At 40.3% G+C, this 72,089-nt stretch overlaps 2 protein-coding genes across 3 annotated transcripts; both read left to right on the forward strand.

Annotated features, from left to right (window-relative positions):
* Positions 1-30,463: 30,463 nt before the first annotated feature.
* Positions 30,464-48,762, forward strand: Hao2 (hydroxyacid oxidase 2). 2 transcript variants are annotated; one of them, XM_085835618.1, is made up of 10 exons: positions 30,497-30,567; positions 33,002-33,074; positions 36,901-37,004; positions 37,771-37,909; positions 38,888-39,039; positions 40,432-40,715; positions 41,976-42,185; positions 45,168-45,326; positions 45,642-45,711; positions 47,045-48,762. In XM_085835618.1, exons 4-10 carry the CDS (start codon positions 37,779-37,781, stop codon positions 47,098-47,100), a joined length of 1,062 nt encoding a protein of 353 aa, XP_085691744.1. In that variant the 5' UTR covers positions 30,497-30,567; positions 33,002-33,074; positions 36,901-37,004; positions 37,771-37,778; the 3' UTR covers positions 47,101-48,762. The 2 variants fall into 2 exon arrangements, with proteins under 2 accessions (XP_021014688.1, XP_085691744.1); XM_021159029.3 differs by lacking the exon at positions 33,002-33,074 and having other exon boundaries at positions 30,464-30,567.
* Positions 48,763-55,404: 6,642 nt separating this feature from the next.
* Positions 55,405-61,694, forward strand: LOC147005486 (3 beta-hydroxysteroid dehydrogenase/Delta 5-->4-isomerase type 1). The gene is made up of 4 exons (XM_085835617.1): positions 55,405-55,719; positions 55,846-56,052; positions 57,697-57,861; positions 60,519-61,694. The coding sequence occupies exons 2-4, from the start codon at positions 55,908-55,910 to the stop codon at positions 61,328-61,330; spliced, it is 1,122 nt and encodes a 373-aa protein (XP_085691743.1). The 5' UTR covers positions 55,405-55,719; positions 55,846-55,907; the 3' UTR covers positions 61,331-61,694.
* Positions 61,695-72,089: the final 10,395 nt, after the last annotated feature.

Consider the following 72,089-nt stretch of genomic DNA (forward strand, 5'->3'; position numbering starts at 1 on the left):
GAGGTTCCAACCCCAAATCCCAACCCCATGGACACTGAGCTTCAATTCAGGCCAATGAAGATCTAACTTTTACATGGTACAGGGCACAGCTCTTACGAATGCTTTACAAAGGTACCAAGATGAGAAGGAATGTCCCTTGAGATAACAGTGCAAGGATGTAGAGATGAAATATTGGCTCCTAGACTGTACATGAACTAGCCTGGAGCTGCAATCAGCCAAGGGATCCCTTGCCTTCCATTCCTCCCAAAGTTCAAATGGCCGTTTCTTTTGTCCTTGGATTTGGACTTGGTGTCTCTGCTTTGGGTTCCCTTGCATTTGTTCTCAAGTCCTTGGGCTCAGACACTTTGTTCCAGCATCTCACCCTCAAGGTCTAGAGATCTTTGCTTTCTTTTCCTCTCTCCTGATCCAAGAAGCCCTAACGCTGAGCTGCTTCTCTAGGACTGGGGACAAAACAGGGCAGGAATTCAAGGCTCAGGAACATAGAGTCCTGATGGGTAGGTTTAACTAAGAACTGGCAAAGGCCAGAGCTATCCTTCTTGCTGATCTCCCTGATTAAAAATACTGTCATATGCCCAACCCTCAGCGTACTACATTTCATACCCACTCAAGTCTATCAGCGAAGGCTCTAAACCTCTTCAATGCTTGGACAGCCCTGACCCCAACTTTAGAAAATGTACTATCTTTGTCACATTAGGGAGTTTGAAGGTATTATGTGAGAGGAAATGGGAGGGGGTGCATGGGGAGTCTAGCAATGTGCTAATGATCTTTCCAACCTCTCTCCAGTACTCACAACAACCTCATGTTGGAAGGTGCATTTCCTGTTTTCTGAGAAACTAGGTCACTCAGGGATATTATACAAAAGCACAAACAATGTAGCTACTAAGTAACTGGGTGACTCTAAAGACTAGTGAGAAAATGCAAACTGGTCAAATTCTAAAGCCAGAGTTGCGTGGATAAAGTCAGACTAAGAGCTCCAAAGTCCAAAGAATTGGCAGAGCTTTTGTTGTTAAACAAACACAAAGATATTTCAGGGTCTCTTGAGCTACATTTTTTCCTCTTGGAAACATATTCATTTTATTGCATTTCACTGCTGTTTTAGTCACTTTTTAATTCTGCAGAAGCCATATTCAGCCATTAGGTCACAGTGTGTTAATTCCTGAATGAAAGTTCTTGAGCATAGAAATGCATTCAGGATGAGGGTCCGGATGTCAACACATTAATTACTGTTCTTGCTTCAGAGGTTCCATTGTAAGTACTGCTGAATACTGACAAACTATCAACTTTTGAAAGTTCTGTGTTGAAATTTTTTAATAAGAACAAAGCAACACACGAGCTTAATCAAAAGAGAGGCATAACTCTTTTTATGAAGCTCTTCAAAAATAACCTCTAGGCATGAATAATCCATTGATCTAGTTTAATATTTAGTAAATGTTGGTAAACTTCTCTGAAGCAGAGTTGGGGAGGGAGGGAGGGAGGGAGGGAGGGAGGGAGGGAGGGAGAGAGAGAGAGAGAGAGAGAGAGAGAGAGAGAGAGAGAGAGAGAGAGAGAGAGAGAGAGAGAGAGAGAGAGAGAGAGATCTACTATCTAGGCAGAGTCAAGGCAGATCAGGGTCTGTTGGCAGGTTTCCCAGACAGCTGAGGCATGGAACTGTAAGAAGAGGTGCACTTGAGGCTCAAGGCAAGGGGCTGCAGATTCTATTGACCTTGATGGAAGGAACAGGGAGGCTTTTGGATGGGAACAGATGTCTTATGTGAATATTTCAGCAATGTAAAGAATGCAATAATTCTTAATTATTATAATATAATAACTACATTTCATATTTAAGTATATAACTGTACATTTAAAAAAATATAAAATTACAAAAAGAAACTGTTAGTCTATTAACCCTAGAAACAGGTCTAATCATTTACACTGCTGGAACGGTATAGACAGAAAGAGTGAGCTTGTGTTCTTGGTCAACTAGAAGAAAAAATTCTAAGCAGTTGGATATGGACTGCTTCCTTCCTAGAGGATTCCTGGTGTGTGGGAGCATAACATAGTTTCACAGAGTGCAGGGCTCCTGGGAAGCAGTGTTATCAGAGGACCAAAGCAAACAAGCACATGGAGTGTATGTCTATGCTCATCTTCCTGAAACACTTGGATGCATAAGCTAAGGCAACCAGACATTTGTGGCTGAACCGTCCACCAACATGAGGAGGAAGTGGGAGAAGAAAATCTTCACTGTGACTTTGCTCATAAATTTTCCCACAGTGGCTGAGAAATCAGTAGGTTTAATGGGTCTACTTAAGAAATTACATTAATGTGTCACTGTTAATTTAAGTGGAGATTCAAGACAGAAAGTTGGGCCTGACATGGGAAGAATAAAAGTGACACTTTCCTGGTTTGCTCTGTTTGCTCTGGTTGAAGAGTATCTAGATGGGCTATTATTTATCAAGTAACAATTTTATTTATATACTTCATACACATTAACTCATTTATTTTAATCTTAATTACTAACATATTACTTTACCCTTCTCTAAAAGCAATATGTAGAATGAGTTAACTATCCAAAATTATCCACTAATTATTAGTAAATCCAGAATTTGTGTCCTTGTCTATATGCAAGGACAAATTTTTTTTTTAATTTTTAATATTTTTTATTACGTATTTTCCTCAATTACATTTCCAATGCTATCCCAAAAGTCCCCCCCCCCTTCCCTACCCACCCATTCCCATTCTTTTGGCCCTGGCATTCCCCTGTATTGGGGCATATAAAGTTTGCAAGTCCAATGGGCCTCTCTTTCCAGTGATGGCCGACTAGGCCATCTTTCAATACATATGCAGCTAGAGACAAGAGCTCCGGGGTACTGGTTAGTTCATCATGTTGTTCCCCTATAGGGTTGCAGATCCCTTTAACTCCTTGGGTACTTTCTCTAGCTTCTCCATTGGGAGCCCTGTGATCCATCCAATAGCTGACTGTGCTCATCCACTTCTGTGTTTGCTAGGCCCCGGCATAGTCTCACAAGAGACAGCTATATCTGGGTCCTTTCAGCAAAATCTTGCTAGTGTATGCAATGGTGTCAGCGTTTGGAAGCTGATTATGGGATGGATCCCTGGATATGGCAGTCTCTAGATGGTCCATCCTTTCATCACAGCTCCAAACTTTGTCTCGGTAACTCCTTCCATGGGTGTTTTGTTCCCAATTCTAAGAAGGGGCAAAGTGTCCACACTTTGGTCTTCATTCTTCTTGAGTTTCATGCGTTTAGCAAATTGTATCTTATATCTTGGGTATCCTAAGTATTGGGCTAATATCCACTTATCAGTGAATACTTATTGTGTGAGTTCCTTTCTGATTGTGTTACCTCACTCAAGATGATGCCCTCCAGGTCCATCCATTTTGCTAGGAATTTCATAAATTCATTCTTTTTAATAGCTGAGTAGTACTCCATTGTGTAAATGTACCATAATTTCTGTATCCATTCCTCTGTTGAGGGGCATCTGGGTTCTTTCCAGCTTCTGGCTATTATAAATAAGGCTGCTATGAACATAGTGGAGCATGTGTCCTTCTTACCGGTTGGGACATCTTCTGGATATATGCCCAGGAGAGGTATTGCTGGATCCTCCGGTAGTACTATGTCCAATTTTCTGAGGAACTGCCAGACTGATTTCCAGAGTGGTTGTACAAGCTTGCAATCCCACCAACAATGGAGGAGTGTTCCTCTTTCTCCACATCCTCGCCAGCATCTGCTGTCACCTGAATTTTTGATCTTAGCCATTCTGACTGGTGTGAGGTGGAATCTCAGGGTTGTTTTGATTTGCATTTCCCTGATGATTAAGGATGTTGAACATCTTTTCAGGTGCTTCTCTGCCATTCGGTATTCCTCAGGTGAGAATTCTTTGTTTAGTTCTGAGCCCCATTTTTTAATGGGGTTATTTGATTTTCTGGAGTCCACCTTCTTGAGTTCTTTATATATATTGGATATTAGTCCCTTATCTGATTTAGGATAGATAAAGATCCTTTCCCACTCTGTTGGTGGTTTTTTTGTCTTATTGATGGTGTCTTTTTCCTTGCAGAAGCTTTGCAGTTTTATGAGGTCCCACTTGTCAATTCTCGATCTTACAGCACAAACCATTGCTGTTCTATTCAAGAATTTTTCCCCTGTGCCCATATCTTCAAGGCTTTTCCCCACTTTCTCCTCTATAAGTTTCAGTGTCTCTGGTTTTATGTGAAGTTCCTTGATCCACTTAGACTTGACCTTAGTACAAGGAGATAGGAATGGATTGATTCGCATTCTTCTACATGATAACAACCAGTTGTGCCAGCACCATTTGTTGAAAATGCTGTCTTTTTTCCACTGGATGGTTTTAGCTCCGCAAGGACAAATTTTTAAAATTTTTATTTTATTTTTATTTTATTTTTTACACTCCATCTTCCATTTCCTGCCCCTCCCTCCATCCATCCCACACCTCTTCCCCACCCCATCCAGGCTCCACATGGATGCCCCTACCCGCCCCCCCTCACCTGACCTCTAAACTCCCTGGGGCCTCCAGTCTCTTAGGGTTAGGTGCATTATCTCTGAATGAACACAAACTTTAAAACCATGTGATTATATGCAGTCTATATGACAATAAATACAATCAGGATGAAGTTCAAGCTTATAATTTTAGTGACACCATCTTTATACCCTTACCTCCTTTGCCTCAAAGGACAATGATACTCACAAACCATAGAATTCCTTCCCCATCTCTTCTGTACTGGGGACCATAGAGCCATCATCTCTAAACTTCATCTATTCAAAGATGAAAGGGAAGCAATGTAGGCAGTGATTACTTCTTGCTTTGAGAGATAAATGAAACACAAAGATTTCAAGTGGGGGCCAATGAAAAGCCTGGATGACAGTGGTACTCCACCTGTGGGTTATTATCCTTTAAGGTCAACCAACTCTTTCACAGGGGATACACATCAGAATATCCTCCCCATCAGATATTTACATTGTGATTCTGAACAGCAGCCAGATTACAGTTATCAAGTAGCAACAAAAGTAATTTTATGGTTGGGGGGGCGGTCATCACAACATGAGGGACTGTATTAAAGGGTTGTAGCATTAGGAAGGTTGAGAACCATGGATGTAGGACCTACAGTTTCTTCTTTGCTCCTTAAGAAAATTTGCTTATTACCTCTAGACCAGCACTCTAGACTGGGCACAGAATGGGGCCTTGGGAGAGGTACGCTGGGAGATCCACATACTGAAAATAGCAAAGGGCAAGTATGGCAGGAGATGTCTGCCTGGTGGGAAAGGGTATTCCTTGTCTGAAGCAGAGACACGAAACAGAAATCATTGCTCTTGGGGTTAAGTTTTCATTGTATACGTTGGTGGGGGCCCATTTCAAAGCTACTTTGAAGGAGTGGAGTGATATAAATTACCTCTAACCTCTACTCCAAAGCACCGACCATTTCCAGGTAAGAGTGATGGCCTTTCCTCAGTATTTGTAGCTATCACTTTTAGAAAATCAGACAAAGAAAGAATGAAAAGAATAGAGTCTTTTCTCTTACAGTCTATCCGGACTATGGTTTCCCCTCCCTCCGCTCCTCACAGTTCCTCCCCACCTCCTTGCCCCTTCAAGTCTGTGTTTTATTAGAAAAGAGGCTTCTTAGAGATAACAAGCAAACATGACAAGGTAAAATATATAATAAGATGAGGCAAAAACTTTCATATCGAAGTTGGACATGGCAACCCAGCAGGAGGAGAAGAATCCCAAGAGCAGGCACAAGAGTGAGAGGCCCACTTGTTCTCATAGTAAGGGTCCCATAAAAATATTAAGTTAATAGCTATCATATATACACAGAAGACCTGATTTACACCCAACTAGGCCTGTGCTTGTTGCTTTAGTCCCTGTGAACTCATATATTCCCTGCATAGTTGGTTTAGAGGGCCATGTTCTTGTGGTGTTCTCTATGCCCTATTGACTGAATTGTTAGTTTTCACATGAAGGTATCTGTGCCAGCAACCCACGGTGCATATATATCCATTTCCTTTCTGATTTAGCTTCATGCTTACATGTGTTATATTTATTATCAGGGAATACAGAATATCCGTAGTTTCTAGTTTTTTTCTATAGAAACTTTTAGTTGCCCAAGCATTTTACAACACTTGCAGTTTCCTTCCAGGGGGAGAATTTACAATCCCTCCCAATCCCCACATGAGTTAAGAATTACTCTTCACTTCTATCTATGATGGTCTTCCTTGGGTTACTGCAGAGCTCCGACATAGACTGTAACTCAAATTCCCAGTTCCTTGTTCTGCCCTTGTTCTTTGGAGCACAAGCACTGGCACTTGTGTCCTTATGTCTAAAGAAGCCCCACACTGTGAAGTGTGCCATGTGTGCCTAAGCATGTCCCCTCCCATGCTGACAGAATGCACCACTAGTCTCAGTTCTTCATCCCACCCTACTTCTATGCCCTTTGACGTATGAATTTGAAGATTTTTCACTATAAATTACAGAGTGCATTTCCCAAATCTTAAATTTATACATAGACACGTGGCTTGTCTTGACCAATAAAGATGAGGGAAACTAGTTGTCTGTTCTAATACTGGACTGTTAGAAGCCTTATACACTCTTGCTTACAGAACTACGTTGAGTTACACCAGATATGACCTTCCTAGGTCAGCTGAGCTTTAACATATCTGAGTATGGCTATTAGGAATCAGATAAGGAGCCGGGTGTCGTGGTGCATGCCTTTAAACCCAGCACTTGGGAGGCAGAGGCAGGCGGATTTCTGAGTTTGAGGCCAGCCTGGTCTACAGAGTGAGTTCCAGGACAGCCAGGGCTACACAGAGAAACCCTGTCTGGAAGAGAAAAAAAAATGGAAGGAAGGAAGGAAGAAAGGAAGAAAGAAATTAGATCAAACATGCTGCAGATATGAGTATAGATTAGCCAGTCTTTAGTCAGCTATCAGAAAGGAGAGCTAGTTCTTCTAGCTTTGACACTTATCTTTTGTGGTTACTGCTCTTCAACATTTACATGATCATGGTTAGCTGCTTTCTGGGAAGGCTATTCATTATGTTTCCAACTGTGATTCCTTTCTTCTTCAAGATAATATGAATTTTAGGGACTCTCCTGGTTTTCCCTACCTTTGGTGTTAAAGGAAACCCTGCTCTACCTGCAGTAGCTCACTCTCATTTTCTCCTAAAGGGATTCTTTTGCAAAAATTGTATAGTCTCTTTTTATAGGTTCTCTTCTCTAAGACAGAGGCAAGTTTGTGAGTGTTGAAAGATCAAAAGTCCACTAGTACTCCTCTCCCAGAACAGATAGTGTGATCATTCAATTCTGTGAAAGCCCCAGAGATGCACAGGATGGGCCTTTACAGGGCTTTGGAGGCTTCTCTAGTTGGAAATTTTCTCTGAGAACACATTGAAATAAATAAGTCTTTATTTGGTATCTGTACTGGCTGGTTTTATGTCAACTTGACACAGGCTGGGGTTATCACAGAGAAAGGAGTTTCAGTTGGGGAAGTGCCTCCATGAGATCCAGCTGTGGGGTATTTTCTCAATTAGTGAACAAGGGGGAAAGGCCCTTTGTGGGTGGGACCATCTCTGGGCTGGCAGTCTTGGATTCTATGAGAGAGCAGGCTGAGCAAGCCAGGGAAAGGAAACCAGTAAAGAAAGTCCCTCCATGACTTCTGCATCAGCTCCTGCTTTCTGACCTGCTTGAGTTCCAGTCCTGACTTCCTTTAGTGATGAACAGCAGTATGGAAGTGTAAGCTGAATAAACCCTTTCCTCCCCAACTTGCTTCTTGGTCATGATGTTTGTGCAGGAATAGAAACCCTGACTAAGATAGTATTCTATTGCACATATAACTCTAAACTAATAGTTTTATGAAGCAATTTAAATTCATAAAAATGAAATATACAAAGTCAGTACATCCATGTTAATTAACTGTATGGCACTGTGATAAATACTCTGGATAACCAACTTTTAGAAAGAAGGATCTATTTTGTCTCATGGTTTTAAGAGTTTCTTCAATGATCAATTGGCCCATTTTGGGGGTGGGGTGAGGGGCAGGACTGTGAAAGCATGTCACCGCAAGAACATATGTCTTAGTTTCTTTTCATGTTGCTGTGATGAAATACTCCAAAAGAAGGAAATTCAGGAGGGAATGGTTTATTTAAGCTCACAGTTCAAGGTTACAATCCATCATTGTGAGGGATGGTATCCTTGGCAAGGAAGCAGATGGCAATGAATGGATGTATGCTGACTCTTTCTCAGTTGCTCTCACTACTTACCCAGCCCAGGTACTGCCCACAGTTAAGTTGGGCTTTCCCACACCAACAAACATAAACATAATCCATACAATCTCACATAGGCATGGGTGAATATCTAACTCCCTGGTGGTGACTTTGGATTCTCTATAGTTGATAAGAGCAGCCATCACAACATGCATGAGAACAAAACTTCTTGCCATGTGTCTGGGAAGTAAAAGAAGAGACAGGGTCCAACAATCCCCACTTCAAGGCCATACCTCCAACGACCTATAGACCTCGTGGTGGGTCTTTCTTTTATAGTTTCTACCACCTTTCAATAGCACCAATCTAGAAACCAAGCCTTTGTCCACATGGACTTTTAGGTGACTCCTCTCTAGACCGTAGCAATGTCTCCCCTAAGTTCAGTCACCTAAAAAAAAAAAAACCATGGTCTGAAGTTTCATTTTTTAAGTTCTCCATTTCAGTATCTTGCCATTTTAAACTATGTAGAGGGCATCTAGGAACAGCCACTAAAACCTCCCACCTCTCTGTTCTGTACATATTAACAAAAGAAGTAATTGGCACGTGAAGTTGGGAATACACTTTGCTTCATCCAGAAGCCACACTTGAAGTTATAGATATCTGACACTCAAGTGAGCTTGCCCACTCTGGACTCTGAAAGTGGGAAATGGTCTTCCCTAGGAGATCAAGTTGAGTCCTCTCTGTGAACAACTAACTTTCACCCCAAAAGAAGGAGAGGCTGAGCTGAGCATGCCCAGAAAGCTCAGAAGCTAAGGAACTCCACCCTTCCCTAGAGAACAATAAATAATGAGACAAGGAAACCAGAAAGCTAAGTCATTCCCTTTAAGAAAAATAAATATTATAAGATGCATAAAAATACTCTCACAATAAGTTGTATTTATTTGCTATCAACCTAAGTGGGGCTGTATTAGAAAAGTTTCCATCACCATTACATGCCTTCATTGCCACAAAGTAAGACAGATGTGTCTTCTGTCTCTTTATTGACAAAGACAATAACACCTTTTAAATCCCCAAACTGAATTGCTGTGAGTCTCAGGGGTGTGGAGATGGTTCTTTGTATACAGTTGACCTGGCCAACCCACACATAAGAAAAACTCTGTGTTTTATCAATTTGTTCACTAGTAAGGGGCTATCTTATTTCTAATAAAGACTTATCTAAATCCTATTATAGTTGGCCTTGCCCACTTTCAGATGTAATGTACTTTGATTCTCAGACAGATTCATCTTCTAGAAACACGTCTCTCAGAAAAATTTAGATCCTCAGTGTGTTATCATTTTAGCATATGCCCAACTCATGACCAAGTTCGGCTGCGTAGTGGCTTATTGGGGTCAATGAACATTGTACAGTACACATTTAAGTTATAAGAACCGATAGATGGGTTCCCCAGTGTGGTTGCCAAGGCTTTTTATAAAGTAGGTGGAGAGCAGGTATGGTTCTCATCAGATCCTGTCTCCACCATCTTACCATTCTGATTCATCTTCAGTGAAAAAGAATGAGGGTGTGGGAGTGTGTGTGTGTGAATGTGTGTGCATGTGTGCATATGTGTGTGTGTGTGAGTGTGTTTGGGTGTGTGTGTGTGCATGTATGTGTGTGTGTGTGTGTATGTGTTTCAAATTGCATTTTTTTGGTTACATCTTCTATGAGATGATTAAAGAACTTCAGCTCTTTGCAACCAGCTCAGCCAAAAGTTTGACTATGTTTCACTTTCCCAATATGGTTCTCATTTGCTTCCAACCTCATTCATTTCTTATTATTTGTCTTTCAGAGAAAAAGGCAGCAAGAAAAATCAACCTTGGGCTTCGTTAATTAAGGCTCACATTCTTGCTGGTATATTTCAGGAAGACAGTCGGTAACTTTTGCCCTGTTCTCTGGAGACCCTTATAATGTGGTCCTATCCATTCATCAGGGCTCTGTGCAGCTCTGGGGCCCATACGGGTTTGGTGGTCTTTAAGTCTGTTTTCATATGGAATTGTGGACATAGTATCAGCTTTTTAAAAGAAATTTTAAAAGTTGTCTCCCTCTGCAGAATTTCAGCAAGCAAAAACTAGGATGGCCTCATAGATAACCCCTGGGAAGAAAGTAGCAAGTAAGAATTTCTACCAGGTTTGGTTATTTTTAAAAATTAAAAAAGGAAAGAAAGGCATGTACCAGCTTGCTCACTCCACACACTCTCAAGTACTTCAATATTATCCCCTTACTCACTTGCTCTCTGATATCCTGACCCATCTTAAGCTTAGCCTTCTTTTTTATAATAAACAAAAATAAATGCAAGGAAATGTAGGGTTATTTTCCCTGACATGGAAGCAGACACAGTCAGGAAGAGAAGACATATGTGTGCCTTCTGGTCTTTCTTTGTCCTCACATCTCTGCCTCTGGAAAGGAGACCAATGTGATTCAGTCATTTCCCCCTCAATACCTTTCACTATTTTTATCAAAATAAAGCATTTAAGGTGGGATTCCCAAGTTTAAAATGACGTGTTAAGTGAACCATCATGTTTATTCAACTCTTCTGCTACAAGCAACAGTGTGGGTGTTCTGGAGAAGTGAAGTCACAAGCCACATAAAATCCACATACAAGATAGAGTAGGACAAACAGCAACAAAATGAGGTATACACAAGGATGCGAGGAGGGAGGGTATAATACATCCCTTATACCGATGATGTCACCGTTTGGCTTAAGTTAGGCATGTCCTGTGAAATTGCAGTTCTAAAATCCTTACATTCTTGTTGCCTTAATCCTTAGTCCCTTTGGATGGTCCTTGGGGGTAGGGAGTAAGAAGGCTAAGTCAATGACATAGAATCTGAGAGTTAGGTGAGAAATAGAAACAAACTCATTTATTGCAGAATTGACGAGTGCCTTTATACCTTCCACCCATGCCCCATTGGTCCATGACATCTTGCCCCTTCTTGCTGGCAACATCTGATTGGCTGACCAGGTAATGTTCTCTGTTGTCATTTGTCTTCCATATGCCAGGCAGAATCTTAAGGTTGCAAAATTCAGATGCAGCTGTTGGGCATGCATGGGCTGCCAGTCATGGTAAGATGACTCATTCCTCCTACACATTCTCTCACAGTCGTCTGGTAAGAAATGGCAGGTGAACAGTGTCCTTGCATTCGAGGGCATGTCTGGTACGACAGTCAGTTGCAGGACTCTCTTGTTCTGACTAGGTGTGATGGCCTTAGTAGCTGGAAATAAGGACTTAATTCCCATGGCCTGGGATGAAGAAAGCTACAGGGACACTGATACTTTGAAACCAAGATGATAACAATGGAATGGCCAAAGGAGGCTGAGAAATAATAGCCGGTGAGCTGAGAACCAAGTCATAGTAGGTCTGCAAGTAAGTGCAAAGAGTACCCAGTGTCCTTGCTTGGAAGCTATTGACAACTCAGAAGAGAGGAGAGTCTTAAATCACAGGGTTAGTGGTGGCTTTGAACTATAAAAGTAGAAACAAATGCCTGGTTTAATGGGAAGAATGGGCATGATTATTGACATCACTTATCTAAGAAAAAAATTGAAAATAAAATTAAGCAGAAAGCAAGAGACCTTAGAATTTTAAGCCTTGAGTAGGTAGCAAACCCCTCCCCTTGGAGCTTAGAGAACCCGGTGGAAGAGCCAGCTGGGATGGAGCCACCAAGGGAACAAGGCTTTTTAATCAACAGGGTAAGAGCTCTTATGAACTAACAGAAACTGAAGCAGCATTCACAGTGCCTGCCAGGTCTGTACGGGTCATTTGTGCACCTGTGCTCACGTTATGGCTTCCAGTTCATGTTTTCATGCGATTACTGAGTGTATGTGAAGGAGTTGGTCTCTGATTCTTGTACTTGCTCTTGAGTTCTTTTCTTTCTGTTTGTTTGTCCTGTTCAACTCTGATGTGTCAGTTTTTGTTTTATCTTACTATATTTTATTTTGTGGTATTTTATTGTTATCGCCTATAAACCTGTTCTTATCTTTAGAGAGGCATAAAGGGAGTGGATCAGGATGAGAGGTGAAGTGGAGAGGAACTGGGAGAGAAAACCATAATCAGGATGTAGTATGTGTGAAAGAATCTATTTTCAATATGAAGGAAAAAAATTAAAGACAAGACATCTAGAAAGAATAAAAGGAAAGAAAGAAGGAGTAAATCAAGGAAAGCAGACAGGTTTTAGTGTTTGGAAGGCTATGTTCTCTCACTTATCTGTTCTTTCTGATGCTACAGGATAATTACCCTAAGTTTTCAGCTTCCTCGAACAAGGGCTAATGTTGACTTATCTGCAACTCAGTCCTTGAAAGTCCCATAACCATCTATATCCATTATTTCATTTGTTTAATCTTCATAGTGACCATTTATGGTAATTGGTATTATTGAACCCATTCTGCAGATGAGGAAAACAAAGCACAGAGAGGTTTACTAATTTATCAAGCACTGAGATAGTATGCTCAGAAAAAGGTGAAGGCAGAATTCAAATAGCTAGACTGGCTCTCGGGCTCACACTCCCATTCATGTGAGAACCAGAACATGGCCTCCTCCTTTGCATCTGTGTTTGAGATAATGAGGATCTTTCTTCCAGTACTTGCCCTACTGAATAGCATGTCCTTCTTCCTATCACTGCAGGTATGGCAGAGGCATTGGAAGGCTCCTGGAAGCCCCAGGAAGCATTCTTAACGCTATGGTGGATTATCCTGCACTGGACTATGATCTTTATTAAACCTCACAGACCACAGCCACTGCCACTGGAGGTCAGTGAGAAAACTGGAATGGTGATGATGGACAAGGGTAGAGGAGTCAGGAGGCGGAGGCAGTGCTGGGTTATTGGGGTAGGGAGATAACAGTTGCTGGTGGTCCTCATGTCCCTGGCAATAAGCTTCACTAATAGTTTGCCCAAGCCCTCAGGCCATTCTTCATACATACTCTTTGCAAGAAAGCATGCTCAATGACAGCAATATTCTACCGTGTCTGGCTTCCCTTTCTTTGATAACCTCAGTAGTTATTATTGTATCTGATAGAATTACCCAAGGCAAGGAATCCCAATACAGTATTTCCAGGATTGCTTAAGAGTTCGTCCATGATAATGTCACAGCACTCAGGGTCCATACTTCTCCTAGCATCTTGTCTTACAGGCTTAGCAACCTTCCTCACATCTAACAGTCTCAAGGATACTGTTATTCACAAACATGGCAATCTCCAGTAGTGGCTGTGTCTAAGAAGGGCAAACTCTTTATTAGAAACATCTATAAAACATCCCTCATATGCATCGACTGAAACTGAGTATCATTCTCATCTCAAACCAAGCATAGCAAAGCAAAACAAAGCAAAACAAACAGAACAAAGCACTTAATCTTTCATTAAAGTAACAGAACTGCTTTTTTTAAACACACGATTGTAAGAAAGAAGGTAGAAAAAAATAACCCAAAACTAAAACAAGACAAAAAACCCCCTCAGATTTCTAAGAAATTTTAGCTGAGAGTGAAAGTTGACACCAGGTGAGTTGAGCATGCGCAAACCACAATGTCTGCTAAAGCAGCTCCTGTTGGCAATGTGTACTGACTGCCACCCCTCACTGTCATTCTCAGAACTGAGCTGTGGGGATATAGCACCCAAGTCAATATGGCTTAGATGGAGAGAGTGAAACAAAGCCATAGGAAAGGCTGGAAGTATGTGCTATACCTTGCTGAGAAGATGGTGCAATGTGGAGGTCACACGGGGAAGAACAAAAGCCTAACATGGAAATGTTTCCATGTACAAATCAGTGCCATAGGCCATTCCATTAATCCTCATAAAATCTTTCTCTAATGTGTGTTTATACATACATATATGTATATACATATATGCATATTTGTATATATGTGTATACACACGTGTATATACACATGCATACATATATATACTCATAAATAGATATATATGTATGTTATGTATATTTGTATACATATATATTCCATTACAGGCAAAGAAAGAGAGAGAGAGAGAGAGAGAGAGGGAGGGAAGGAGGGAGGGAGGGAGGGAGGAAGGAAGGAAGGAAGGAAGGAAGGAAGGAAGGAAGGAAGGAAGGGAGAACACAAATTGAAAGGAGAGGAGAGGAGAGGAGAGGAGAGGAGAGGAGAGGAGAGGAGAGGAGAGGAGAGGAGAGGAGAGGAGAGGAGAAGAGAGGAGAGGAGAGGAGAGGAGAGGAGAGGAGAGGAGAGGAGAGGAGAGGAGAGGAGAGGAGAGGAGAGGAGAGGAGGAAGGCAGCACACATGAAAAGATAAGTCACTTTCCAGGAGTTGCATTGCCAGTGAACAACACAGAGGACCATGGTAGCTGTGGACACTGACTGAATCTTTTCCACAAGGCCAAACTTTCTAAAGAATAATAAGAATAGCCTTCCCCCTCCCCCAAATTGTTATCATCCATGACTTTTGGCTTTTTGTCTCTGTAAAATCTTTTGACAAGATGAAGTGACCAAGAGCAGGAGGGGTTTCAGGAGACAGAAAGATTGAAAGTTGTTAGGGAAGGGAAAGTTCACTCCCACCCCCCGCTGAAAACAAGTCAGTCAAAAATCAATTTAATAGAATTATTAACTTGGCAAGTCATCCATGTGCCAAACTAGCAATTGATAACTTATTTCTGTTAGTTATTCATAGAATTTGGAGCAATTTGTGTTGTTAGTAGTCATTTCAACAGATTTTTTTCAGATTTCTCTATTGGTTCCTTGAGCCTTTGCCAGAGGAACAAGGTGTTGCAGAAGAATTCATAGAGGAAAAGTGTCCTCGACTTAAGTCCCAGTATCACAGAATTTTAAATGTATGTCTTTGGGAGGAATGCTTATAACACAATCAAAGCCAGTCATTTAGCCAGCTGGCAATGCCAAGTCAACCAGGACTGGGCATGCAGGGTCTGAGGTGGCTGCCTTCACAAGTAGGCAAGTCAGGACTAAGGACTGAAAGAGTCTAAATGCTGGGTTATCACATCTAAGATTCCTAGAATCACTAACTGATAGGAGTGTAGATGACACCCACACTAGCAGCTCACAGGAAGGAGGCATCAGTTCATCCAGGGTGATCCATGCTTTCTACAACTGAACAAGGATGTAAACACCGTCCAAGTGCAGAAGCCAGTGTGCTTGCCTGGCATCGTTATCATTTGATAAGTAGCTATCCTGCTGGGAGGAACAAAGACAGTGGCTGGTGAACCCATAGTTCAGACTGATAGCTCAAAGTAATCCTCTGCAACTGACATTAAAAACTTCTGAGAGGGAGAACCAGTTAACACATAAATTTAAAGTAGTCAAGGGGTTAAGTCAGACAATATACACAAAACTTGAGTTTTATTTACATATTTCCCAATCATTTATCTACTGGGTTGTTCCAAACAAGTATTTCAGGTTACTCAGAATCATTCAAGCCACTGACTTTCAACCCTGGAATCTTGCTGGAATCTTGATTAAAACGGACATCTATTCAAGATGAATGATTTTGAGCAAACTTCTTGTGTTCTTTTGAGCCTCGTTTTCCTAGCTATTAACACTCATAACACCTACCAAAGTTTTCGTTGAAGCGTTGCAACTGTGCATGTTGCATTTGAATGAGGAGCTGGGCTCTGTCCACACTGACTGTCTTCCAGAGCACCTTGTAACTTGTTTGAAATTGGTATAATTTAGTGATTTCCTTATTCCATTCATAACATTCATTCAAATAAGCACAAGAGAAAGAAAATTACATGTGAGAAGCATTAAGTCAGCAGATACGACAGGTTTCCACTTGAAGCCCAAATGTCAGCCCTCTGTGATTGCTCTGCCCAGGTTCTGGTCGCACAGCTGGGTGCCTGTCTGCTGCCTGTCTCAGCTTCTCCACTCTCAGTTTAACCTCCTTGCCAGTAGGCCAGGGTCGGCGTCCTCTTCCTTGTCTGGAGCGCCCCCTGGTGGTCTTGCTGCATGCTTGGTTTTCTTCTTTACTCTGAAACCCATGGACCTACTGAAGGATGATCCCCACCTCCTTTCTTTGCTTATTGCCCTCCATTCCTTCTCCAACACCGACATCTTGACTCTGTTCCCTCTCATCTCTGTATTGTAGGAAGCTCCTATTACAAGTGGCAGGTTCATCTTACTCTTTGTGACAAATTCTCCCCCCTAGTGTTACCTGCCCACTTCAGTAACAACAGCTTCCAGCTCCAGATCCCAATTCAGTACCTCTGTGAAGCTCATATACATATACATAGACACAGACACAGACACAGACACAGACACAGACACAGACACAGACACAGACACAGACACAGACACAGACACAGACACAGACACAGACACAGACACAGACATAGACATTTTGAACCTTGATAAATGGGTTTTAGTTATATATATAATATATAATGTGTGCATACATATGTGTGCATATATGTACTATAACATGCATACTGTACATATATCTATATATATGTATATGTAAAGGACATATATCATACATGTGGATACACACACACACACACACACATACAAGTCACCTATGCTTCACTTACAACCTTTAACACAATGGAGCATTTACAATATTATTTATGTAGGTCATATAGTGTACTGCTTGGACAATAATGAAAGAAGAGAGTTTTGTGTATTTAGCATAAAACATAACTTCTAAATTTTATATGTGGATAATGTTTTTGTTACATTTATTTAAAATTTTTATTGCTTAGCTGTTTCATACCTCTATATAATAGGTTTCAATAATTTTATACATTCCCTTCCTCTACCACCCCCAGTCCCAGTCCATGATACCTTCTTTTGCATGTGGCCCACTGACTTTAGACTTTCTCACTCAAGCATGATGGGAGATTATATACTGGATCAGAGACAACAAGTGGCTTTACCACATGATGTAGAATTCCACCAACTACTTTAATTGTTAGTAGTCCCTCAGGGAAGAGTCGGATCTCAGGGGACACTTCTCTGTTCTTGATGAAATGCTTAGGGAGCCAGTCTTGTGCCATTCTTGCACAGATGGGTACAGTTGCAGTGAGATCATGAGTGCAATAGCTCTGTGATTTCCAGAAGACAAGAGAGGACAATTGAAAAATAATTTCCAGTGCCCACCGATGGGTGCCGAGCCACAGGCCGTTAGGAGTCAGCTGTGTTTCTACACATTTAGCAAAAGACTGGACCCTTTTGCAAGCCCCATGTTAAAGCTTTTGTTTCATACCCCACATCTGCCTATTCAATTCAGTGGTCACTTGCCACATACATCTTTTTAAACATATATAAAAAATATTCAATTCAATTTGAACGTCAGTTCTCATACTAGTCATGGGCTCGGGTGTCAGCAGCCACATGCTGCTGTGATCTGCAGGAGCATCTCTGAGGTTTTGCTGGACAGCCCTGCGCTATACCACCTGCACCTGATGATGTCTTCTGTGTCTTCCCATGTCATTATGACATCCTTGGAAACCTACAAGAGACATGTGTTTACTTGCAAAGTACTAGTTCTTTTTCCTTCTGCTGAGCAAAAGCAAAGACTACGTTGACTCAGTCTTCGGTTTGGCTGAATGCGGGATGAACTAGAGGATGTTGTTACCCAGGAGTCAGAAGAAATCCCAGGACCACTGTTCCCTGTCCCCAGAACATGGCCCCAAGCTTCTGTGCAATGCTCTTGGGGCCCTGTGTGAATGGCAGTGATGACACATTTAATGAAAGGTAAATATTTATGGTCAGTCTCCAGCAGATGTGGTCTGTGGGGGAGCGGCAGTCAGAAGAGGGATGAGAGCCCATCATGGCACTCTAGGCTCACCTGTGAGGTTGCCTTGCATAAGGTTAACCCTGATACTCTGAAACAGAAAAAGATGGTAATCAGGGACCAGCATGTTAATAGCTGCCCTCCACTTCCATGAAGACATCAGTGTGCTTAAAACTGGAGCAGTTTTACTGAGTTGTCATTAAAAACTACCAGAGAGCACAGCACAGAGATCTGAGCAATATCTCAGGTCGCTGCTGGCATCTAGTGTAGAGACAGGGAAGCGACGGACAGGCAAAGGCTCAGGAGCTCACAAAGGGAAGACTCCAATCAGACTCATACAACATTACTGTGTCCACAATGAATGTCTATTTTCTGGAGTGGCTGCCAACAGGTGAAGATTCATAAGAATAAAAAGAAGTTTCTATAGGATATCGGGACAGCACTCAGAACACTGGCTGTCAATACCAACAAACACAATTCCCCTTCATGTAGCATAAATTATTACTACCTTGTGACATTTTCAAATTTATTCTACAGGCATTTAAAACCTACCTATTTATATTATTATAACAATCAAATATTACACTAATTAATAAAAGGAGGAAATTTGATATTACAAAGAATAATGTATTTCAGCATGTATTTATCTATACATTGAACACATAATTTGGTCACTCGTTTTTACTTACATAAAACGATTAAGTTTCAATTTAAGGACTATTAGTAAGAAGTAAGAATACACCAAGGGGCAGGTCAAAGAACTACAGGCAAGAGGACATGGGAGTTTGTCTCTGTGGGTCTTAGCTGCCAAGCTCAATACGATCATTTCTAGTTCTCCATGAACCTTCAAATCTCATGGCTTCATTTTTCTTCACACCCTAATAGTATCCTGTGGTGTGAATATACCACATTTTCTGTTCATCATGGAAGATGATCTGTTCATCATGGAAGAACATTTAGAATGTTTCCGTTTCCTCGATATTGTGGGAAGAACCCCCAATCCCCATGTAACTGGTTATCTAATACCAAGTGGCCAACCCTGTAACTTATACAGACTGAGCAAGTTGTGTTACATTTAGGACTATCAATGTGTATATATGTAGTTGTTATTAAAGAAAAAGAGGCTATGAAGCCGAGAGGAAGAGAAGGGGACAGTGTTTGAAGGAGGAAAGGGAAGGGGAGAGATGATATAAATATAAATTATTTTTTTAAAATGCTGATCTTTTGTCCTTTTATTGAAAGCAGATTTTGTTTTCACACAAACATTATGATTACAGTATTCCCTCCCAACTCCTCCCACTTTCCCTTCTATCTAGATCCACCCCTTTCTATCTCTCCTTCGAAACAGGCAACTAAGGGATACAATAAAATAAAACACTATAAGATAAAACAAAAACAAAGTGGAATAAAACAAAACTAAGAGAAGGAAATGAGACCCCTTTGAAAGGCACAAGAAATAGATAAAGACACAGAAAGCCACAGGCTTGCACATTCAGGAATCCCATAAAAACATGAAACCAAAAGCCATAATATATAAGCAAAACTAGGAGAGAGCTAACTAACTAACTAGCTAGCTAAATAAATAAATGTAAAATTAAAAATTAAAAATTAAAAAAGCCCTGATATGAAATTATGAGACAAGGAACCCCCAAAGGTTCCACTGGGTTTGTTTTCTGTTGGCCATATACTGCCTAGATAGAGGCATGTTTCCCAAGTGAGGTTCCTTTGGAGAGAACTATTTTTTCATTTGCAAATGATTATCAATTTGAGATTTCATCTGAGATAGGGATTGGGAGTATGTGTCTACTTCTCCTTTCAACTCTAGTACCCCAACTGGTGCAGACCTGTGCAGACCCTTCATGCTGCCTAAGCCTCTGTGAGTTCTTATGTGCACTCACAGTGTCTAGAAGTACTGCTGTGTCTAGAAGGCCTTGCTTTCTTGGTGATCTCTATCCTATCTGGCTCTTAAACTCTTTCTGCCTCCTCTTCCACGCAGTTCCCCGATCCCTGTAGGGGAAGGATTGAAGGAGATATTTTATTTCAGGATGAGTATTCCAAGGTCTTTCACTGTCTATGAATTGTCTGGCTGTATTTGTTTCTATTGCTGCAGGGAGAAGCTTCCCTGGTAATGGTAGACTAGGGCACTTATTTAGGAGTAGAGCAGAATGTCTGTAGGAGTCATTCTATTGCTATGCTTCTTTTATATATCAGTAGAATTTGGTTTTCTTCTAGGTGCCTGGGCTATCTGGTTTCAGGTTCTTGGTGACCCAGGCACTATCAGGTGTGGGTTTCGTCTCATTTGATTAACGTGGGGCTTAAAGCTAATCAGATATTGGTTGGTCACTCCCACAAGCTTTGTACCACCATTGCACAAGTGTATTTATCTTATTGATGGTGTCCTCTGCTGTGCAAAGTTTTCCAGTTTCATGAGGTGCTATTTATTAGTTGGTGATCTTAGTGCCTGCACTATCAGTGTCCTGTGGAGAGAACCTTTTCCTGTGTCAATGAATTCAAGGCTATTGCCTACTTTCTCTATCAGGTTCTGTGTACCTGATTTCATGTTGAGGCCTTTGATCCACTTGGATTTGAATTTTGTGCCAGGTGATGAGTGTGGATCTATTTGGATTCTTCTGCATGCAACTATCCAGTTTGACCAACATCATTTGAAGAGGCTGTCTTTGTTCCAGTGTGTGTTTCTGATGCCTTTATCAAAAATCAGGTGTCTATAGGTGTATCAACGTTTAAATCTTCAATTTGTTTTTCAACTTGTCTGTTCTTGTGCCAATATCATGCAGTTTCTATTGCTGTAGTTCTATATATGTTTAAATCAAGGACGATTATATCTCCAGTTTGTTTACTTTTGTTTTTTGCTTGTTTTTGATTTGGTGGTGGTGGTGGTGGTGATGGTGGTGTGTGTGTGTCAATAAGAAGTTGAAGATTGTCCTTTGAAGATTTGAGAACAATTGTGTTGGAATTTTTATAGGGATTATATTGAATCTTATTAATCTTACTGATCCATGAGAATGAGAGATCTTTCTACCGTCTGATATCTTTTTCCATTTCTTTCTTCAATGTCTTAAATTTTTCTGTCCATTTGCCACTTGTTTATAGGAGGGCTACTCTTTCTGGTGAATTAATTTTGCATCTTTTCCCTTGCTAAAAGTATTTATCTTCCATAGGAATTTCCCAGTGTTTCGGGTCACTCATATATACTATTATTTAATAGTTTGACATCATTCTATCTGATATGTATGCTACTGATTTCCTTTGGCTGCCTTATCACTCCAGCTAGCACTTCAAGGACTAGAGGTGAAGAGCTTGGAAAACCTTGTCTTGTTCCTGGTTTTAATGAAATCACTTTCTTTGGGGTTCTCTCTATTTAAGTTAATATTGGCGATGGGCTTTCTATAAATAAACTTTCTTTATTATGTTGAGATATGTTCTTTGTATGCCTGATCTCTCCAGGATTTTTATCATGAAGGAGTATTAGATTTTGTGAAGGACTTTTTCAACACCTAATGAGGTGATCATGTGGTTTTGTCTTTCAGTTTGTTTATATGGTGGATTATATGTCTTGATTTAATTTATGTTTAACCACTCCTGCATCTTTGGAATGAAACCTACTTGTGTTGCAGGATATTTGATCACTGTGAACTCCAAGACTGTATTATTTACTGGAAGACCCTGTTTCTACTCGTGGGGTGGATCAGCCCTAGCACACATCTTTAATCCAAGAGCTTTCTCCTTGAATATGTAAATGGGATTAAATTAAGTCAACCTTAGGGTCAAGAGGCAGAGCAAGCAACCAGTTGTCAGGGAGTGACCATAGTAAACCAAGATAGAGAGTAAAAGGAAGTCAGGAGGATGGATAGAGAAGAGCCCAGGATGTAGAAAGGAGGGTTTGAGATGATGTGGAGAAGGAGAACTTCCTTTTGGGACATTGGTTAAAGAGAAAGCATAATCTCGGTGCTTTCTCTGCCTCTCTGAGTTAGCAGGCTTTCACCCCAGCATCTGGCTCCAGAGTCTTATTGGACATAGTTGATCATGGTGGATGATCTTTTTGACATGTCTTTAAGATTTGATAAATATTCTATTGAAAAAATTTGCATTCATTAAAAATTGTTTTGAAATTCTTTCTTTGTTTAATCTTTATGTGTGGCTTGAGTATTAAAATAACTGTGTCCTCATAAAATGATCTGGGCAATCTTCCTTCTTTTCTATTTTGTGGAATAATTTAAGGCATATTGGCATTAATTCTAGTCTACTAGAATTCAGCACTAAAACTATATGGCCATGACCTTTTTTGGTTGGCAAGCTTTTACTGTCTACTTTGATTTCACTAGGGGTTAGGGGTATGTTTAAATTGTTTGACTAATCTTGAATTAACTTGGTAGGTGGTACGAATTGAGAAAATTATCAGTAGGGCTGGGGAGGTGATGGGGAGTTTAAGTGGGAAAGGGGATAACATTTGAAATCGAAATGAATAAAATAACCAATAAAATAAAAAAATTAAAAAGGAATTGAAATGTCCTTCATTTGAAGAATAGGTAGTGTCTTTATCTATCTCTTCTGTTTCGGTTTGATGTCTAGATTTTGTCAGATATTAAAATGACTACAGTATATTTCCTATTAGGTCCATTTACCTGAAAAATCTTTTTTCATCTTTTTTATCCTGAGGTGATGTCCATTCTTGATGCTAAATTGAATTCATTTGGTGCAGAAGGATGGATCCTGTTTTCAGGACTCATTCTGTTAATCTGTGTCTTTTTCTCAGGGAACTGAGACCATTGATAATGTTGAGAAATACCAATGAGCAGAGTTTGTTGATTCTGTTTGTTCCTGTGGTGTTTCGTTGTTGTTGTTTGTATTCTGTTTGTTTGTTTCCTTGATTTTGATTGGCTTGCCTGAGATTACTTATTCCTTGTGTTTTCCTGGATGTGGTTATCATCTTCAGGTTGAAGTTTTTCTTCTAGCACTTTTTGTAGAGCTGTGTGTTGTTGATAGATACTGCTTAAATTTTGTTTTATTGTAGAACATCTTGTTTTATTAATCTATGGTGGTTGAAAGTCCTGCTGGGTGTGGCAGTCTGGGTTGGTATCTGTGGTCTCTTAGCATATGTACAACATTTGTCCATGCCTTTCTGGCTTGTAGAGTTTCCATTGAGAAGTGAGGTTTAATTCTACTAGATCTGTTTCTATGTTACTTTGTCTTTTTCCCTTGGAGTTTTTAAAACTTTTTATGTGCTTTATGTTTAGTATTCTGATTATTATGTGCCATGAGGAATTTCTTTTCTGGTCCAGGCTATTTGGTGCTTTGTAAGTTTCTTTTACTTTGGTAGGCATTTCCTTCTTTAGGTTAGGGATTTTTTCCCTATGATTTTGTTGAAAGTATTTTCTGTGCCTTTGACCTGGGTGGCAGCTACTACTGTTGCTTCCTCTTCTTTTTCCTCTTCCTCCTCCTTCTTTTCCTTCATCCTTCTCCTCCTCTTCTACCACTTCCTCCTCTGCCTCCTCCTCCCTCCTCCTCCTCTTTTTGCTATTCTTATAATTCGTACGTAGATTTTGATTTTTTTCATAGTATCCCAAATTTCCTGGGTGTTTTGTACTTGGAGAATTTTAGATTTAACATTTTATTTGACAAATGTATCCATTTTTTCTATCTTGTTTTTAATGCTCTAGAGTCTCTCTTCCATCTCTTGTATTCTGTTGCTGGAGCTTGCATCTGAACTACCCATTCAAGTTCCTAGATTTTAAATTTCCAGTTTTCCTTTAGTTAGGATTTCCTTTATTGATTTTATTTCTACTTCCAACACTTATGCAATATATCTATGCTCTACAAGGTCACTGTCTGGTCAACATTTACATAGTATCTTGTAATATTTGTAACATATTTTTATCTTAAGATATTTCAGAAATCAGTTGCAATTTCAAGAAAATTAAATGAAATTATACTGGCAGGATATAAGCATGGTAATTTATCAACTGCTTAATAGTAGAGACCAGAAACCTAAATGCCACTTAGGATATTTTGTTAACATCTGTGCTCAGTATGGGAACAATTAGGCAACATACTGTAAATAATTCCTCTGACTGCTTTCAGGGACAGGACAGTGACCTGTTACAAAGGAGAAGATGGTGATTGGATTTGATCCTGCACCCTGGGCTTGCTCTACTGCCCTCCACCTGTTGCACCCTCTTGAAGAGTATATTAAAATTTGCACCATGGGCTTTGTGTCTCACGACCAGGGATTCTTCCATATCAGTTGTGTCCAGGTGAGAAAGGTCTTTTAGAAAGAGGATACCTTTAAAAATCAATTTGTAGGAATTAGTTAACAATTGGGCGAACTGTCCTCTCACACCAGTGACTGTGAGCTGTTTAGATGAAGGCACTGTGAAGTCTCTATTAGAACTCCTTATCATCATACCCACTCTGGTTCCCAAAAGGATCTGAGTTCCACAGGCTTGAGGTATTCACTGAGTATGCTGAGACTGAAGCTGTAGAGAAGCAAGGCCTCCTGAGCTCAACTTAGGGATAATGCTAGGAACAGAAAATAATATTCAGTTGTTATTAAAGTATCGCCAAAACATCTGCTTCTTTAGACAGTAACCTTCCCAGCCAGAAACACTCTTTCTTTCTTGTGGTCTCCCACAAACATCTCTCTATCTTAATAAGTAAAACCATGCAATTTAAATGCAGACCCTGGAGTCATATTACCTGGATCTATAACCCCAACTATGTGGTTTATTTGTTACATGACTTTGGACAACTTAGTTTCTATTGTGTGTCTTGGTTTTCTTACATGTGCAATGGTGATAATGACTTTTATCATATGAATTAATACATGCTAAATCCCTAGAACACTTGCTGGACCAATAAATGTTTTATAAATATTATTATTACTGATACTATTGTAACGTAACACGACTGTTTCACCTCTCGGTGAGTGTGAAGTTCACTGGCGTAACTAGGAGGTAGAAAGAATGAGGAAAGGTGTGTCCCCTGCAGCAAATGGGGAGAGAGCTGGGAGTAATTCCCAAAGCAATATCGGTGATGAGTTTGAACTTCATCAGCGGTGTTAGCATGAAATAACAGAAATTAAACAAAAACTCAATTAATTAAATTAAACACAACAGAAAATAAAGTGTAGAAAAGACAAGCCCACTCCTTGTTCAACCTGGAAGCATTTAAAGAAACACAGATATTGAGTACAACTTTAACTAAAAGTCCCACTTCTTTTGATGAACAGAAATGGCTCCCACCTGACACTTAGACAAGAACATTTGGATGAAAAGAACCCAAAATCTGTCTTCCTTAACCCATAAAAATTTTATAATTATTCTGTAAATATTAAGCAAAACTTCCCTCTGGGGTACTTTCATTTTGATGCTGGCCCACAGTATGAAGAGAGACACCACCCAATTTTCCAACCCTTTAATTGTCAAAGCCACGATGCAGATTTTTCTCAATCTTCCAGGTTTCATTGGCCACATGTTCCCTCACTCCCATTCCCCAACCATCCTCTACTTTTGGACAAAGCTTTCTTCAATTTTCCAGAACGTTAATTGAAGGCACCTGGCTCTGAGATTTCTTTTAATCTCCCAGATCTCTGATTGCTGGCAGTAGCTTCCCAGACTGATGGCTGTTGCCTTTGTACATCTCCAGCAAAAGTGCTTCTCTGTGTTCCCAGAACCCTATCCATAGATAGAGTCATTCAACATGACACACAATCCAGAGAAAAAATTCAACCAAAGGTTCAGAGAGGCCACTAAATTCAATACAAGTTGAAAGGAATGCAATCTTGCAACAAGAAGACACTTCTATGTACTCATGGCTTGTTTCTGTCAACAGAGTAAAGTTAACACAGGACAAAATGCCATTGCCCACTGATTCTCTTGTTGACAGGTAAAATAGCCACAAGCCTTCAAGGAAGAAGTCCCACTTGGGTGGCCAACTTTGTAACTGAAATAGATTTGCCTCTTGGTAAGTACAAAGTCAGTAAGTTCAGCAAGGCTGTAGCATAGGTGCCAAACCTCGGAGTATCTGCCTAGTTGCCAACAATACTAGCTCTAATTTCAGGAGCATTTTCTGCCACTAAGCACAGTGTTCTCTACACACCACCTTACTGCAGACATGTGAGGCCATCTGTTATGTACAAGATTTCCGGTATGAGGTGGTGGTACAGAGTATGTTGTTGCTTCTCAATAAAAGAAACTTTTCTCATACTCTAGACAATGGCTCCTGCCACTTAATTTGCATTTAGTTGAGTTTAATCCTCAGTGATCATAAACCTTTTGATAAAGACAAACTATCTCTCATATGTCAATGGCTTTCACACCAATAGGCTTTTGGTAGTGGATCCGCAATACCTTGCTGTGGGCACCCACACTCATGACTGGTATCTTGATGTCCTGTTCTGTCCCTAGAATCCAACTATTTCCATGATCCAAGGAAGACTCAGTCCCATGTTCAGACACTTCATTTGTTTCCAGTCTGATCTGATCTAGGTAGTGAATTCAGCAGCTGGTGAACACTTTTCACTCCATAAAATAAGGACAAATGCTGTAATCTATTTGTCTTGTACCCAAGATCCCCAAAAGTCCCTCTTTAGGCTTTATCTCCATATGTCCTTGTAACTATGCCATGGCTTTGGCCCTACTAATAGCATAGCCACTGCTGGAGGTTCATAGCTTATAATGGGATCAGAAATATGCAAACTTCTCTTAATGTGACTTAGCCCTATCAGTGAATGATTTCAGTAACTGAAGGGTGACACTACCTTCAAATATCAAGGGTCATTTTCAGCCTAATAGTCTTAAATCGTGCATAACTGAGTCTAAGGTTCATCCTGACTTGCAGGGCCATCTCAAGTGAGATATAACATACAACCAGAGGAGAAGAATTCAATTGCTCAGGACTCTGGCATTTGATGGAGGGCAATTGCCACCTGCTTTCTGGCTGGATGATGACTACTTAGGATGGCATCTCATTCTTATCACCCAAATTAAGTAGGCACATTTCTAAACAGGTAATAATGGCCACCCAAGAAAGAAATACTTATCTTTCCAGTTGCATCCCGAGTATTCTCAAAATCCTACTGGTGATGCTCAGTAGAACCCAGATGAGTTCAAGACTGGTCTATCTCACTATGAACCAATTCCCTAGAATGCAGAGATGCTGTCAAACTTCTACCTCAACTGGTTCTATCTGTGACCTAATATCTATCTATTGAGATTAACTCCCTTAAGTGAGGGTGCTTATATAAAATGGTCCATCTATGAAGAGAGATCTTCCTTAGCTCAGTTCAAAGACCCAGTTCAAAAAGGATCTAGGATGCTATATTGCTCAAATTTGAGTCTCCTGTGAGATCTTTCTCTTCTCTACTACTAGCCCTTACATACATCAACTCGTTGCTTCTTGTGCTGGTTAGATTTTCCCAACTGGACACAAGCTAGAGTCATTTTGGAAGAAAGAACTTCAGTTGAGAAAATGTATCCATCATGGTGGTCTCTAGACAAGACTCTGTGGGCATTTTCTTGATTAATGATTGAGGCAGGAGGGTCTGACATACTGGTAGCTATGTCACCCCAGGACTGGTGGTCCTGTGCTATGTAAAAAACAGAAATCAGTCTGAACCAGTCACAAAGAGCAAGCCAGTAAGCAGCATTCCTTCATGGCTTCTGCTTCAGTTCTTGCCTCCAGGTTCTTTCCTTAGCTTCCTTCAATAATAGATTATAACTTGGTAAGGTAGAATGAACACTTTCCTCCCCACAGCCAACAGAAAACAAACTAGGACATTTCTCATCATAGTTTGAGAGATGGTGTGAAGAAATTGGACACAAAATGATTCAAGTAATGTCAGAGGTTAATAAGTATGGCAGTGGTGGTGCATGACTTTAATTCCAGCACTCAGGAGGCAGAGGAAGGTGGGTCTCTGAGTTTGGGGCTAGCCTGTTATACAGAGTGAGTTCCAGGACAGTCTCAAATAATTGTCTCAGTTATTTGAAACCCTGTCTCAAATAATACACACACACACACACACACACACACACACACACACACACACACATACACGTAACATAAATTGAAACTAAACCTTCATCTTCCCATGACCTGCTATGTGCAACACAGAGATTTGCTTCAAGATGTAATGGAAAATGTCAATCAAAATACTATATGCTGTCCAAGTGATGTCAGAGTTGACCACAGGTATGCCCCAAGGCTGAATACAAAGGGCTGAAAACTGCCCTGGAAAAGGAATTTCCAGATTAACTGAAGGCGGTTTTGAAAGCATTTTTGAGATAGCATTGCCATCTAGTGGCCAGAAAACTATCATTTCTACTGACTCCAAAGAGAGTAGGGAAAGTTTGGGCAACAGACTTTTAAACTAACACTGCAGATTGTAGAAGAGGATCAGGTCTCATTCCCATGACCATTAGACGACCTTGAAGTTCTGCTATGGCAGTACGTGGCATCTTCCCCTCCTCATGGCAGAAACAATCCACAAGGGCAGTGGCGTCGAACCGGGAGTTCAGATTCCCTGTGAGTACACATGGTGAGTAAACCACACCAGGACCACGCAGGAAGTAGGCAGAGCAACTTTACTTAGGGTGATTCAAAGCTTACAAAAGTTTGGGGGTCTGAGGGCAGGGACATCCAGGATGGGCAAAGGTCATTGGCTGGAGACCTTAGGGTACCTGGAATGCCTCATTAGCCTGGGGAAGCATTTCAGGAAAATCTCAGGGACTGGGTGAACAGGTTTTGTCAAGAGAAAGGATCTTATAAACTAGTTGAGGTTATGTAACATTCTTCAAGTAGAGGTGAGTGTGTGTGTGTGTGTGTGGGGGGGGGGGGGGCTTAGAATTCTCCAGACAAGGTCAGAGAAGGAGAAACTCTGCTAATGAAGGGAGTCCTCCATTCGTGCTGAGCCCCAGAAGGCCATCCAGTTAATGGTAGACTTCCACCGTAATTAGCAGTTTTCCCACAGCAGTATTCAGGTCAAGTAGGGTTTAGATCTTAACTGTACTTATTAGTGTTTGTATTCATCCTATTTTTTTCATCACTATGAGAAAGTGTTCCAGAAACGCAACTTAAAGAAGGGAGGGTTTATTCGTGCTACCTGTTAAAAGGGAGCTGGGAGAGTCCATTATGGCGGTAGCAGAGGGTAGGTGATCACATGATATCCATAGTCAGGAAACAAAATGATGGCGGCTCCTGCTCCCCAATTTCTCTTTTGTTTTGTTTTGCTTGTTCAGTCTGGTTTTATTCTGTTTTTGCTTTGCTTTGCTTTTTGCTTTGCTTTGCTTTGCTTTGCTTTGCTTTGCTTTGCTTTGCTTTGCTTTGCTTTGCTTTGCTTTGCTTTGCTTTGCTTTGCTTTGTTTGAACAGGGCTTTATGCTGTAGTTCATGCAGTCCTCAATCTCACTAAGTAGTTCAGGCTAGCCTTGAACTTCTGAAAATCTGATGCCTTGGCCATCGGAATGCCTAGATTGCAAGCATGAGCCACTATATCAACTTGCTTTCTTTTTTTATTAACTCTGGGGTCACAGCCTGTGGGATGGTGCCCCACAACTTTCTGATGAGATCTGTTCAGCTCACTCAAACTCTAGAAATGCCCATACTTGTACACACTCGGAAGAGCACTGCCCAGGTGACCCCAAATCCCATCAAGCTGACAGTCAAGATTAACCCTCACACTGGTAATGGCTTTGAGCAGGTTAGCTTACCACATTCATTGTTCTGAGAAATGAGGGAAACATCTATCCATGTATCTGGTGAGGCAATCAAAATATTTAATGGAATGTTTGTGGTGTATTGTAACCACTTAAAACGTCACATGCTGTTGCAATACACTAACACCTGATAACAGCTCGTCTGTAAGAAGAGAGGGGAGATTTGGGAAATTAATAAATTAGTCAGCTTGAATGAACTTTACAAGACTGTCTTGAGGGAATCAGTTCTCTCTCTCTCTCTCTCTCTCTCTCTCTCTCTCTCTCTCTCTCTCTCTCTCTCTCACACACACACAGTTTCATTTCATTCTACAAGCTATCATCCTATTTTACTGAATCATGTTATCGTCAGAGACATTAATGTTTGTCTCCTGCATTAATTTGGTTGTCTAGTTCAGTATGTAGAGCTCCACAGTATTCTTATGCAGCCCTGTCCCGAGTCCTCACTATCTTCCTGCTCATGGCTTGCAAGCTATTATCTGCTCTATCCAGTTGCCACACCCCAGGCAAATGTTCCTTTTCCCATTGCAGTATATTTTTTAACTCTCTACCTGAAATCACTTATATCCTACCATTAACCATAACTTCCTTTATGGAAAGTTAATAAGCAACTACTTCATTATTTAGAACTTTAATCTTATAACACAATTTCAGGATTTTCATACCTTGTAAAGATCTAGTTTTGGCAGCAAACATTGCAAAGCCATTCAAGTTTATGTCAAGGCTAACTTTAATCTGAACTGGTTATTTATTACTTCCTTGATAACTTTTTAACCAAAAGGTTAATGTTTATCCTTGAATATATTTTACTTCAGAGTTGAACAGTGGGCCTCTGTAGCAGGCTTTGCATGGCTACCTCTACATACTGCTATTACTGGCTATTGGAAGACCTTAGTGTCAGGTTTGTCTTGGGGTATTTTCTATATGCTTGGAACTTGGGGAGAAGATGAAATAGTGGGTGAGTTTTAGGGGACTCATAGTGAGAGCTTGGCAAAGAAGGTTGCATGGAGATAGGTGGCAGGGGTGGGCACATTCAGACATTACCCAAGAAAGCTGTTGTATCAAAGAGTCTACTGGCATAAAAGGTTCAGTCCAGGGAATTTAAACCTGGAAATGGCCAAATGTGTGTGTATCCTTAGGGAAAAATTAGTCAAAATATGTTCTTTTAAAAGGTCCCTTCCCTTAAATGTGCTCATTACATGGAACATGGGCCATAAAAAGAATGTTGTGACAGGTCTACTTCTTATAAGTGAAGTAGTTAATATTTTTCAAAAAAGAGAATTTGTATCATTTATTTGGAGATACTCTGTTCTTTGGAATCAGTTGTGAGTTCCCTTCAGTAGAAGGGCTTCTTGGGGTTGTGATCAGTTCCCACAGAAATCTGGGAAGGACTGAGAAGAAGATGAACCAAGACAGGGTGGTATTGTCATATAGATAGCCAATACTTGAATGGAATAGATGAACCAGGAAACAGAATGAAAGGAGAAGGACTTTTCATGTTCTTCTACAACCTCCCAGAATGCACATCTCCTAAAGCCTTTACTGGGAACCACTCTGTCATTCTCAATTTTACAGAATCCTTTAGTTCTTACAAGAACCCTGGGCTTGATAGTGATGTTGTGATTTTATTACTTAGTAGCATCTGGAACTTGTACAAATGATAACTGGGAATCATCTGAGGTCCCTTTTGAGAAGCAATGGGAACTTTTTTCCATATTTCCAGTAGTTCTCCCTAGGGAAACACTCATGTTTAACTCTAAATTATACCAATACACTGAGAATGAAATACTGAATCCCATCTTTCAACTTTTTCTGTGTTTTAAAAGCTGAGCCTGAAAAATTTGCTTTTCACTTAACCTTCAGCATTTAGGGCAGTGCCTAGATATCATGTTAAAGCTAGTCACTGTTGTAAAATACACCCTAAAACATCAGTGGGTTAACATAAAAATGTATATGTACAAATACATATTTGCTCATTTGTTCATATTTGTTTAAAATCATCTGGCCTATAAGGCTGCCTCTTTCCAAATGGAGATTTGGAAATCCAAGCTGCCTTTATTTCATAGATATGGATTTTGGAAGATGAACTACCATGGCAGAACCACACCCAGCCAGTTGGCCAGATTAGCCACATAAACCCACCTGTCTATAAAAACTGGGAAATGTTAATAGTCTAGGGGATCAGGAAGTTATACAGCTATAGTAGTGGAATATTTGTGCATGCATAATGGGACACCCTGGGCATGAACATGAGATCTAAAAACCTGATTCACTTGACCTTCACTCATATTCTGAAGGTCATTGCATGCATTGTGTTCTGATTGCGGACCACTGTGTGAAGTCAGGAATGCAATAGTATCAGATTGGCAGTCAATTTTATATTTTGGAACATTTGGGCTTTCCCACTCCTCAGCCTATGATAAAAAGAAGAGGAACCATTTGTGTAACTTCTGTCTGTTTGTACACCCTCTCCTGAAAAAAGAGAGGCAACACAGTGATCTCCTGGGGTGAGTCAGGACACCTTGCCAAATGGCTCAACTTTGTGAGACTTGACTGAGTTCACTTTGTGCTGCACAGTTGATACTGTATTCCTCTCTACACCACTCCATGTGGCTTCAAGGACATCAGGGATGAACCAGTTTTTAAAATCTATAACTCTGTATCGTGAGGGTCAAATGCGATGGCATGTGGGAGAATGTTTTGTAAGGTACTGAGATGGATTTGAATGCCCAGGTTATTTTTAGTGAGCATGTGGATGTGTTTTTTGTTTGTTTGTTTGTTTGTTTGTTTGTTTGTCATTTGGTTGCTTGGCCACTTGTTTGCTTACTTATCTGGTAACTTTATACTTTCTGGTAGAGAAGTAATGTGGCCAGAGGAAGTAATATGCTACACGTGACCAAGACATTTCAAATATCTTAGGTACTTGCCATACCATAAACCACTTTTGGCAACAAATATAAACACTTCTTTTCATAGTGATTAAAAGCCAGGCATCTGAAGTCAGAATACACTACTAGATGTGTGATTTTTGTATGAAGTGTTTTAATTTTTCTCTCCCTTGTGAAATGGAGGATAGTAATATTTCCATTTGGGGATGACAATGAAAATTAAAGCATTAGAATACCTAAGCTACTCACACAGTGTGCTCAGTCTTATGGCACACTAGACAGATGGCTGCAGTGTATCTTCATCATCATTATTAATTACTATTACTTATTATTATAAGTAAGGAATAATTATGTTGTTCCCAATATGTACAATTAAATTACCCCATTGCTTAACTAAATCAGGAAGTCCCTCAATCTTTCTAAACACTCTATTGTTGTCTCTTCCAGCATTCCCTCAACTGTCTCCGATTAACAACATAGTTGGGCATCAATACTCTACCTGGGAGTTATTTCTTCAGAGGTCAGAACATATTTTCCCATAGAGAAAATGATACTAAAATAGTAATTAGATTCTAAGTGACAGAAAGCACTCCCTTGATTAACAATGTTTCCAAAACTTGGCACACTCATGATACAAAAGGTGACCGAGCAATGCTGTTGTATTGAACTCATCGTTCAACATTAGAGACTATAAAAAATGTTATACATAATTTCTTTAAGTTCTCATGAATGTCAATTATGGAAAATAGCAATCTTAATTGCTGACATCATAGAGTAAAAGAAAAATAAGTAAGGAATGCCAAGATGCTTCTGAAAATGTGCTCAGAGTCTCTTGAGATGAGCATGTCCCAGATCTGTGATACACAAGCCCCTAGAGTAGAACACAAGCATGAATCAGACCCTTGGACCAGTGCAGAGAGACTTCAGAAACACCCGAATAGCACACTAGCCATGGCAGCTCATGGGCACAGGACAAGAGAGGAAGAGGCATTACAGGGAAGGAGAATGATAGAGTGGTTGTGGGTTACTGGACAAAAGAAAATAACTTATTCCTCACCATAAAATCAATGAAATAAGCCTGGAAGAGTCCTGTGCCTTTAACGCGATGACCCAGAGATCTGAACAGAATTGCTTCTAGGCTGACGGCAACCACTGACCAATTCTTGCAGCCTCTGACTAAGCTGATGCCTGTTGGGCTGCATGGAGCTCCTGGTCCTTTACTCTCAAGTGTTTCTCAAAGGACCTTTGTGTGGGAGCACTCTTTTCCTGGTATTTCTCTGAGGACAGGCCTGTTACTGATTCAAATCTTCCTCCTGTTAGTTTCTCCCCTGTTATGGTTGTCCTGGGGTTCTCCCCAGGATTGAGGCTGTTTGCTTATGGGATCTAAGGGATCAAGCCTACTGTCTGAGGCTCCTTGTCCTGAAAGCATGTAGAGCCTCATCCTGCTGTACTCTTCCCCTAAAGTGTTCAGCCATGAATTTAGTAGTGCCTTTTAAAGATTTATTTAATGTAAAGATTATTGACGGCAAATTGCTGTGGATAAAGGTTATGAAGGTTATCCTGACTTTTGCAATATCTATCTTTGAGGCTGGAAGTCTTCCCAGAATTGGTTTCAGCTAACCTTGGATAGTGTAATCTCCCAAACTGGGCTTCAGAATGTGGTCCTTGATCTTATCTTTGACTTTACAAATCTTGGCCTAAATGCCAACAGAGTAGACCAAAGGATCTTGAAGAAAGTATTCTGAATTACAAAAGAAGCCTTCAGTGAGACAAACTGTTTCCCCTTGTGTCTCCCAATGTGCTCTGTAATTCTCACCTTGTTCCTCACAGAGGACTCCAGGGTCTTGGAACTAAATGCAAACTCTGATACCCCAGAGTTTCTCAGGTAATAGCCTATGTATGCTATAAAATATTCAAAGAAAACAATGCTTTGTCTAAAATAATTGGATAAGTTTACATCATTACCCAGAACAAAACATCTTCCTTACCAGGGTAGCCAGTTCCAGTTTGTGTCTTGGGCTAAGGATCAGAGTTGGACCATTGGAGCACAGCAGCAGAAGTCCAGAGCATCCTTGCTCTTAGGGTTTCATTTCCTGAATTGTTTTTCTCCATGCTCAACCCTTAAAGAATGAGCTTAAAGAAACTCAAGGAGATAAAGTTCAGAAACAAAGTCTCACGTGTGATCTGTGTGCAAAATTTTTCCCCTTATGCCTAGCCTGTTTCTCAGGACAATCAGAGACAACCAGAATAGACAGAGAGCATAGGAATAAGACTGAGGAAATAGGCTCACAAGAAATGGTTGGAGGATTAGAATCCTTCCTTCAGTTTCTGGTTTCAACACTGGTGTGAAGCAGACTGTAATATACAAAAACATTGCACCAAGTTCTTTCTCAAATTAAGGGAAAGCATTGAAGAGCAAAGTGTGATTCTCTTCAACTGTAACTCTTACACTGTTCCTTTAGTAAGAACAATTGACTCAGTATGCTTTTGACCTTGAGTTACTTCATAGAGAGAAAATTGGACAATTGTATCTTTATGTACGCTTCCAAACATTTCTTAAATTGTAATTTAGCAAGTAATTCAAATCACTGATGTGTGTGTGTAATTTATGTAACATTTACATTTTAAAATGCTTCTGTGACAACTTTGCTCTTTACCATTGAATTGGAGAGCATCTATCTTTGGAGGCTGACAGGATATAGTTCCCAAGTCATTGTCTGCACTAATTTATTATCTAATAATCCACAACTTTCCTGTTTTCTGAGCCTCGTTCCTTCTGAATCCAAAAGAAAGAGATTAATGCCCAATTGGCTGTAATGTCTCTATCTATTTCACAGAGAAGTTGACAGTTTTTCATATATATATATTATTACGTATTTTCCTCAATTACATTTCCAATGCTATCCCAATGGAAAGATGAAAAAGACAATGAAAATGAATAGCCTTGGTTACATTTAGAGATGCTGAGATTTAATGCTTCATTGTCAAACAACTTTTAAATTCCTTAATCACAATACTATGGACGGGTAATGCTGAGCTGCCTCTCATGGATTAGATTTCAGTTCTGTGCACTGTCTATGCTAGATACTTTCACAAGAGCATTACCATGGGCATTTAATGTGTAGGAAGGCAGTAACTTAAATCTGATGGAATTTTACTTCTCCCCCAAAAGCATAGACTCAGCACACAGAAAAATGTTAAATCGAAGAAATCAATAGATCTGCATACTAACTTAATATTGTATCATCTTAAAGCCCGGGGTACAGCTGTGGAATCTGTGTGTTCAGTAAGGGAATTCACAGAACTCAACACATCATTGAGCATATAGGCTATTTCAGAGACAAGATGCAAAGAAAAGTTAGGATAGGGAAAGGACTGGGGAAAAAAACCCCAGGTATAAGCTTCCAAGAAATCTGATGACTCCTCCAGTGCCAAGATGAGACATGTTAAAGACTATGCTTACCAACTCATGTTGGCGGCTGGTTGTATGATCGCTCTCGGTACCGACGTCCTACGCTCCTAGAAGGAAAGCAGATGGTTAGCATAAATCACATTGTTTGCAAACAAAACAAAACAATTCAGTTAAATTATATCACTCTTATCTGGTCTTGCTGCTGTGTTAGTTTCTAGCTATAAGCCAAGTCCTAACCTTGAAGGGAAGGTCTCCCAAGAAATAACACTACAAACTGCTATACTAACTTTTCTATACACACAGAACTATGAATGAGCAATTGCAAGATAGTTGGATATAAAATAAGTGATTCATTGACCTAGGGTTTATTAATGCATCAGTGAGTAAGGTAGGTAGGCATGGGTTAAAGCAAATATGGATGCTGAACTTTATCAGAATAGCTCAGCACTGGGTATTGTCCTGCCCACCAACTAACAAGGTTGTCTGTGCAAAGCTCTATAGATGTAGTCAAATGCCTCTTCATAACCTCCATGTAAAATGGCCACATCACAGGAGACTCTGTTTTGTTTTTGTTTTGTTCTTTTTTTTTTTTTTTCAATAGAACTTCTGTTTAGCCCCTTAGGTAGGAATGGCGTGCTGTTCCTCTGTTGAGCTTCCCTAGGCTTTTGCCTAGTTCTGATTGACCTCAGACCAGTTCTGCCTCATCTCTACCTGAGCTAACATATTCAGCACCCCACATTTTCATCAGGAATTTTTGTCATTTGCCATTTCTGATTGAAGAGTGAGTTTCTGGTACATGAACCTTTCCCTTACCCAATAGCTTAAAAGTCCTCTGGTTTCTACTTTTAGGCCCAGGGTAATTTTTACACTGTTATCTCCTGCACCAGAGTTGGCTAGGTATTTAAAGTTTGCATTTTCCATCCTTTCCTTCCAGAATCTTCTTGTGTACAAGCCCTGAATGGTGTGACCAACCCAAGTTCCTACAGCGTCTTTGCAGCTGTTGATCTCACTCTTTCGTTCCTATTGGAGAAACTTCCGGTGAGCTCTAAACTAAGCCCCTTCAGTTCTTCTGCGGACTTGTATTAAAAGTCCCATGTACTAGATGCAGGGTTCAGATCATTGATGGTAATAAATAGGAAAAACAGGCTCTTGGCAAAAATAACAAAAGGTAGAAGGCAGTGACCTTGTGGCAACATGTCCAATCAGCTAGCCAAGGGGCAACCCAAAATAATCAGCTGTTTTCACCATGTTGTTTGTATCCTCAATAATTCAGACATCTTAGAGATCTTGGGAACTCACACTGATATCACAGCAGAGCTGATTTTTCACATAGTGGTATGGATGCCATACCACAGTGAAATTAAGGCCACTGAGACATGACACTAAGTAAGCAGTTAGGAAGCAGGTCCTGGAAAGGGGCAAGTGAGGTGATATGGGTACTTGGAGACACTAGATGTTCAATGAGACTTCCATTTCATTAAGGATCCATGCCACCTAGAAAGAGGTGAGGAGGCAAGAAACTCTTCGGTTGTAATCCCTTAAGGTGTGGTGCAGCCTTTATGATCTAAAGCCATGTGTGTAGAATGTAGGAAGATGCCATGGTAGACATTCAGAAGATCAGATGATTAGGTATGGGGAGTGGATGTGAGAAGAAGGAAGTCCTCTGGTTTGGGGGAAGCAGGAGTGCACTGAGTTAAGGAACACCAACATACAGATATGGCAACTAAGCAGCTTCACACTCTGCCCCCACCCATTTATGCCCAAAGTGTTCTCACTGGGTTTGTTTTGTTTTTCTATTTTGAAGGCCCAGCAATGTCTTTGCTGTGTTTGGCAGACTTTAAAGCACATGCACAAAAGCAGCTGTCTAAGACCTCCTGGGATTTTATTGAAGGAGAAGCTGATGATGGCATCACCTACAATGACAACATGGCAGCATTTAAAAGGTCTGCTCTTTATCCTCTCCATTGTTACTCTAGGATGCATTGATTGAAAGCTCCTGACATAGGAATAGTTCTGCCTTTAGTGAACACATAGTGGACAGGAAAATGGCAAGCTTCTGTGTTTTATCATAGGGTAGGGATGAGGGATAGGGAGTTGGGGAGAAATTGTATAGAGAGAATCTATCTTAGATCTAGTGTAAGTGACTTATCAGTTCTCTGCATTCCAGCAACTTCATTTGCTGAAAAGATGGAACAGGAACAACAGCGGTGCAGTGTGGACAAGCTACATGCAGATCTAGATAGCCCGAGCTCCCAAAAGTATGCCTTGAAGGAGAAAAATGTAAAGAGGGTGAAAGGACTCAAGTTTTGCAGAAAAAGAATGTTAAGGGTAATGGCAGATTGATTCGGATGAGAACTGGTCTTAAAAGCTAAGGGTTGGAGCATGTGCCAACAACAGCTATTTCCAAGTTTTCATGGGTTGTAAAATAATGTTTTAGATATCATTTGTGAATTACTCTACCTTCTGTAAAGCAGTATATAAATCAAATAAATTAGTTCCCTGAGGGTCAGGGGTTGGGAGACATGATTGTCTTCTAGGATTTGAACTCTTGATTGCCTTGTCTTTCTTTTGGGGGATGCCTGAATTTTTCTTTCCCTGTCTAGTCATTGCTGATAAAGACTAAATTAAACACCTAAGTACTGAGAGTCAAGACATAAAAACAGTACTCTAACAGTGCATGACAGAAGCTAAAGTGGACTTTGGTTTACCAACAGTTCAAAGGGGACTGGATTAGTGGGCAAAGATACCTTGGAAAGTTGCCTTCTCCTAAGCCTGTACTGCTTATTCAGAATTAGCAAATTAATCCTAAGAAGGGTTCAGAGATCTAAATCTACTTAAATCTGCATTGTGAATTAGGGTCCCAGCTCCAGAAAGAGTAGCCAAGTTGGAAAATAATCCATCTTATTGTTTGTCTAGTGCAGAATCCGCCTCCGTCCCAGATACCTGAGAGATGTGTCAAAGATAGACACCAGGACCACAATCCAAGGGCAGGAGATCAATGCCCCCATTTGCATCTCACCCACAGCCTTTCATTCAATTGCCTGGGCAGATGGAGAAAAGAGCACAGCTAAAGGTATGGTTCCACCTGAAGGCTGCCTTTCCAGGCCAGAAGTAAGTGAGAGTTCTCACCCAGATAAGTTGTAGGTAGCATCAGGACCTCTTACAGAAAGGTCTTAGGGACATCAGTCCTATGGGGACTAAGAATGGTGATTAAGGGATTGCATAAGCCACAGCTGTGTGACACTGATGTAGAATGTGGACATACTATCCATAATGATGGTCCCAGTAAAAGAGGAACTATTGATAAATAGGAGATGCTGAGACCTCAAGTCATTCCTTGAAAGAGGGTTGCTGACCCCCCCCCCCTGAATCAGACCCTCTGCAGCTTTATGGGCTAGAGATGGGGCTGAATTCTGAGTCTACATTTAGGATGATGAGAAATCTTTTTCCCCCAAATCCTCACACAGGGCTTGGTAGCTGTTCTTTTCTAAGTAGTCCACTTCTCTTCTCCTTGATTGACCTTGTCCTGTGTAACAAAAAGGGTTTTTGTGGTTTTAGCTCTTTCTTAATAAACCCCATGGAGGCCTGTCTTTGTGGACCCTGTGGAGTCTGTCCCTGTGGCCTCCACAAACATGGATAGTAACAACAATGAATGAGAAGAGATAACACTAAACATTCTTGGGAGTCAATCCTCTTGACTCCAAGTTGCCTCTGTGTGTGTGTGTGGTATGTGTTTGATGTGTGTGTATGGTGTATGGTATGTGTGTGTGTTTGTATGTCAGGTTGTGTGGTGTAGGTGTGTGTGGTATATGTGAGGGGTGTGTGTGTGTTTGTGATGTGTGTAGTGTGGGTATGTGTGGTATACGACAGGGTGTATTTGTGTGTGTATGTATTTCCCAGAAGTTTTCTGATTTTTTTCCCCTTAGACTCCATGAGGCAATGAGTATGAGGATTCTAGAGTTAAAGAGACAAACAGGCATAGCTAAGTGGAAACATTAATGTCCTATATGAAGATGGTTGACTTACTGTTCTAATGTATTGTCTTGTAGTGTTTCCTGCTGACGTGAGGCATTAACATTAATTTTTGATTAGGACAAATTATTTGGCCATGGATGCAGCTTCACAGTGAGATCAAGGCCCTGGGCAGACAGAGTGAAATGATAAAAGTAGCCATGACATTTATCAGTACCTTTCCCATTTGACAAATAAAGGAACTAAGCCTCAAAGCTGCACAGAAAGAGAGGGGTTTGATTCATCCTTCTCATTCTCCGGCATACTTCTTCCCCCTACAGAGTAGCTTACATGGAAGAGAATGCAAACACTAACTCTCTCCATTGAACCATGCCATCTCTCATGGGGAAGTAGAATGAACTCAGGCTTTCTCTCTACTCACTGGGCAACCTGTCCAGAGGCAAGGTCAGAATAGTTCTGCCCTCCAAACTAGGTCATGCTCCTTGCTTTCCAGCTGCTCAGGAAGCCAACATCTGCTATGTCATCAGCAGTTATGCCAGCTATACTGTGGAAGACATTGTTGCTGCTGCCCCTGGAGGCCTCCATTGGTTCCAACTTTATGTGCAGCCAGACTGGGACATCAACAAGCAGATGGTTCAGAGGCTAGAAGCCTTGGGTTTCAAAGCTTTGGTGATCACTGTAGATGTGCCTGTACTTGGCAATAGGAGAGGGAATAAGAGAAACCTGCTGGATTTGGAGGCAAACATAATGCTGAAGGATCTTCGATCCCCCGGAGAGGTGAGAAAGATATCAGACTCAATGGGCATTTAATATAAGAAGCATTTAGGATAAGAAGAGATGATTAGTGTCCCTCCCTCTTTTTCTCCATCCTCCTTTCATCCATCCCTCCCTTTCTCTCTCCTTTCCTTCCTCCCTTCCTTTATCCTTCCCTTCCTTCCTTCCTCCTCCCTCCTCCTTCCCTCCCTTCCTCCCACTCTCTTGTCATCCTTTTTGCAAATATTTTCCCCTACCTGCCTTATTATGGCAGACACTGGAAATGTAGCAGTTAAAGAGGCTGACTTGTTTTGTTTTGTTTTGTTTTTCCTTTCTAGTGCCTCCTGGCAGGCAGAACTTATGATCAAATGCTCACTTCTCTGGAGATGCTCAGTCTGTCATCAGAGATGTTCAAGCCAGGGCTGATGTTGGGAGACAGGAGAATTTTGGGATGAATGTAGGGATGAATTTTGCAGGAACTGGAGAGCAAACTAAAGTGTTATTCTCACACTTTCTATTTCATGATGGGTTCAGAAAGTGATACTTTTGCATAGGATGCATTGACAAACTGACTCGCTGGAGAGGACGCTCACAGGTCAATTGTATAGCCAGCCAATCTAGCCAGCTGGGGCTCTAGTCTGCTGTTTTGAAAACTTAAAAGTCATCCAGAATCATCAGGGCTCTGCAACACATCTTTTGGAAACCTTTCAATTAAGGAACTACCATGAACACTTTCTTTATTAAATTCTGAAGATTGAAAAAGATGGCATGCCCTTGAAAGCAAAAATCAAGGCTAAGATAACAGTGTCCTTGTCAGCCAGTGGGCACCTGTGATTCCTGTGTGTCCCTGAATATTAGAATTTAAGGAAATGTGCTGCGTACTGTGAGCCAAAGCTAGATAGTAGGCAAGGCCTGGCTTAAGATCTTTTTTATTTTGGTTTTATTAGCTCATGAATATAGGTCAACCATAAAATGTCACTGTGTCTTTGACTATTTTTCTTACTCGTTTTACATACTACATACCACACCCTTTTAAGTATAGATTCTATCTCATCTGTCATTGTATCTATCTAGATCAAAGACATTGATTAATGGTCAGTGAACAAGCCATCAAAAGTAGAAATTCTTCATACAGCCTTTGGGAGAGGAAGTAGCATCAGCATTCAGTGGCATTGCTTGGTTTTCATAGCTTATAAATGACAGTGCTCCAAATGCACCTCATCTTTTGAATGAATCAAGTGAGCATTCATTTGGGTCTAAGAGTCATCTTCTAATTCCCTACAGAGAAAGTCTGGACTTCCTTCTCCCACGTCTATGCCAAGTACATCTTTCTGCTGGAATGATCTCCCCTTGCTTCAGAGTATAACTCGGTTGCCCATTATCCTCAAAGGGATTTTGACAAAAGAGGATGCAGAATTAGCAGTGAAGCACAACATCCGAGGCATCATTGTTTCCAACCATGGTGGGAGGCAGCTTGATGAGGTTCCTGCTTCTGTAAGTAGGATGACGTCAGAGGGGTGTGTCCGGATGCTCTATGCCAAAGCTCCCTACTAAATCTAGTACGCATTGCCCTCTGCCTTATCATGATATTTCCTATGGATCTTAAGGATGGTTAATCATGTTTGTCTGACTATTTTCCTAAACTGTATGTGTAACATGTCTACACTTTGTGACATTGCTGCAAAATAGATATATCCCTATTTGACAGTTAGGAGTATTGGAGTTTAGAGACATCAACTAATGAGTACAGATTCACAATAGACCAAGGGAGATGTTTGAAAGGTATTGAAGACCCTGTCTTCTGCCAGAAGTAATCAGATTGAAGCTAATGCATCTTCATAGACTTTGGAAACTTAGTTTTCCTCTCTGACACATGAAGAAAGGAGCGGTACCTCCCAGAGGCATGTAATCATTTTTTCTAAGTGGAACTGCAGTGCACAAATATTCTAGTCTGTCGTACACCGACGAATCTAATACTGAAATCTACAATAGCCTGCGGTAGCTTACAAATGTATGTCCGATCTGCATGGCACCTGTGAAAAAATGAATAAAGGAGAGTGGACAAAGAGTCTTTACATGGAAACCAGTTGTTAGCTTATCTTCATAGTCATATTTATGCTATTGTTTCTCCAAAAGTTGTTCCAGCAATGCTTGGCACAATTCAACAAACAAAAGTCAAGCTTTTTCTTCCTCAGTTCCTTTGGCCTCTTATGAAAAGATATCCACAAACAGAAGGAAGTGTATTTTTTTTAAAAAAGAATCTCAAATTTTATCTCAATCATTGATGTTAATTTCTTGATGCTTGTTAATACAAATACATCTTTTGTGGCTTAAAATGTTCACATGTTAATATGTTTTGTAATTTCCTTCTTTTCAGTTATCCAATTTTTAAGCACATTTTTTTTTTTTAATTTCAGTATAAGTCTCTCTTCTTTTTAATGGCGTGGCATGAATGGACAGTTTGATATAATGATCCCCTTGGTGTTGAGCATCTGCTTTGATTCCAGTGTTTCCTTACTTTGTTTCTTTTTGTCTAGTTTGCGTGTTTGTTGTCTGATTGTGACAAGGTCTCACCAGGTAGCCCATACCAGCTTTGGGCCTTCAATCTCCCCATCTCTGTTCTCTTAGTGTGGAAATTAGAGGCCTGTACCCCTGTATCTGATGATTTATTTATGTATGTATTTATTTATAACAATGAATCAGTAACCATCCTTAAATTTAATAATTTTCGTGTGTCCTTGATTAATTCTTTAAAGATAGATCCCAAGAGAAGCAGAAAGTTCTAAGCTGTTCTCCTGTTTGGTCTAAGGCTTATGGGATGGAGTCATTTGCAGTACTTATCACTCCTACACCAGCCCCTTGCTAGGAGAGCAGGAAGTAGACAGACAGGCCTGTCCAGAGAGAGGCTCACTCTGCTGTGTCTCTTAGTGAAAGCTGGATTGGAAGGTACAGTTATGCCTCCTTCCTAATGCAGGGGAAGACAAGGGAAACTGAGGGAACATGAGGCTGGTAAGGGGTCCTTCTCTCCCAGGATCAGGCTTACAAATCTGCCCATTGACAGAGTGAATGGGGCCTTATTGTTAATAATGGGGTTTGAATCTGCTTTCCTTATTTCTTCTCATATAATTACTTTCAACAAGTAAAAGTTTTCATACAACAAAATCAAAACCTTGGTGGAGAGAGCCTTGAGATAGTATTCCTCTCTCTTAACCCTGACTCAAACAAGAGGAACAAACCAACAAGGAAATGAGCTTAAGGACCAGAACACAGCTTTGATTTCAGCCTTATCAACACTTTGGGCTCATCCTTAACCCTGAACAAGGAATGGCCTTCACAGCTGCATCTGCAAAAGAAAGTTCTTACAACAGACGAGCAAGCCCATTCTGTCTGTTTCCATAACAAATGCTGTCACTGTGCTTCCTCATGTGGTAGATAAACAGCATTCTCAGGGAGCTGCAGTAGGTGTCCTGCTCTGACCTACTGAAAAATGGACCACTCTGCACCCTAGGTTGAGTTAATTTTGACTGTTATTATTCTATTGATTTGCTTTGTAATTTAGTTAGTTTGTTGTGTGTGTTTGTGTGTGGTGTGTGTGTGTGTGTGTGTGTGTGTGTGTGTGTGTGTGTGTGTGTACAGCAAGTACTTTCCACTGTGGAAACATCTCACAGGCCCTATTGGTTTCTCTGATGTAGCTATGTAATCTTATGTAGCCCGGGCTGGCACTGATCTCCTGGTTCTCTTGGCTTCTGCTTCTGAATGAGTTTATAAGCACTACCACACTTGGCTTCTCCATTCTACTTCTAAGTCATTGTCAACTGCACTGCTGAGTGTGACTAGAGAAGTTTCTATAAATACGTTTATTTCCTCTTCATGGCATCATACATATTCCAAATGATACTTGGACATGAGTTTTCTCTAGTTATTCCATGTAAGTTATTTCAAAACACATCCAGTGCTTCCTCCATACAGACATCAAAGGACAGAGTTGTTTTCTCCCTGTTAGACTTTATTGTTGTTGTTATTATTATTATTATTATTTATTAGTATTCTGCTCATTTTGGGACAGCATTCCAATGGATTCCTTGCCCAGTGTCAGAGTCTGAGGGCTCTATTTCAATTCTTTTCCCCCAGTTTCCTTTAGAGAAATACAGCTAATAACTAAAGTCAGCTTAGAACCATCTCTTCAGGGATCCTTATTCCTGGCTCTAGATGGGGCCTGCTGCCCTCGACAATATAGAATTGGAGGAGTCTCCTGGAGTTCAGGAAACACAAGCTTCAGTCCTCAGGAGTCTGTGGGCCTTGGGAGCAGGGCCCTGAGTTCCCTTGGATGAAAGCACAGTTGGAGATAGATATGTAAAGGTCTTGGCCTTTGCTTGAATTTCCTGGTCCTATTCAACTTTGAGAGGACGTTCATCCCATGACCTTTTGAGAAACAAAATAGGAATATCCAAAGCTGTGTGCATATTTCACTTTCAGATTGATGCTCTGAGAGAAGTGGTGGCTGCTGTCAATGGGAAAATTGAAGTGTACATGGATGGTGGGGTTCGAACCGGCAATGATGTGTTGAAGGCACTGGCCCTTGGAGCTAGGTGCATTTTTCTTGGGAGACCAATCATTTGGGGCCTTGCCTGCAAGGTAAGATTGCTAGCATGGGATGTAGAGCTCAGGACTTATTCTTGTGGTTTTCCTAATCCATCTTCCAGTGAAGACATTTCCTCAATTTCTTGCAAAATTGTTTCAGGTCACTTCACCTTCAGGCCTCTAAAGTGTTGCGCATACTTCAGAGTCCTTGACTCAGCCTTTCCCCACTGGTTTCTTTCAATCTCTACGTTATTCTGATTTCATAGATTCTATCTTCCCTGAAACTGTAAAGAATGTACACATGATATGTAACTATCTGGTGGTCCAAATGTTCTTTCAAACCTCTGTACCCTCGCTTCTACTTTTCAGGGTGAACATGGTGTTAAGGAAGTTTTAGATATTCTAAAAGAAGAACTCCACACTTGTATGGCTCTTTCAGGTATGGGTTCTGTTTATTCCTCTGGTATGGAGCTTCAGGTGGGAAGTCTACTGACAGAAGTTGATGGTCCTTCATGTCGGTTAACCATGCCTTGGCTTGATAGCTGTCCTGAAGTCAGAACAGTTATAGAAATGTCCTACAAAGAGATCAAGAACTGCTCACTGACAATGGAAACCCTGTATTTTTCTCAAGGACATTGTTGGTACTAAATCAGTTCAATTTGTAGGTCACCTGAGGCTCCTGCCCTGGGTGTGAAATTTTTTACATTTCTATTTTAGGAAAAGAATCTCTCATTGGTTACATTTTGTGATGCATTTTGCTCATGTTCTGTGTGTAACAGTAGAGGTGGCTATATCAAGTTCAGTTCCACACAGACTCTGATTAAATTCTTCCAGCCTTTTCATTACATAGGCTTTTCACTGTCTGTACTTGCTCACAGTTTTTCACACCACTTTGCTACCCTGCTTCCATTTTTTAAAATTCTTTTTCAATCCTCACATGGAAGCTCAGTTTTCATCTTCATATTACATACTAATTAAGATCTTCTGGTCATGTAGGATCTTCCCTTTGGCAGAAACTTCCCCTAGAAGGCATGTGGTATGTGGAGTACCCATTCCATCTGCTACAGTATCCCTTAGCCTTCTCTTTCTCGTAGACTAGAATATACTCCTTAAGTACACCTTTTTCATCAGGATCAAGCTAAAAGCCAAAGAAAGCTAGCTCATGCAGTTGGGTTTTTGATGCTAAAATAGAGATGTGTGTGTGTGTGTACTTCGCATTTGTGTGTGAGGGTGTGTGCTTCACATTTTGATGTGGCTATGCATAAACTATGAGCAACTATGAAATCATTGATTTCTTTTGCAACTGGGATTACAATACACAATTGATAGAAATAACATTTATCAAGGTGAGCACAAAGGCTAAAGGCTTCCTCCTGGTGCATCATCCCAAGTCCATGGAGGAAGAGAAGTGAGCTCTGTAATAGAGAGCAGAACACACACACACACACACACACACACACACACACACACACACACACACACACACACACAGAGAGAGAGAGAGAGAGAGACAGAGACAGAGACAGAGACAGAGACAGAGACAGAGAGAGACAGAGAAACAGTGACAGACAGAGAGAGAGACAGAGAGATAGACAGAGTGTGCATGAACAGGTGTGGAGGTAAAAGGATACCTCTTGGGATTTGGTTTCTCCAGCTACTTTGGGGTACTCAGAATCAAACCCATATATCAGATCTACAGTCAAAGACACCTTCCTGCTAAGCCTTCTCTCTTGCCTAGAAACAAGCTCATAATTGTGATTGATTTTTTTCAGGCTGCCGCTCAGTTTCTGAGATCAGTCCAGACCTGATTCAGTTCTCCAGATTATAAGGACCTACTGAGATTTCCTACAAGAGAAAGACAAGCTTTCAACATAGTGTGTGATGCTGTTCTTCTTGAGTCCCATTCATACGTAGAAGTTTGAGCCCTCTACCCTTAAAAATTGAGACAGATGGAGAAAAGATAGCTACCAGAGGGTGCATTTAGATGAAGGAATAACATCTAATGTTCTACAGGATAACTATAGTTAACAATTAATTGACTATGTCAAAAAGCCATGTTCTAGCAAGAAAGGAAATAGTTACATCTGATGTGACATACCAGTTACCTTCATTTGATCAGTATTACATTATACAGTATTGAAATGTCATACTGTGCCATAATTATGTGCAATTACTATGTACCAATTAAAATATCAATATATGTTCAAAAAGAAATGGGGACAGGGTTATCCTGATTTCATTCATTCCCTCCTGCAAGAAATATTTTTAAAACTTCAATATATGTAGTCAAATTCTGAAGCATAATACAGCATGTGAATTATTCAAGTTTCTGTCACAGCATGTTACAGAAATACTATGATCTATTGCCTAATTGTTGACAGAAGGTGACCTCAAAAAAAAAAAAAACCAAGAGGAAGATTTTGAAACTCATATTCAAGACTGTATGACTAAATTAAAATTAAATATTCCAGTCATTTACTGATACATGAAAAAGAAGATAACTTTATTCTGGTCATAATCATTTTGTCAAATATATCTAGGCCTTTTCAATGAAGTTTATAGCATGAAAATAATTGTAAAGATTAAAGTCTAAGAAAATTACTGCTACCCAGAAGTCAGCCTAGAACATCGTTTTGTACAAACTCATTCATGAGAAACAAGCCTCACCCCTTTCCAGGAGGATATGATCACACCTAGAAGGACTTTGATCTTCTGTAACATGCTCAACAGCCCACAGACTCCTTTGATCGCAATCTAGACCCATGTTTCTATAACATAGCATTATGTGTCAGGTGCCTTGGATTTCCCTATCCCTCCATTTATACAACAATAACTTAGGTCCAACCATTCTCATTCCACTAGAGATAACATGAAAACATTTTATGCTCATTGGCCCCTGTTATTGTCATAGTTATTGTTAGCTGTCAATGTGAAACAAACCCAGAGTCACTTAGGAAGAGGGAACCCTAAATGAAGAACTCCTTCAATCACATTGTCCTGTAGCCATGTCTTGGAGGAATTTTCTTAATTACTAATTGATAGAGGACCTGCACTACTATGTACAATGCAATCCCTGGGCAAGTAGCCCTGAACTGCCTGAGGGGAAAAAAAGCTAGCTGAGCAAGCTAGAGGGTCAGTTCAATTTTTACCTTCTAGGAACCTCATAGCTTAACTTGTTCATGCTTCCATTGACTGATGGATATGCTGGGAAATTTCCTCCAACTTTCTTGGGAGTAGCCATACACTTACTGTAATTACTTCAAAGTGCCGCCACACAGGGCATCTCTTCAACATTAAACTCAGCAGCTGGAGGTTTGATTGAGTTTCTGTAGATTTGTTTGCTTTCAAGAGTGAAAAAAACCGCAATAGTCCAATGTATAAATATAATTTGACAAGCAGATGGTGGGAATATTTTGTTTAAATATTGTAAGTTTAAATATTGTAAGTTAAGCAATGTAAGTTCTCCATGAATACATCTTCTTGGATGGTAGCACTGCCTTTTCTGGATTCTGGATCTAAAATAACTAAACTGCTTTTTTCAATGGATAGAGCGGAAATTCTAAAGAAAGAAATCAAGACTATTACATAAAGAAAACACCAGTTAAGTATTCCCTATTGTTCAGAAGCATGAGCATAAGATTGCACATTGACCCACAGGGCAATAAGTTCATGTGAGAAAGATACAGAATACCACACTAATTAAGCCAATTACAAGTATCAGAGTCAGGCTAGAGAGATGGTTCAGCACTTAAAGGCTAGGATCACAAGCATAAATATAACAGTATCAGTCCTTTAATTTGGCCAGTGACCAAGAGCAGTCTCATGCCTCAAAGTCCCTTAACACTGAAACTCAGGAGTTCAGCATTTTTAAAAGCAAAACCCACAATTACATCAATGCTAAATGAAGGTCAGCGGAAACTTACAAAACATTTGCTTAGTCACAATATACTAGTTATTTCAGTCATAACATAATGAATGTTTTCAACTTAAGCCTTTTTGATGATTTTTAAACATGAATTATTTTGATTAATACATCTGGAGCATGGCTATGATCATATAAGTCTCAAATGTGTTTCCAAGACAGACATGACTGTGGTGGGATAGAAGACTAAGAATTTTCTAAGCAGACACAAAAGGAAGTCAGGACAAGATGGCATTTCCTTAATTACTTCAAAATATATGCATATTAAATCTCAGAAGTAAATGTTTTAAACCTTAAAAGTACCCTGTATTACAATATGACCTGACATAAAGTAGACAAAAGACACTTGACCAATGGAAGGATAAAGAGAGAAAATAGTCACATAGCAAGATGATCAGCACCAGGCACACTAAGGAACTACAAATGAAAAAAATAGGAGTCACCATATACCTCCTGGAATACCACAGAGTCAAAACAACACCAACACCAAATTATAGCAAGGATGCAAATTGCTTGTGAGCATATAAAGCTGCATAGCCACTTTGTAAGACAGCTCGTCAATTTGCCACAAAACTAAACACCTTTATTAAGTGAACAGGCAACTGTAGCTACAGTGCTTACCCAGATATGTTTACCTCTATGTTCATGTTCATAGAAAACAAGATGGGAGTCTTCACAGAAAGTCTACTCACAACTGCCCAGGTCCAGAGTAGATAGCCCTTTGGAAACAAAACTTAGAGATGCTTCAAGAGAGTCTCCTGCACTTATATGAAAGCGGTTACTCATGATAACGAGCTATAACCTAAATCAAAAGTAATCTATCTCCTGAGAGCACTTTGTCTGCTTAAGCAATGCACATTTCTTCAGGCTACCCTGTGGGAATATATCTAAGATAATCATGGTCAGGACCACATCTTAGCCATAAGTAATACTAACTAGTTGAACATTTCTTTTGTCTCCTACCCCAATTCTGCCTCTATTTAAACCCAAATTTCATGCCAGTACCTAAAAATAGACTTGAGATCACTGAATCCCTTTGTTAACTGAAGTTGTCAGAAAGTAGAGGGGTAGGTTGGAGTCGAGAGAGAAAAAGAAGCTATAGTTTTGTTAAAGATTCTAAAGATCAATTTGGCTAAACATCAAGAATTACAGAGAGTTAAAATATTACAGACCGGAGCATGCATTCCTCTTGCAGAGGATCCAAATTTGGTCCCCAGCATCATGAATGATGTCATGAACCACCTGTAACTCCAGCCCAGAAGATCAGGCATCCTCTTCTGAGCTGTTCAAACACTTGAACTCAAATGCACATAGCCAAATTCAGATGCTCTAATTAAAACTAAAATATTTTAAATAAGATCAAGATATTTTAGAGTCCTTGATTATTCGTCTACCTTTCTTCTCATAATTTAATCTACTTGACAGTATTAAGCTCTCATTATTTGTTATATATAATGCAAGTTCTTATGGTGCTAAAAGGATTCATAAGAACCAAATGAGCCAGCGTTATACAGTGAATGTCTGTCTCAATTAAAAATAAAAAGTCAACAGAAAAAATACCCCACTGTAATAGGATTTCTATTACAGCAATGAAACACCATGAACAAAAAGCAAACTGCGGGGGAAGAGTTTACAGCATTTATGCTTCTACTTCACTACTTATCATCTAAGGAAAGTCAGGACAAGAAATAAACAGGGCAGGAACCTGGAGGCAGAAGCCGATACAGAGGCCTTGGAGGGATACTGCTTACTGGCTTGCTCCTTTCAGCTTGCACAGACTATTTTCTTTTATTGTTGTTGTTAATTTTGCATCCAATTAATAGCTTCCCCTTCCTCCTCTCCTCCAAGTTCCTCTCTCTCACCTCACTTCATATCCCTCTTCCCCCTTTCTTGTCAGAAAAAGGGAAGCCTTCAATGGTTATCAACCCACAATGGCATATCAAGTTGCAGTAGGAGTAGGTGTGTCTCCTATTGAGGCTAGACAAGGCAACACAGTTAGGTGAAAGGAATCCAAAGTGAGCAACATTGTCAGAAACAGCCCCTTCTTCTGTTGGAAGTCCTATATGAAGACCAAGCTACACAACTGCTACATAAGTGCAAAGAGCCTAGGTCCATCCCATACATGTTTTCTGGTTGGTGATTCAGTTTCTGTGGGTCCCTTGGGCCCAGAGTAGTTGATTCTATAGGCTTCCTTGTGATATCCTTGACCTCTCTGGCTCCTTCAATCATTCCTCCCCACCTTCCATGGGCGTTCCTAAGCTCTGTCTAATGTTTGCCTGTGGATTTCTGCATTTGTTTCCATAAGCTGGTAGGTGAAGTATCTCTGTTAAGCTCTCATCTGCAAGTAGAGCTGGGTGCTCTCTCATGATATGAGGCTCAAGCTGGACTGAGGACTGGTTGGCCATTATCTCAATTTCTGCTGCATCTTTACTCCTGCACACTTGTAGGCAGAACAAATTGTAGGTGAAAGGCATTGTTGCTGGGTTAGTGTCCCCATCCCTCCTTTGGAAGTCTTTTCTGGTAACAAGATATGTCTCTTGTCCTCTGTTTCTAGACTGTCCCAGAGATGCCCGCACACCTACTCTAATTTTCTCTCCATACTCTTTCCCTCTTCCTCCCCTACTTGAATCCTCCTGTTTCCTTCCTCATACTCTTCTCCACCCAGGCCCCTTCCTCCATCCACACCTGATGTCTATTTGATTTCCCCTTCTCAGTTATATTCAAGTTTCTCCTCTCCCCCTTGAAGCCTCCTTCTTAATTAGCTTCTTTGTGGATTATAGCATGGCTATCGTGTGTTCAAACTACAAACAATGTTTGTCTTTCTGGATCTGGGTTACCACATTCAGTATATTTTCTAGTTCCATGTACTTGCATGCAAATTTCATGCTGTCTTTCTTTATAATAGCTGAGTGATGGTCTATTGTGTAAATTTGACATATTTTCTTTATACATTCTTTGGTTGAGGGGCATCTAGGTTGTTTGGAGTTTCTGGTTATTACAAATAAAACTGCTATGAAAATACTTGAGCAAATGATCTTGTGGGATGGTGAAGCTTCTTTTGGGTATATGACCACAACCAGGGTCTTGAAGTAGAACTTTTCTCAATTGTTTGAGAAACCACCAAGTTTATTTCCAAAGTGGTTATACAAATTTGCACTCCCATCAGGAATGGAGGAGTGTTCCCCTTCCTTGATCCACATCCTCACCAGCATGACCTGTCACTTAAGGTTTTGATCTTAACAATTTTAATGGGTATAAGATGGAATTTCAGAGTTACTTTGATTTGCATTTTCTTGTTGACTAAGGATGTTGAACACCTCTTTAAGTGCTTCTTGGCCATTAGAAATTCCTCTGGTGAGGATTCTCTGTTTATCTATACACCCCACTTTTAAAAACTGGGTTATTTAGTTTGTTGATGTCTAGTTTCTTGAGTTCTATAGGCTATAGGTTAGGAATTAATGTTCCAGTCTTAAGGGCAATGGAGGGGTCTATAAGGTACTCTGTCTGAGCCATCAGATACAACCTACAGAGGTGCCCTATTCACCTAGATTGAATTTTAAGATGTCAAAAAGACCAAAGTCCTTTAGCTAATGAGCAAGATGCTGCATAGTACACAGGATCATCCTTCCCGGAGGGAGTAATTAGTTGACACACTGGGATTCAGGATCCAAGGTGGAAGGGGAAATGTCTACAAAATGGAAAGAGGGTGGTTCAAATTAAAGTTATTTCCATCCATTTCAGAAAACACCCAATAAAACCAGTTCCAATAAGCATTAGAGTTGAAATCATACAGTGATCGTGCTGTGGTTACATGACAACTAAATTAAACATCAGTAACAATGAAGCTTAGAAAACCCTCCCTTCCATTGAGTAGGAAGCACACTTGTAGTAATACCCAAGTAAAATCAGGGACTGCTGGGGACATCAGAAAACTGCTTCACCTGGAGAGGATCACAGCTGAGGGAGGCATAAAATCAATGAGTTACGCTTTTACCACAGATGCCAGAAAAACAAGATATTAAGTCTCAAATCAATACGTGGAAGCAAATAATAAAAATAAAAAAAAGAAATGAAACAAGGAAGTGCTGTTTAGGATTTTCTAACAAAGCTTAATGTTTATCCTAGGTAGCTTAGAAGAAAATAATTGTCAGAATATGGGAATAAAATGGAATTTTATAGATATAAAATCAGAAAGTAGACATCTCTAGAGTAGATGGGGGTAGGTAGTCTGTTCTATGGAAAGACAGGAAAGAGTTTTCTGGGATAGTGCACATGCGCTGTGTCCTTGCTTGTCTGTAGTGTCCATAAGGAATGACTGACCTGAACACTTGATATCTGGCCATCTTCATGCATGTGGTCATAATTGCCTGTTTTAAGTGTAGAGGGACACCGTGTTCTAAGTTGCACATGGTGGGGTTCCAGGATACCTCTGAGCTGAGGGCTGAAGTTCCCCTACCATCTTCCACTCAAGCTAGTCTCCACGAGGAGAGACACTGTGGGACAAAGGTGCACTCTCTCTTGTGACATCAGTCACATGGGCCACATAATAAGGCAGATACTACTAACTTGCTTCTTTTAATGATGTGTTTCCATTGGAGGGCAAAGGTGTCATGAGAAACAAAATCTGAAAAACTTGGGATCCACGTGCAATACTTAATGAAAGCTGCATCATTGCAAGTTCCTAAAGTTTGCAAGCAAGGATATAGACAGTTCTGGTCCCACTTATAGCTACAGACAAAAGAAAGCCTGCTGAGGTGTTGTTTCAGCCAGATGAGCTCACACCAGGTCAGAGTCTAGCACTGGACCTGGGGATTTATTTGTTTGTTTGTTTGTTTTTGCAGTTGAAACTCACACACTGAACCCCAAGACATCTTGTGAACTGGTGGCTGTTTTGCTGATAGAAAAACCAAGTCTTTACTAAAGGATTACTGAACAAGTTAAAAAAAATGATCTCCTTGATTCTCAGAATTCTTGAAACAGAGACATAGCACATCCCCACATTTACACTAGATCTTTTCTCTGTATTCCTTTGTTGTTGCTTTTTCCTCTAAGCTATTTAAACAGACCAAGATCAAACTCCAATGTTAGGTAATCCTTGAAGCTGCCCCTGATCTTTTGAGCCACCACCATCTCAGACTTTCGAGAGGCTTTTGCTCTCTCAGTAGTGACCATTTCCTACATTCTGAACTGAGCAGCTGCTGCACAGGTATCTTTGTTTTTCATTTTCCTTAATTCATTGTTTGTATTCACTTTACATCCCAGTCATGGCCTCCTTCCCTCCTCTCCTCCCTGTCCCATCCTCACAAATGCCTCCCCCATTACCACTTCCCTTCTCCCCACTCACAGAATGGGAAGCCCCTGTCTCCCTAACCCCACCACAGGCTACCCATCCACCCTGGGATATCTAGTTGCAGCAGGACTGAGTGCATTCTTTTTCATTCAGACCAGACCAGGCAGTCCAGAGGGGTGAAGGGGATCCAATGGCTGACAACAAAGTCAGAGACAGTCACTACTTCATGTGGGAATGGTCTGCATATCTGCAATATGAAGTCCAAGCTGCTCATCAGCTTCACATGTGTATGGGGCCTAGGTCTAGCCCCTGCATGCTTTTTGGTTGGTGATTCAGTCTCTGTGAGCCCCTGTGGGCCCAGGTTACTTGATTCTGTATGTCTTCCTGTAGTGTCCTTGACCCCTCTAGATGCCCACATCTTCTCCCACTTTTCCACATGACTCCCTCAGCACCTCCTGATGTTTGGTTGTGAGTCTCTGCATCTGTTTCCAACTGCTGCTGGATGAAGCCTCTCAGGAGACAGTTATGCTAGGTTCTTGTCTGTAAACATAGCAGAGTATCATTAGGTTTCTCACAGGGGATGGCTCTCAAGTTGTTAAGTTGGGGCTTGTCCAGGAGAGCAGGACTGCACTTGTACTTTCTAATAAAGTCTGTACATTTATAACTATTTGTATAACTTCATTACTTAGCTAAGTATATTAAAGAAAAAATTAGCCTATAAATTATACAAATATTTTTTAAAAATACTTTTATTAATAAAAAGATTATATGTTTGAAATCTCAATAAATGCTTACTGGGTTGCATTGTAGGTATTCATAAAATAAATTCAAATTCCAGTAAAAAATTCCAAAAGATTATACTTAGATTCAATCTAGTAAAGTTATTCTAATTCTTTTTGTTGTTGTTTTGGTTAGGTTTTCTTTAGTATTTTGTATCTACTGCTCCTTTATACATTGAAAATAATAGAGTAAGAAGTGCACATGTCCATTCAAAACAGTGTTTATCACAGTGTAGCCTTGATGCTGACTTTTCATCCTGTGTCAGGAATAAAGGACATAAGGTTTATCAATCACTGGGAAGGACAGACCACAGAAAAGAATAAATATGGTCACGAAGCAGGCATGCGTCAAGATATGATAAGTCAGCAGACTAGAGATTAAAACATTAGTCCTGATCTGAGGGCTGAGGAGATCAGCATCCAGACACTCTCATCTGACTTTTAACAATTTAACAGGTTAGCTTTCATTTTATTTTAGCTCCTCTTGCTGCTGCTGTGATTACAGTGTGCTAGCAAAATGAATGGGTAGAATGAATCCCAGAGATTTCTGGAAAACTGTTTTCATTGGGTCTTTTTTTCTAGCCCTCTTAAGGGTCACCCTACATCACACCTGCTCCCACTGTCATCTGTTTCCTGTGTTGACCATGACTGGATGGAGCTGCCTGGTGACAGGAGCAGGAGGGTTTGTGGGCCAGAGGATCATCAAGATGTTGGTGCAGGAGAAAGAACTGCAGGAGGTCAGAGCTCTGGACAAAGTCTTCAGACCAGAAACCAAGGAGGAATTCTCCAGTAAGTGAGTCAGAGTCTCTATTTGTGTGACTGTTGGGGGTACTGACTGAGCACTGTGGGGAATCTTTTCTAGCAAATATGGAGGCCCTCTTGGAACTTAAGGCTTCTCCATGCTTGAACACATCTGGAAGATTCATGATCACACAGAATAAAATACACCACAGTTGTGGGGCTAGAGTCTGTCTTGTATCTGATTTAGAGATGGTGACCACCAACCCAGCTGCTAGAGCTCCAGACACTGTCTTTCTTCCCATCTGGCACTCTCACAGTTGTGTTATTCCTGTAATGTAATATCAGTATATACGTGTCTAGTGCTCTGCAGCATTAGCAAGGATGCTGGATTGGAGGCCTCTCAGAGGGTCTCTGTCTTTTCTACTTGGTATGGTTGCTTGTTCCTTTTTTTGTGTGGTTTGGGAGAGAAGTCATTCAACAGTCTCCCAAGGGGGGTTGAAGTAAAGAGTGAAATCAGTGAGTGAAAGAGAGACAGAGAGAAACTGAGTCAGACAATATACACTGAGCATTTTAGCGAGCTGAGTCAGGGGAGGGCCACAGATGCTTCACCTCCATTCTCCAACATCATTCCCTTCTGACCTTTATCTTCACAAAGGAAATGACAGAGGACTTTTCTGGAGCTCAGCATTCTTCTTTGCTGATATTGCTGCCCCTGGGGCAAGAGTAAGCTCTGGAATGACAGTGCAGTTTTTAGTGTCATTATCTTCACAACCTCAAGATAACCCTGCAGAGACCTTAGAAAACAATGTTCAGCTAGGAGGACAGTGACAGAGACTGGTGTAGATTGCCTGTGTCACAATGCTTCTTTTGTGAGATAATTCATCTGAATATGGGATTACCAGTCACATCCTGTGGATTGCAGAGAAGCTGAAGATACTTATGCATCCCCTGCCCCAGCTTCCTTTCTGCAACATGGGTCTCTTAAGGGGTGATGTATGCAGCATCAGTGGATGCTTTTGATAGCTGCTGTATGCTGAAAGATAGTTCTCTCACAGAGGATCTATTTCCCTATCTGTAATTCCGCTAACTCTTCATTTGTTCTCAGCCCAGACCCAAGTATCAAGACCTATCAGGGGCAGGGCTGAAATGTCCATCTTTGTGTCTCCCTCTTCTGAACCCTCCTCACTGGAAGTTCATAGGACACAAACTTGTTAGCATGTTCCTTGCTCAGATTTCTCCAATGCCTTCACAGTTTGTAATCTCAGATTGATATTACAGTTCCCAAGACAGAACTCCATCACCCTGTTTCTTTTTCAAACCCACACATGATTCCCCATTCCGTATCAATTGAGTCCTATTTGCCCTCCTTACATATCTGTGCCACCACTCCTCCAGTTGCTTTAGTGAATGTAGGAATTTCCCATAACTCTCTGTTTATGTATAAAGCAGAAATGGCATCTTACTGCTCAGATGCATTTTCTACAAAGGGATGTGGTGGATATTGATGCTTCCTCATTCCCGATAACTGCTACCTTCTGATTTTTGAGTGTTTATGCTTTTTTCAGAAGAAAGGCCTCCTCCCCATTGTCTTCTCACCATGACTGCCCTTGAAGGCCTAGGTAACTGACACCTGTGTCAGGAAATATTCTTCCCATGCAGAAAATTTCCCAAGGACTTGCTTTGTGTCCACAGACCTGCAGACAAAGGCCAAGGTGACAGTGTTGGAAGGAGACATTCTGGATGCCCAGTGCCTGAGGAGAGCCTGCCAGGGCATCTCTGTTATCATCCACACTGCTGCTGTCATTGATGTCACAGGTCTTGTGCCCAAGCAGACCATCCTAGATATCAATCTGAAAGGTACAGTACCTGAGGAAAATATGGAGCCCATAGGAAAATGATAATGGAAGAAGTGGTGGGGTCTCCTGCTTTGAAACATTTGCTGTGCTCACACACTTTCTGATAGCATGGCCTTCAGTCTCAATATTTCTGTAAAATATCATTTTATTTTCATTTTGTCTTTGCATGAATGTCTGTGTGTGTGTGATGTGATGTGATGGGTGCCTATGGGACCAGAACAGGGCATCAGATCCCTGGAACTTGAGTTATAGGTGGTATTAGAAGCCATGTGAATGCTAAGGATCTAAGGCAGATCCACTGGAAGAATAGGAAGTTTTCTTAAACTCTTTGCCATCTCTCCTTCCTTTAATCTCAATAGTTCCATTGGAGAAAACAGAGTGATAGCAAGAACAAACATGGTCAGTTCTCTGGAGACAGTAAGAGAATAAATATTTAAAGCTACACTCTCCATCCTGGTATCCTTCATACCAGTGAAGCTGAATTCCAAGCCCCACACTTTAATTTCCATCTACCCACTGCCCACTTCCAGGCCAGATCCAAGTATTAGACAGCCAAGTGTACCTTAGCTTACTTCTGTGAGAGCCACCCTGTCCCCATGAAGCAAGGTGTCCCTGGCAGATACTGCAGCAAAGCTGTCTCACAAAAGCATGCTGGGAAGAATGATCCAGCACTTGTCCTCCCATGCTCTTATCTTAGGAGTCATTAACACTAACATGTCTTTATCACTAGCTTCTCAGCCCATGGTGGCTCTCTGGATGAGGTAAGCATTTTCCCCATGCCCCCTTTATTTTCTCCATATTTCTTTTTGGTAGGCTTTTCTGCAGTATGGCTTCATAGTATAAGTCAGGATGAAACCGGTAAATTCACATGGGATTTCTATATAATATCCTCACTCTCTCCACCAAGGACCAATCTTTTTATCACCATTATACTCTCTGCAACGTCCCTGTATATGTTCCTTTTTTTTTTTTAAATATCCTCTCATGCATAACATATCAACTGCAGTATCTACGACATCTTCCAACTACCTACATCTTCCATCATCCCCTTTCCTGCATCCTTTCCCATCTACTCCTCTCAAATTTCCTTTTACAAAATGGCATGTCTTTCAGTGATATCAATCAAACATGGCATATCAAGGTGAATTAAAACTAGACAAGACACTCACATTAAGGCTGGATGAAGCACCCCAGTAAGAGGAGAAGGATCACAAAAGCAGGAAGAAACATCAGAGACATCCCCTGTTGTCTCTGTTAGGAGTCACCCCAAAGGGACTGCTATACAAATATAACATACAGATTGCCTAGGTTAGAAACATGCAAGCACCATGACTGTTGGTTCATTCTCAGTAAGCTATGAATCAAGGTTTATTGATTCTGTGAGTTTCCAGCTTGAAGCCCCTTGTCACCAGGGGAAGTCCAGCCTGAAACTGCCTTGAGGAAAAAGAAACAAGATACCAGGATGGCTCAGAGACCTAGGAGAGAACCAACCACAAGAGGCATAGAACCAACCAGCACTGGTGCATTTATGTATGTGTGCATGTGTGTGTGTATGTGAAATACTGTGTAATGATATTCTGTTATACTCATAGATTGATGTCTAAAACAATTGTCACCAGAGGGCTTCGTCCAGGAATTGATGGAAAAATATGCAGGGACCCACAGAACTACATTAGGCAGAGTTCAGATAACCCTGCTGAAGAGAGGGAGGAAGGATTGTAAGAGCCAGAGGGGTCAAGAATACCACAAGAAAATCCATATGTGCTCCATATTGTTGCCTTTCATTCTACTCACTCCAAGATGTCTTTACAAAAAGAAAAAAAGTATTTAGATTTTCTAGGAACTCCTTTAAAATATCCCTACTAATATCTAATTCATGGCCCCAACACACACATATCTGTAGGAAGATGCCAAAAGCCCCTGGTGTTCTTAGCCCGACCATAAATTATAATGCTTATGTGCTGTAAATCCCAGCAGCTGGAGATGTGAGTTGACAGGGATGGTGATTAGGGCATTACTTTACTAGAACATTGTCACACTGAAAAAAATGTCACAGTAATAGCTTTCAGCCCTCACTAGCAAGCAAACCCCACATTTAATTGGCTAATATATTTAACTTGAAAAAAAATGAAGCTGTTTCTCTAGGAAATCGAGTTAAAGAGTGACTTGTACTGCCAATAAATGACTGGATGATAATGACTCCTTGCCCAGGACATTCCTTCCTTCCTCCACAATGTGCTGTCAGTGTTCTTGCTTTCCAGAAATGACCAGCAGGACACATGTTGTTTTTCAGTTCTCTAGCAAGATCAATAGAAAATAATGATATAAATGACAAATCCTCATTCCTAATGCTATATTGCCAAGGTACATAGTAGAAAGCCTTTGTTCTTCTCTAGAATTGAAGATCAGAGACAGAAAGGAAGACCTGTCAAGGATGTGCATCTAGAAGCTTCAGATACCAGATAGCATATATTACCTGTTTTCTTATTGGTTTGTTTGTTTGTCTGTCTTTTATTCTCATGTGTCCAAAGCATAGTTATGCTGATTCTGGAACAGAAAAAAAAGCTACTGGGAATAGGGTAAAAATAACAGGAAGCCAACTCAACTCCTTATTCTATTTTCCGACACTGACACTGACAGTGTGTTGTCTGTGATTAGGTACCCAGAACCTATTGGAGGCCTGTGTTCAAGCAAGTGTGCCAGCCTTCATCTTCTGCAGCTCAGTTGATGTTGCAGGGCCCAACTCGTACAAGAAGATTATCCTGAATGGCCACGAGGAACAGAATCATGAAAGCACATGGTCTGATCCATACCCATACAGCAAAAAGATGGCTGAGAAGGCAGTACTGGCAGCCAATGGGAGTATGCTGAAAAATGGTGGCACTTTGAATACTTGTGCCTTAAGGCCCATGTACATTTATGGGGAGAGAAATCCATTCATTTCTAATGTAATAATTACGGCCCTCAAAAATAAGGGTATTCTGTGTGTTACTGGCAAATTCTCCATAGCCAACCCAGTGTATGTGGAAAATGTGGCCTGGGCACACATTCTGGCAGCCAGGGGCCTTCGAGACCCCAAGAAGTCCACAAGCATCCAAGGACAGTTCTACTATATCTCAGATGACACCCCTCACCAAAGCTATGATGATTTAAATTACACCCTGAGTAAGGAATGGGGGCTCCGCCCTAATGCCAGCTGGAGCCTTCCTCTGCCCCTGCTCTACTGGCTTGCCTTCCTGCTGGAAACTGTGAGCTTCCTGCTAAGTCCAGTCTACAGGTATAGACCTCTCTTTAACCGCCACTTGGTCACACTGTCAAATAGCACGTTCACTTTCTCTTACAAGAAAGCTCAGCGAGATCTGGGCTATGAACCACTTGTCAGCTGGGAGGAAGCAAAGCAGAAAACCTCAGAGTGGATAGGGACACTAGTGATGAAGCACAGGGAGATACTGGACACAAAGTATCAGTGATGGAAAAAGGGCAGGTACATGGCTCTGGGAGTTATAAGGTCCTGTAGCAAGTACAGAGGCACAAGCCAGGTCCTGCTGCCTCTTGTAGACACAGAGACTAACTTGGTATCTTTCTCAAGTCACCAGAAGGCTTGACAGTCACTAACCCACTCACAAGCTTTCTTCCCTAAGCCCCTGCTCAGAGACAAACATAGCTGAGTCTCAGTTGTTAGGCTTCTGCAATTACAATTTACTTTCACTTAGAACTTAGTATTGCTTTTATTTCCCCCTTCAAGTCCTAAAGCATAGCCTGCCTTTGGCAAAATCCTATTGTTTTCTGAAACAAAACAGAAACAGCAATAAATATTGTAATGCCTTACCTGGATTCAGCATCTTTCTATTCTTGGGCACTGCTATGATTTCCCTTCCATACCCAGGCTTTGTCAGTTCACAAGTCAAACACTGAAGTAGAGTTCACTCAGAAGAAGTAGTAATCTGAGATTGGCCTTAATCATGCAGAAGTGGGTATTGTGTGGTACTCACCAGAGAAGACTGCTCAAACATGGGGTTAAGCCAATAAACATGTCTTTATTATCTGGCTACCAGATACACTAGGTGCTCAGGACCCCAGTGCCATACTGAGCCTTTCTCAGAGTAAGGTTTAAGCACAAAATGATGTTCTAGGTTGACATACTTCAGTTAACAAAAACAGACAAATGTAGAATAACAGAAGCTAAAAAGCAATACTAGTAGATTTTGAGGCTTTCCAAACGTATATAGACTGCCAAAAACTAGGCCTTTGTCTTAGTTTTAGCAGGATGTTCTATCTAAGTGCCAAGTTTTATGTCCTGTGTGGTATTCCTATCATGGTTTCAGTTGTGCAAAGATCTAGGACCTTGTTACTGTCAGCATGAACTGGATGTTTGACATAGATTAGCTCATTTTATACTCCCCAGACAAAGACTCTCATTCCTCTATCATGTTATGAGTCTTCCTCTCTACCTTCCTGATTGGATAGTGGAAAGTTGTCCACTTCACTATAGACACTTAACGGAAAGCTCTGTCTTCCCACTAAATCTTGCAGTTTGCACTTGCTTGTAATAGGGACAGCAGTCATGAACAGTGGGCTGCTACTCCTTTGGACAGCTCCAGTTCCATTGGCTTCCACCTACCTACCCAGACATATATACCCAACTTACCAGAACCGTAAGGAAACTGTAGTCCTTAAGAAATGTCCCTAGAAAGGGAAAGCCAAGAGAGGGAGGAGCTCTCAGCTGTTACACCTAATGTCAGTGTCCTGGAAGATTCTAAAACATACCTAGAAATATTTGTGACATGTAATTTAATCAGTAACAAATTGGCTAATTAATAAGCCCTTATTTATACTTTAAAATGTACACAATAAAGACAAGCCTAAGTTCCTGGAAGGTTAGAAGGAAGAGACCTGGCTCAATCACACACTTGATTCCCCTAAGCCTAGAATCTGGAAGACATTATCCCCATCTCCTGATGTCATGTCAGTCCTTTACAGGTTGTTTCTGTGTGGCATCCTCTGACATTGTGCCCTTTATTTCCTTCCAGTTTTCCCCTTAATTTTTTCAATATCTCTGAGGATAGGAAACCATTCAGGAAATATGTAGTAAATTAAAAGAGAACAGAGCTCTTTTCTTTTTTTTTAATATTTTTTTATTACATATTTTCCTCAATTACATTTCCAATGCTATCCCAAAAGTCTTCCATACCCCCCCCGCCACTTCCCTACCCACCCATTCCCATTCTTTTGGCCCTGGCATTCCCCTATATTGGGGCATATAAAGTTTGCAAGTCCAATGGGCCTCTCTTTCCAGTGATGGCCGACTAGGCCATCTTTCGATACATACGCAGCTAGAGACAAGAGCTCCAGGGTACTGGTTAGTTCATCATGTTGTTCCAACTATAGGGTTGCAGATCCCTTTAGCTCCTTGGGTACTTTCTCTAGCTTCTCCATTGGGAGCCCTGTGATACATCCAATAGCTGTCTGTGAGCATCCACTTCTGTGTTTGCTAGGCCCCAGCATAGTCTCACAAGAGACAGCTATATTTGGGTCCTTTCAGCAAAATCTTGCTAGTGTATGGAATGGTGTCAGCGTTTGGAAGCTGATTATGGGATGGATCCCTGGATATGGCAGTCTCTAGATGGTCCATCCTTTCATCACAGCTCCAAACTTTGTCTCTGTAACCCCTTCCATGGGTGTTTTGTTCCCAATTCTAAGAAGGGGCATAGTGTCCACACTTTGGTCTTCATTCTTTTTGAGTTTCATGTGTTTAGCAAATTGTATCTTATATCTTGGGTATCCTAAGTTTTGGGCTAATATCCACTTATCAGTGAATACATATTGTGTGAGTTCCTTTGTGATTGTGTTACCTCACTCAAGATGATGCCCTCCAGGTCCATCCATTTTGCTAGGAATTTCATAAATTCATTCTTTTTAATAGCTGAGTAGTACTCCATTGTGTAAATGTACCATAATTTCTGTATCCATTCCTCTGTTGAGGGGCATCTGGGTTCTTTCCAGCTTCTGGCTATTATAAATAAGGCTGCTATGAACATAGTGGAGCATGTGTCCTTCTTACCGGTTGGGACATCTTCTGGATATATGCCCAGGAGAGGTATTGCTGGATCCTCCGGTAGTACAATGTCCAATTTTCTGAGGAACCACCAGACTGACTTCCAGAATGGTTGTACAAGCTTGTAATCCCACCAGCAATGGAGGAGTGTTCCTCTTTCTCCACATCCTCGCAATTTCCCTTTCGAAATGTCCCTAGAAAGGGAAAGCCAAGAGAGGGAGAAACTCTCAGCTGCTACCCCTAATGTCAGTGTCCTGGAAGATTCTAAAACATACCTAGAAAAATTTGTGACATGTAGTTTAGTCAGTAACAAATTGGCTAATTAATAAGACCTTATTTATACTTTAAAATGTACACAATAAAGACAAGCCTAAGTTCCTGGAAGGTTAGAAGGAAGAGACCTGGCTCAGTCACACACTTGTTTCCCCTAAGCCTAGAATCTGGAAGACATTATCCCCATCTCCTGATATCATGTCAGTCCTTACATTGTCTACCTTTACAGGTTATTTCTGCGTGGCATCCTCTGACATTGTTCCCTTTATTTCCTTCCAGTTCTCCCCTTAATTTTTCAATATCTCTGAGGCCAGGAAGCCATTCAGGAAATATGTAGTAAAGTAAAAGAGAACACAGCTCTTAACCAACAATCAACAGATCATCATCCATTCCATGATGGCAGAAGGAAAGCAATGCTATATTAGGTACCAGTAGTCCTTAGTTTAGGTAGATAATCCTGAACAGTACAAGTAAACCACCATAAGGCACATTAAGGTACAGAAAGATTGGCAGCAGCCTGAGACTATGAGCCTCCTTCTCTTTTTCTTCTTGATTATGCAATCTGTGGTCATGGAATAAGGAAAGCACAGAAAAATGCTCACTCTTGGGTGTGTACCTATGATTGAAGACACTGGAGCTTAGCAGAATATGTCTATGAAATATTACTACAAGAGAAGGAAATTGGAAAGGAGAGCCAAGTGCGTTCATGCAGGGAGGGCAACCTGAGAATGGTGTACAGTGTCAGTCAGTGTTCAGGTGGGGGAGGGAAGAGAGCCAAGGCAAATAATGAAGCATGACAAGACTTAAGCTGGGTTTGCAGAGAAGCATGGGGTGTCCAAAGGGCCAGATAGAACTGATCAATAGACAAGGGTGGTCACTAGGGATCTAGCACAGGACATTCCAATGGACATTCTGTTTAAAAGGCCACCTGTTAGAGAGTATCAGGATACCAAATATGTTGATACTTGATATCGGATCTCTAAATATTGGAGTGTAAGCTTTGGGCAGCAGAGTGAGAAAAGCTCAAGGAAAATGATAAATGTGAAATCATCTTTCTGGATAAAATGGGGCACATCTGTTCTTTCTTGGTGCTTTATCCCAAGGATTCATTTTAGTATATTTTAGCCTTCGGCATGTTTACAGTTGGATGAAGATAATATTTGAATATGTCAACTGGATGGTAATTAGTGTACAAACCAATAATCCTATCTTTATGCTAATCATTTAACTCTGGCCTGCCGTTCTGTCTCTGCTCCTAATTCATGGTCTAGCTAAGAGATAAAACATGAGATCTGGTAATGCTGTAGACAGAAAGGTGTGTAATGCTTGATAAAGGTAAAGTCTAGAAGCAATATCTTGTCTGGACAAAGACTTAAAGGCCTTTGCCATTTAGCTACACAGTGATAAATGGGTGGGATTTCACAGTTTAAATGATGCAGGTAGATGTATTGGAGGTTATAAAGACCCATATGGGAATGTGGTTGACCCTGAGGCAACAACAACAACAACAACAACAACAAAACAAGTTTGGGAAAAGTAATATGCAGTCATAAAGACAATACCTGAAATGGCATAAGAGATGTAACCATTAATATAACAATTCTAGAGTAAAGATGTAACAATGAATGTATCAATGCAATAACCTATAGCATTGTAAATTAATAATCACATAATGTCAATGCACATGGGTTTTTAAACAAAAGCAGTGAGACCTAAATATTTTCATGGATTTTCTCATTTCCTCGAGGTGTTGGAATATGGTGTTAAGTGTTCTGAATTGTAGAATGTATCTCTGTGGAATCAATTGCAGTATCTCCTTTGGCATATCTAAGCACAGTTCAATTCAGTGAAAACATTCCTGGTGACAAATGTGATAAATAACTCAATCCTATGTGCACAATAAGGATTAAGGCATGAGTACAAAGAAACTCTTTCTAATGAACAAATGACATTTCCCATAAAGATAGATTATAGAGACTGACGGGCTCATGATAGGTTTTTGAGGAGGATCTGTTGTGGTCTCAGCGACACAAAGGTCACCAGGCTATTAATTGTATCCTTTCCTAGCCTTTCAGGCAGAAAACAGGTTATACATCTGTAATGGTTTGTATATGTTTGTCCCAGGAAGTGGCACTATTAGAGGGTGTGGTCCTGTTGGAATAGGTGTGGCCTTGTTAAAGTAGGTGTGTCACTGTAGGTGTGGGATTTAAGACACTCATCCTAGCTTCCTGGAAGACAATCTTCCACTAGCAGAATCCAGATGAAGACAAAGAACTCTCAACTCTGTCTACACCATGCCTGCCTTGGATGCAGCCATGTTCTTGCCTTGATGATAAGGTACTGAACCTCTGAACCTGTAAGCCAGCCCCAATTAAATGTTGTCCTTATAAGAGTTGCCTTGGTAATGGTGTCTGTTCACAGCAGCAAAACCCTAACTAACTACATCTTTAACTTCGAAGAGAAAAGTCTATGTGTTTGACATTTCTCTAGTGCTCACTTGTGAGTAAAAGGATCTTTGGCTCTCTCACAATTGTGAGATGCCATGTGAGTATTGTAAATCTAACTTGGTTTCTCTGCCAGAACAATGAGTTTTCTTAATTGTTGAGCCATCTCTCTAGCCCATGATTTCTCTTTTCTAGTGTGCTGGGAAAATAACTTAGTCCCAAATCAAAGAGATAAAAGCAGTGTAGAAATAAATACCTGGTTTTTATTCTGATTCCAGTCGCCTCATGTTTCCAAATGGAGAGAACATTTTGAACAAAGACAGTTCCTGAAGACCCTGTTATAAACAAGGTTTAATCCTTTTATAACAGTTAATTAATACTGTTAAGAAAATATGAGGCCAAAAATCTGGGGACAGGATCCTTTTAGTCTTCATCTGAGCCTCAGAGTTAACCCTGTGACACAGCTCTTTGAACCTTAATTCCACTAGGAGAGAGCTGGTCTTCCAGGAGAGATGTCACTCCTAAATTCACAGGGGAAACCAAAACTTCTGCTCCAATAGCTGGCCAAAGAGTGATCTGCCATGAGATCACAGGGCACAGGAACCTGAAGCAACTGGGTACAGGATATTTCTGGTCTCCATCTGTGCCCTGGAGTTAACTCTTTGGCACATTTCTCTATACCCAAATCCTGCCCTGAGGGAGCTGGTCTCCCAGGAGTGCTGACACACCTAAGTTCACAGGCTCACAGGAGGGACAGGCTCCCGTCAGAGACAGCAAGATCAACTAACACCAGAGATAACCAGCTGATGAGAGGCACATATAAGAACATAAGCATCAGAAACCAAGTCTAATTGGCATCATCAGAACCTACTTAACCCACTATAGCAAGTCCTGGATACTGCAAAACACCACAAAAGCAAAATTTGGATTTAAAATCACATCTCATGATGATGATAGAGGACATTAAGGACATAAATAACTCCATTTTAGAAATACAGGAGAACACAGGTAATCAGGTAGAAGTCCTTAAAGAAGAAACACAAAAATACTTAAAGAATTACAGAAAAGCACAACCAAACAGGTGGAGTGATTCAACAAATCCATTGAGGATCTCAAAATGGAAATAGAAACAATAGATAAATCACAAAGGGATAAAACCCAGAAGATAGAAAACCTGGGAATGCGATCAGGAGTCATAGATGCAAGCATCATCAACAGAATACAAGAGATAGAAGAGAGAATCTCAGGGGCAGAAAATACCATAGAAAATATTGACTCGAGGAAAAGGCAACAGGCAAAAATGCTCCTAGTCCAAAACATCCAGGAAATGCAGGACACAATGAGAAGACCAAATCTAAGGATAATGGGTATAGAAGAGAGCAAAGATTCCCAATTTGAAGGACCAGTAAATATCTTCAATAAAATAACAGAAGAAAAATTCCCTAACCTAAAGAAAGAGATGGAAATATTTGCAATCTGTGTCCATTGGTGCTAATCACTGAGTGGTCCAATTTGAACCTCTTTTTCTCAAATCTTTGCTTCTGTTTAAGAATGAGTTCATTCACCAGAAAATTAGGATAGAGATGGTCAATACTGCCCACAACATAATTACGCTTGGGACATCTATAATTGTCCTCTGAAATCTGATGAGTACACTTGTAACAAAAGCTGTGGCCACATTTTGTCATGTATGCTTCTTCAATCTTTTATGTTTGATACAGTTAAGGGTGTATTAAACAAAGATTGGAAAGACAATGACATGAATGAATTTGTAAGTGCTTTGTGTTGGTGAGCATTATCAGACTGGTAATTCAATGTGCTGATTGCTGCTAAGAGCCAGGATACAATTAAGGTGCTAGAATTGGTGTAAAGAGTTTTCTGAAGTCAAATTGTCTTTGATCCTTCCAAAAACCATCTGCAACTGATGATTAGAAGAAAAATAAATGGCAGGTGATGTCTCTCCCAACATCACTTGGATTTGTTCTGAGTACCTTTTCCCTCATTTATGCCTTTTGGACATTGGGAATATCCAGAGAATTTGCTGCCATCAGTGTAACTATGAACGTTGTTGTTGGCATTGTGGCTATCTAATTTTGTGATATGGAAACAAATTTATTTAAATAAAAATAACAACAAAAACAAAAAAAGAAAAAGATGCCCATGAACATTCAAGAAGCCTTCAGAACTCCAAGTAGACTGTACCAGAAAAGTAAGTCCTTCTATCACATAATAATCCAAATACCAAATAGACAAAAGAAAAATTAATTTTAAAAGCAGTAAGAGAAAAAGGTTAAATAGCATATAAAGCCAGACCAGAATTATACCAGAGACTCTAAAAGTCAGAAGATCCTGGGCAGATGTCATACAGACCCTAAGAGTACACAAATGCCAGTCCAGTCTACTATTAACTCTCAACCAATATAGATAAAGAGAGCAAGATATTCCATGATAAAACCAAATTTACACAATGTCTTTCCACAAATCTAACCCTACAAAGGACATTAGATTTAAATATCCAACACAAGCAGGGAAACTACACTCCCAAAAAAGAAAGATAGTAATCTTTCAAACCAAAAGGAATATAGCCACAGAAAGATAATTGCACCTCTAACAACAAAAATAACAGGAAGCAACAAACAATTTTCTTTAATATCTTTTAACATCAATGGGTTCATTTCCCCAATAAAAACACATAGAATAACAGACTGGATACATAAACAGAACCCAACATTTTGCTGCATACAGGAAACCTGCCTCAGTGACAAAGACAGAAACTACTTCAAAGTAAAAGGCTGGAAAATTTTTTTCCAAGCAAAAGGTCCCAGGAAACATTCTGGAGTAGCCATTTTAATATCGAATAAAATCTACTTTCAACCAAAAGTTATCAAAAAAGGATGAAAAAAGGACACTTCACACTCATCAAAGGAAAAAAATCTACCAAGATGAACTCTCAATTCTGAACATCTATGCTCCAAATACAAGAGCACCAACATTCATAAAAGAAACTTCACTAAAGCTCAAAGCACACATTGCACCTCACACAATAACAGTGGGAGACTTCAACACCCCACTTTCAGCAATCATGAGCAGATCATGGAAACAGAAACTAAACAGAGACACAGTGAAACTAACAGAAGTTATGGACAAAAGGATTTAACAGATATCTACAGAATATTTCATCCTAAAACAAAAGAATATACCTTCTTCTCAGCACCTCATGGTACCTTTTCTAAAACTGACCATGTAACTGGTCACAAAACAGGCCTCAACATGTACAAGAATATTGAAATAATCCGTATCAGATCACCATTGACTAAGGCTTGTCTTCAATAACAACAAATACAACAGAAAGCCCACATGCACAACAATGCTCTTCTCAATGATAACTTGAGAAATGTAGAAATAAATAAGTAAATTAAAGACAATTAGAATTTAATGAAAATGAAGGCACAACATACAAAAACTAAGGGGATACAGGGAAAGCAGCATTAAGAAGAAAACTCATAGCTCTGAGTGCCTTCAGAAAGAAACTTTATACACTAGCAGCATAACAGCCCACCTGAGAGTTCTAGAACAAAAAGAAGCAAATATATCCAATAGGAGCAGATGGGAGGAAAGTGTTGAACTCAGGGCTAAATACAACCAAGTAGAAAAAGAACTATACAAAAAAGAAAAAGAAAAAGAAAAAGAAAAAGAAAAAGAAAAAGAAAAAGAAAAAGAAAAAGAAAAAGAAAAAGAAAAAGAAACCACCACCACCAACAAAAGCAGAAACTGGTTCTTTGAGAAAATCAACAAGATAGATAAACACTTAGCCAGACAAAGCAGAGGGCATAGAGATAGTATCCAAATTAACAAAATCAGAAATGAAAAGGAGACATAACAACAAAATCTGAGGAAATTAAAAAAATTATCAGATTCTAACATAAAGCCTATACTCAACAAAACTGGAACATCTGGATGAAATTGACAATTTTCTAGACAGATACCAGTTACCATAGTTAAGTCAGGATCAGATAAATGATTTAAACAGCCTCATAAATCCCAAGGAAATAAAAGCAGCCATTATAAGTCTCCAAAGCAAAAAAGCAGAGGACCAGATTGGTTTGGTGCAGAACTCTACTAGACCTTTAAAGAAGACCTAATACCAATACTCTTCAAACAATTTCACAAAATAGAAACAGAAGGAACACTATCCATTTCATTCTATGAAGCCACAATTATGCTCACACCTTAATCACACAAAGACCCAACAAAAAAAGAGAACTTCAGACAAATTTCACTTATTAATATCAATCCAAAAATATTCAATAAATTTCTAGCAAACTGAATTCAAGAACACATGAAAACAATCATCCATCATGGTCAAGAAGACTTCATTCCTGGGATGAAGGGATGGTTCAATATATGGAAATCCATCAATGTAATCCAGTACATAAACAAACTCAAAGGAAAAAAATACATACTCATTTCATTAGATGCTGAGAAAGCATTGGACAAAATTCAGTATCCCTTCATGGTAAAAGTTTTGGAATGATCAGGAATTCAAGGCCCATACGTAAACATAGTAAAGGAAATATACTCAAACCCGTAGCCAACATCAAACTAAATGGAGAGAAACTTGAAACAATCCCACTAAAATCAGGGACTAGACAAGGCTGCCCACTCTCTGCCTATCTATTCAATATAGCACTCAAAATTCTAGCTAGAGCAATTAGACAACAAAAACAGATCAAAGGGATACAAATTGGAAAGGAATAAGCCAAAATAGCACTATTTACAGATGATATGATAGTATAATTAAGTGACCCCAAAAATTCCACCAGAGAACTCTTAAAGCTCATAAACAACTTTCAGCAATGTGGCTGGATATAAAACTAACTCAAACAAATCAGTAGCCTTCTTCTACTCAAAGGATAAACAGGCTGAGAAAGACATTAGGGAAACAGCAACCTTCACAATAGTGACAAATAATATAAAATACCTTGGTGTGACTATAACCAAACAAGTGAAAGGTCAGTATGACAAGAACTTAAATTCTCTGGAGACAGAAATCGAAGAAGACCTTAAGAGATGGAAAAATCTCCCATGCTAATCGATTGTAAAAATGGCCATCTTGCTGAAAGCAACCTACAGTTTCAATGTAATCCCCATCAAAATCAACTTAATTCTTCATAGAGTTAGAAAGAGCCATTTGCAAATTCATTTGGTATAACAAAAAATCCAGGGTAGTAAAAACTATTCTTAACAATACAAGAACTTCTCGGGAAATCACCATCCCTGACCTCAAGCTGTATTACAGAGCAATCGTGAAAAAACCCTGCATGGTATTGGTACAGAGACAGGCAGGTAGATCAATGGAATGGAATTGAAAACCCAGAAATGAACCCACACACTTATGGTTACTTGACTTTTGACATAGGAGCTAAAACCATTCAGTAGAAAAAAAGACAGCATTTT

Source organism: Mus caroli, unplaced genomic scaffold (assembly GCF_978045245.1).
Source record: "Mus caroli unplaced genomic scaffold, Mus_caroli_1 scaffold_3, whole genome shotgun sequence".
Classification (NCBI taxonomy): domain Eukaryota; kingdom Metazoa; phylum Chordata; class Mammalia; order Rodentia; family Muridae; genus Mus; species Mus caroli.

Coding starts and splice junctions, on each gene's coding strand:
- Hao2 (XM_021159029.3), top strand. CDS start 37,779: ATGTCTTTGCTGTGTTTGGCAGACTTTAAAGCACATGCACAAAAGCAG. Junction 37,910..38,887: donor AACATGGCAGCATTTAAAAG/GTCTGCTCTTTA, acceptor TGTCTAGTGCAG/AATCCGCCTCCGTCCCAGAT. Junction 39,040..40,431: donor AGAAAAGAGCACAGCTAAAG/GTATGGTTCCAC, acceptor CTTGCTTTCCAG/CTGCTCAGGAAGCCAACATC.
- LOC147005486 (XM_085835617.1), top strand. CDS start 55,908: ATGACTGGATGGAGCTGCCTGGTGACAGGAGCAGGAGGGTTTGTGGGC. Junction 56,053..57,696: donor AACCAAGGAGGAATTCTCCA/GTAAGTGAGTCA, acceptor TTGTGTCCACAG/ACCTGCAGACAAAGGCCAAG. Junction 57,862..60,518: donor CCTAGATATCAATCTGAAAG/GTACAGTACCTG, acceptor GTCTGTGATTAG/GTACCCAGAACCTATTGGAG.